This window comes from Equus caballus, chromosome 3 (genome assembly GCF_041296265.1).
Source record: "Equus caballus isolate H_3958 breed thoroughbred chromosome 3, TB-T2T, whole genome shotgun sequence".
Lineage (NCBI taxonomy): Eukaryota > Metazoa > Chordata > Mammalia > Perissodactyla > Equidae > Equus > Equus caballus.
In genome coordinates this window covers 89,516,577-89,588,665 of record NC_091686.1, presented here as the reverse complement: position 1 = coordinate 89,588,665, position 72,089 = coordinate 89,516,577, and the positions used below count along the sequence as shown (strand labels likewise).

General features: G+C 36.4%; 1 protein-coding gene across 3 annotated transcripts; it reads right to left on the bottom strand.

The window, feature by feature from the left end:
* Positions 1 to 38,375: 38,375 nt before the first annotated feature.
* On the bottom strand, positions 38,376 to 71,362 carry YIPF7 (Yip1 domain family member 7). 3 transcript variants are annotated; one of them, XR_011437143.1, is made up of 6 exons: positions 62,597 to 62,738; positions 60,991 to 61,107; positions 52,695 to 52,879; positions 47,568 to 47,713; positions 41,931 to 42,112; positions 38,376 to 38,772 (listed from the first exon to the last, which is right to left on the bottom strand). XR_011437143.1 is itself a non-coding variant. In XM_070262503.1 (6 exons), the coding sequence occupies exons 2-6, from the start codon at positions 61,104 to 61,106 to the stop codon at positions 38,610 to 38,612; spliced, it is 768 nt and encodes a 255-aa protein (XP_070118604.1). In that variant the 5' UTR covers position 61,107; positions 71,343 to 71,362; the 3' UTR covers positions 38,376 to 38,609. The 3 variants fall into 3 exon arrangements, 2 of the variants coding, with proteins under 2 accessions (XP_070118604.1, XP_070118603.1); XM_070262503.1 differs by lacking the exon at positions 62,597 to 62,738 and adding an exon at positions 71,343 to 71,362 and having other exon boundaries at positions 47,568 to 47,715; positions 52,721 to 52,879; XM_070262502.1 differs by having other exon boundaries at positions 47,568 to 47,715; positions 52,721 to 52,879.
* Between the last annotated feature and the right edge of the window lie 727 nt (positions 71,363 to 72,089).

Below are 72,089 nucleotides of genomic sequence, written 5' to 3'. Positions count from 1 at the left end.
GGGCTTAGACCATTCATCAAGACACAATAAGACAAGTAGATCAAAAATAATGAAAGGTATGAAAAATAATAAATCAATAAAATAGATTTTATGAATGTATATTGAAATTTAGGCTCTAATAATGAAGAAAACACCTTCATCTCAAATGTTTAAACAACATTCACAAAGATTGATCTTATATTAGATCAAAAAGAAGGCACTGGTATGTTCCATAAAGTAGAATTGCTACAAACAGCACTTTCTGAATACAATAAAACAAGAAATTAATAATGAATGAATGGGTGAATGGACATATGAAAATTCTTTTTACACAAGGATGATTAACACAAAACATCAAGAAAGATTTTGGACTGGGTAAAAACACTAAGAAGAAAAATGGCTATTAGCTTTCAATCACTTGATAAATGATCCAAGTGGGATGTAATCTGAGCCAGGTGACTTCTTAAAGTCTTTTCTATGATGGTTTGATAGGTTATTTGAATAAACCATGCATCTTGAAGGCTATTTCCCTGCTCAGAATGTATTCTAATTATTAAATTTCTTTTTAAAAAACAGGGCAAAATATTCTGAGCTGAATTGAGGACAGAGGAAAGAGTAATGAGGTAATATAAGATCTGGCACCTTCAAAGAAAGAGCTGAGCTTACTCTTGATAACCCTGCCTAAAAGACAAAGTACCTTAAAAGAAAGCAGTTAAGGATGATTGGCAAGCACTCTATTTAAAGAGGGATCATATCTTATGTTCTGCAAACGCCATCACGTTTAGAATGATGGCAACAGCATCTTTATCAGATGAAATAGGAGAGATGGAGTAAATACAATCATAGCTGAGAGACACGTGTGCTTCCTTTTGAGATTGTTAAATTATTCTATGCTGAGGGAAGAAAAGTATCCTAAATCCAGCAGAAGGACAGTGAATGATGGATGATAATAGCCCCAGGATTCTCCTTTTCAGCAGTGTTCTATATTTTTCTAGTTGTACAGGAGAATATTTTTTTCTTGATATACCTTTTATATACTCTTTTAATAATTACTATAACTCTTCACATTTGTTTAATAACCTACTCACTGACAACTCTTTTGATAACTTGAATTTTTGATTAATTATCCCTAGGAAGTAGATTTTCCCTCCCTTTTTCTCATCAGCCATCAAAAGTTTACAAACCATCAGGAAAATTTCATTAAGAAGGCAAAATAGTTCATACATCTTCTTCACAGCTTCTGCTAACACATTGTAATTTTTGAGCATGGTTACCTTTGCTTTCAAAGGAAACAAGGGCAGAGCATTTGGAAGCCACTGGATCTATGTCAACAAAGCCAAAATCAATCACTAACCACCTCCTTATACTTTATTTCAGTTCTGTCTCCAGCGTTGATGCATGCAGTTGTTCAGGTTGTTCACTACACACAGGTATCTTGACAAACAGGTAAGTGGAGGCTACAATCTAAGTTATGCGATGTTCACCAAGCTGTGTGCTCCAACGCAGGGCTGCATTCCCTTAGCATATCCACCTTTGTAAAATTCTCAGAAAGATACCAGAGGAACTCAGAACAGCTTTGCCTGTCTGTTTCTATTAGGTCATTGATAGGAACATTTACCTAATGCTGGTCAGTGATCCATCTGATATTAGAAGAAACATCCCTGTGGAAAACTGCAATTGATTACCAAATGTCCCTTTCCCCTTCTTCCTAAGAAAACCTGTTTTATTCATAATGACAATATGTCCAGTTACAAACATTCATCTCCTCAGACACCCTTACAGCTAGGTGTGTACAAGCTGTACAGTTTTAGCCATAAGATGTAAGCTGTGGCTTTCTAGGAACGCTCTGCTCTTTCTGAAAAAAGCGCCAGCCCTTCCTGCTTACTTTCCTTTTTCTATTTGCTTGCAGAGCAAATAGTATGCTGAGGATGCCTCAGCCATTTTGTAATTAGATGACAACATGAAGAAAAGCTCCTTCCACTAAGGAGAGCACGCCAGGAAGATAAAAAAATCGAGGATATTAACGGCATCATGAAGACACTTCACAAATACAAACTTTCTGTCTCCAGACTGCTTGTCGTAGGCAATGAATAAATTTTTTGGTTAAGCCACTGTATACAGGCTACTGTCCCATGCAGCAGAAAGCGCTCCTAATATGTTGATCAGGCCTCTCCCTTGGAAAAGATGTGTGAGAAAGCTTTTGCTAGATTTCATGTCCAGAATATTTATTGTATATTTATCCAGTTTAAAAGGTTCATCATTAATTACCAAGGAGAACCTAACTTACTGTTTCTACCTCATAGATAAGTAATTTAAGTAGATTTTAGTTAAACCTACAGATATATTGCTGAAAACGAATTACAACTTTTCTCAAAATCTTGGTAGGATTCCAACGAAAGGGGAAAAGCAGTTAAGATTTGGCTGAGCTCTGCTGTTTTCTCTGGTTAGCATGCTCAGGGTATAGAACTTTTTTAGCAGATCCTGGCACATGGTCAGTAAATATTGAATAATGATTACAGTGATGACAATATATCAACTGTTTTGAACATTTTCCAAAAGAACAGTTTATGCTATAGATAAAAATAGACTGGATAAAGTATAGATTCTGATTTATAGCTCCTAAAATAGACCATCCTTCTATTTTAGAGGACAATGTTTCTTGCTCTTTGAAAATTGGAAAGTTTTACTAAGAATTTACTCAAAGTAAGATTTACTATAAGTCTACTTGTTTTCTATAAGTAGACTTATTATTATAAGTCTACTTATTTTCATGAAATAAGATTTTTTGTGAGTCTCATTTACATAGAGAGTTCTAGAGAGAAAGTATAGATGCAAAATGTTTGTGCCCTGGCGGTTGTACTAATGTAAGGAATTAGTCAGTAAACGTGCTTTGTGCCTTATGTCCTCCTCAGAGTGTAATCTCCAGAGGGCATTGTTTTTCGTCCTCTATAACCTTAAACCCTAGAATATTGCCATTCACCAAGTGTTTAAATTTCTCCTGTCTATTGTTTCCCAGGCTCAATGGCACTGGAGATGAAAAGGCAAGTAGGATACAATGTCCCAGAAGTGTTCATGGTCTTGTGATGGAAATATGTCTACTTTTATACTAAAGTGAGGAAAATCTAGTAATTGAGGTAGGTAAAATTACTTTTCAATTGAAATATATGAATAAAAACTGTTTGAATAAAAAGAGAAACAGAAAAACATACTACTAGTAGGATAATGTAAGATGTCTTCCAGTCTTTGATAAAACAACTAAGCAAAAATAACCCAAGGGGCCGGCCAGTGGCTCAGTGGTTAAGTGTGCATGTTCTGCTTTGGCGGCCCAGGGTTTGCCGGCTCAGATCCTGGGTGCGGACATGGCACCGCTTGGCAAGCCATGCTATGGTAGGTGTCCCACATATAAAGTGGAGGAAGACGGGCACAGATGTTAGCTCAGGACCAGTCTTCCTCAGCAAAAAGAGGAGGGTTGGCAGCAGATGTTAGCCCAGGGCTAATCTTCCTCAAAAAAAAAAAAAAAAATCCAAGAAATAATAAAAATCTGAATGAAACATTGTTGAATAGCTCTATAGAGAGAAAAGTCTATATTGTATAAATGAAGAATATACTTTTTAAAATTGCTTATAAAAAATTTCAAACACTGACCGTATATTAGGCCACAAAAAAATTCAACTAATTCCCCAAAGTGAAATGTAAACTACACTCTCTGAGAACAGTGCAATTAATCTACAAATAAAAAAGATATAAAGAACTCAAATACAGCCACTTAGAAATGTTAAGAAAAAAATGTGTTTCCTTAAAATAATATTGGGGCCAAAAAGAATATAAATCCTCTCTTTGGAATTATTTAGAAAATGATTATGAAAAGAATGTTAAACGCCAAAACCCATGGGCCATGGCTCACATTGAGCTTACAGGAAAATTTATAACCTCGGAAACTTTCAGTAATAAATGAATAAGAATAAAGTTAAATTAGTTAAACATTCAATTTATGAGTTAGAGAATTGTGGAATTTAGAAATGCAATTCCCTCTTTCCTTAAAATAAAATGTAGAATATATTTACCCAGCTTTGATTACTGGGAATCAATTAAGGGAAAGACTCCCATGCTGGACCCATGAATACTTTTTTCTATGTTCAGGTGATATAAAAGGGCTTCCTTTAAGCTGATGAGGAAGTTGAAATGAAACGAAAAATTTCAAATAACTGATTTATCAGTCAAAGCAATTTCTCCATGAGACTAGATTTAACTACATCCTTACTTTGTATAGCAAGAGGAAAACTCTGTGTATATGTATGATTTCCCTCCATTTAATATAATGAGATAACTCTTGTGTTTTCAAAAAATTTTTACTAGCTAAACGTTTTCAATTTTAAGGATAGTTACCACGTAGCATCATTTTCCTTTGCAAAAGAGTTACTTACAGACTATTTTTAGAGAAAAGTGCTTCCAATGCTCCCCAAAACCTATATGCAACATGGAACTTATTTATTTCTCATTAAAAAAAGAGAATAAACCTAAGGAACCATAAGGGAGAAATTCAAACGATAAAAGTGAATTAGTAAATTAGAAAACTGAGAAGCAAAAAAGAAAATTGAGATAGCGTTTTTTGGGGAGAAAGATAAAGATAAAACACTAGGTATACTAACTGGAAAATCAAATGCATGAACTATGAAAGGGCCAAAAAGACTAACCATAGAGGTAAAGAAACGTGACTGGCTTGGATGAGAATTCTTTTTAACAGTACTATGATGGTAAATTTCTAAAGGTGGATGAAGTAAATGCCTAAATTTAAAACAAAATTGATCCAAGAATAGAGTTGACAGAATTAGCAAATAAAAATACGGGATGCAGAATTAAATTTGAATCCAAGTAACAATTTTTTCATAAAAATATTTCCCATTCAATATTTGGAACATACATATGCTAAAACACTATTTGTTGCTTATCTGCAACTCAAATTTAACTGGGCATTTTGTATTTTATACGGCAACCCTACTTAAGAAGACAAAAATTAAATGTGTCAATATACATACAAGACGTAGGAATGTGGACAGCTAGCTACCTTTAGAAATAGTGCTGAAAATAGTCTTTCAAGCCTTTAAAAAATATATTTATTTAGTATTTAAATGGTTCCTGATCATAGATATGTTTCCTTTTTTAAAAAATTAATAAAGGTGGTGTAATAATGATATTAAAATCTCACAAGGGTAATACAAGCAAAACTAACTATAAACCTCTTAATTCTGTAAAGATGCAAAATTTTTAAATGAAACATTCATAAATAAATTAGAGCAGTGTATTAAAAGAATGAAACACCGTGAACAACTGTCCTTCATTCCAGTAACAGAAATATGATTCCAGCTAGAAAATGTGCAAACCTTAACAGCCGCTTCCGTCCTCGGTGCCACCTTCTAGTTTTCCTCACCACTACTCCAACAAGTTTTAGTCTTTCTGCATCCATTCTTATCCTTTCTAATTCATTTCCCAAACTACTAACAGAGTGATACTGTGTTTTAAAAGTGCATATGTTATCATTTCACACCCATTCTTAAAAGACTCTGTCTATATTATTCATAGAATGAATTCCAAAACTCTTAAAAGGACTTACAAAGCTCTCTCAAATATACATCTGCATATATGACTTATTTTGTCTTTATATATGTAAATATGTAAGATATATATAAATTATAACGTGTAACAATAAATAAAAACTTATGAAATCATTTTCAAATCAAGAACTAGAACATCACCAATAATGTTCTCTTCCCCTCACTTATTCCTCCACCTATTCACCTCCAAACAGCTGAGTTTTGTGACTATAATTCTCCTTTTATGTTGTTTTTTTATGAATGAATCCTTAAATAATTGTTTGGTTTTGCTTATTTTTGTGATTCACAAAAGTGGCATCTTACTGCATAGTTTTCCAATTCTAACATTTTTTCTCAACTTTATTTTATTATCAATATTGTTGCATGTTTATGTGGATATCTGCTTTTAGCTGGGTTGGTGTTTTGCCAGAGTGTGCTGATGGATGGAGAGAGACAAAGGAATTTGAAGACGTAAGCAAGGGTGTGATTATAATGATTGCCTATGGAATTTAAAGAAGATATTGATGACACAAGAGAGATGCCTTGCAGGATATTTGATCCTGCTCAAAATGTCTCTAAGACATTTGGTCCATGCCCAAAGGTCCTAGATATTTGTAGGGCCATTTGGTCCTGTCCAAAAACATCTATGAGACATTGGGTCCACACCAAAAGGTCTTTGATATTTGGTCATATTTGGTCTTGTTCAAAATGTCCATGGAGACATTGAGTCCATGCCAAAAGGTCCTTGATATTTGGTCCTGTCCAAAACCATTTGGCAGGGACCAAATATGTTTATGGGCGTTTTGGACAGGACCAAATGTTAAGAACATTTTGACATGGACCAAATGCCTTTTGGACCACATATGGACATTTTGGACAGGACCAAATGTTTGCTAATCAAGGGATGAGGAGCATGGAAAGGTGACTTCATCAATGGTTTACAGGTCCTGGTGGGGATCAAAAGATTGTGAGAGTCAAGCAACTAGTGAAAGTAAGATAGAAAGATAGGAAGTGACATTGAGAGAATATATTTCAAATGTTAATGAATATGAAAAGATCAAGAGAAAAAGACATGTGAACCTATAACTAGATGCCAAAAAAAGTCTGATCTTTTTAAAAAGTAGAAATAGTATATTTTCTTAAAAAGATTATAAAAAGGCATATTTCAAGCTTATACTTAGTATCATGTTTAAGAGTGATATCTAGGAGGATGTCTATTAAAATTAAGAATAAAACAATTATTTTCCTTATCATCAATATTACTTAACATTATTGTGGAGGAACTATTCAAAGCAGTTGAATTTTAGCTGCTGCCTCAGAATATTCCTCTTCACTACAAATTTCTGTCACCATTCTCAGTGTACAACATCTTCCTCAGATCCAATGATCTTTCTCTTTACTTCACCAGACATTTGCATCACCAGAAACTGAACCATCTCCAAAATCTCAATTTCTTACACTGCACCCTCTGAACAATTCCTTTGAGTCTTCTCACTCTCTCGCTCAAGTACACTCCTTGCTATTATAAAGAGTCTGACTAAGTTTAGAAACAACAACAATAATACACTGGGTTACTGGATTTAAAATTATTATATTATTCTGAATTGTAGTTTTGTTGTTCCTATTTTCATCACTTTTTTTACTCATCAATGAACCACTTGTGACCCATTGATCTGTTGTTATACAAAGAAACCAATCAAGCCTGTAAACTTAATAAATGTAAACAATAATATGCAAATGTGTGAAAATAATTTCTCTAGGAATTACACTCTCTTAATTTAATTTAAGCTGAGACAAGTGACCAACATAGTCCTTAAGTGTATGTACAAAGCTAGAGAGCATTAATTTTTCTTAAGAACATAATAAGGTTTCTGCGAAAATCATAATTAATCTTACAGTTCAGACTTATAATTTGTTTGAAACAAATCAACCTATTTTTCCTTTGCAAATGCTAACCTATTCATGGAACCGCCAGTGGTCCAAAGAACACCCATCGTGTAACATTGCTCTAGTTTTATTGACTTGGAAATATATTCAACAAGTCATTTCCTAAAAAAAGGTTATAAATCAGCATGTTTACGTAGGTATATTGATGTGAAATTATATAAATATATAGATAAATAATGTGGAAATATTGATATATTTAATAATAAAAAGAAAAAGATAGCTAGGTTCACCAAATGATACAAGTGAATATTTCTGAGTGATAGGATTTGGTTCTTTTATTCTTTTTTCCACCCATATTATAAACTCTAATAGGCTATATTTTATCACGTTATGTCTGTAATAAATACTTGTTAAAAGGAAAAATTAATAAATAAATGACAGCATTTGATTTTTTTTTTTTTTGAGGAAGATTAGCCCGAGCTAACATCTGCCACAAATCCTCCTCTTTTTACTGAGGAAGACTGGCCCTGAGCTAATATCCGTGTCCATCTTCCTCTATTTTTCATATGTGGGATGCCTGCCACAGCTTGAGTTGACAAGCGGTGCATAGGTCCCCACCTGGGATCCAAACTGGTGAACCCTGGGCCACCGAAGCAGAACATGTGAACTTAACCACTGCACCACTGGGCTGGTCCCAGCATTTGATCTTTTAAACAATTTTATTTATCAGCAAGTGCATAATCCTAACAACTGCCAAACTTCAGTGATCATAACTGCAAGTGGTGAATTGATGGAAAATTAAGTTGTGTGTTCACACCTGATGTCCCCTGTGTCCCGTCTTTATATTTGGAGGTTGTCTCCAAATGTAGCCAGCATCAATTCTGTTCCTCCTATTACTCTTACGTCACGCCTACATCAGATAGTTGAGTCTAATTCTCTTCTTCTTGAAGCAGGCTGGATTCTATTGCCAGACGAATAAAATTCTATGGAAGTGACGTTTGGGAACTTCTGAAGCTAGGTTTCTTTCTGGGCTTCTTGGAATGCTCATTCTTGGGACCTTCCCTCTTGAAGTTCAGCTATTATGTTGTGAGGAGCCCAATCTACAAGAGAAGTCCATGTGTAGGAGCTCTGGTCTTGAGCAGCCAGTTAACGGACAGCATCACCCACCAGACTTGTGAGTGACCCATCTTGGATATCTAGCCTAGTCAAGGCTTTAATGACTCCAGTCCTATTATGTGAGAAACCCTAAGTGAGAACTGCCCAGCTGGACCCGTCCAACCCAGGACTTTGTGAGATTAGTAAGACATTTTGACATCTTAAGCTATTATGTTTTGGGGTGATGTTTTACAGAGTGGTAGAAAACTAGAAGACACTCCACATTCTTCTAAATTAAAAATTAACATCTTTTAAGGATTCTGGAATATACTTCTTGGTCAAGTATTCTTCTCAGAGCCCTCAAATTTCTCTGTTAAATTTCATCTTTTTTATTTGAACTTAATCCCTCCTACACCTAGACAAAATAGCATATTAAACTCATTTTATTTTATATTGGTGTAAGTTAGTTTATAGGACTTTCAGTAATGATATTTTGGAAATTTTAAGTAAAGAGACAGTAAGAGAGAGTGGTGTAGACCAGAGGGTTATTCTGGGAAGGTCCAGACATGAAGGTGCAGAAGGACACTGTGCCAACCGGTACTGAGGAGAGAGGGATATGAAAGGATGTGCATGTGTGTTGGGAAAAGAAAGAGCCCAAATTAAGCTATAAATAGGATAAATTAAACTATAAATATCTATACACGGCTTGGAGATTTCTAACGTTTTCCATTATGTCCTAATATATAAATAGGAGATCTTCTGCCTTCTCCCACCAATCAAGGTATCCAAAGGGTGATTCATTCATTCATTCATTCATTCAACAATTTTTATTAAACACTGGCCCTATCTAATGCACTAAGCTTTGCAGTAGGGATACAGTGACAAACAAGATAGACAACTGAAATGCCTGGGATTTATACATGAGGCATTCCAAAAGTTGGTTTTGGAGAATGTAAAATCAATAGTAGGGTGACGATGCTGTCCATGCAATGAATGAAGAGGGCTGGGTGAGATATTAAGGCATAGCCTAACAATATACTTCAGTAATATGAGTCTGTTCACATATGTTGCTCCAAGCCTTGGTGCTATAGCTGGTCCTCTGTGCAACACTACTTCCGGGTACTTGACTGGAAAAAATTATAGAGGACCATTATCCCTCATTAGTTCTTCCTTGGAATTACAGCATTTTTATGGCCACCATTCACAACTATAGAACCATCCTTCTTGTTCTGGCTCACGAACCATCTGAATCTCCCAGACCAGTACCTTCTTGCCTGGTCCTCATTCCTCATCACCCACGCTGGCCTCTTGCCTCTGATCTCTTCTTCCTTAAACTCTCATATATTAAAACTGTACTCATCTCCTTTTCTTTTAAAATAAAGACCATTAAAAGTTGCCATCAGAAATAATCTCCAGATCCTATCAACATAAAATTTTCATTTTCATTCAGTTCTAGTCTGAATTTTCTCTCAAAGAATAAGAAAAAAAATGTAATACAAGTTGAGTAATTTAGTTGTAATACTCTAGTTAAAAATCTTCTGTGCCAGGGTCTTTAGTTTTTGCAAAACACAAAGTTAAATAATTCTAGAAGAGTAAAGCAACCATATAAAACTCAGAAGGAGCACTGTTATCATAAAATATTCAAGACAGTCTTGTTCTTTTTGAGGTAAATACAATACTTTCTTCCTTTGCACACAACCATGACTAGTCCACAGAAGAGGCAATGGGAGAGCTATCATAATGTAGACAAAATAATCAATAAAGCTTAACCTATTGTCACTGAAAACCTCTCAATCCATTTAAAGTAAGGAAATAAAACACAGAGCTTTTGGCTACAGCTGTGAAGACAAATGAAGCAATGTAGTTACATTAAGTGACTTAGGAAGAGAGCAAATCTAACCCTAAAGTTGGGAAACCATAAAAATATATGAACTAATTTTTGTTTGCATACTTGCAGATAGGAAGAACAAAGAGAAGAAATAGATCCAGGAACTTTATATGAAATCATTTAGTATAAATATTCCTCACTGAAGGCAGAAAGTCCCAATGACAATATATTACCAAAGAAGTTTATTTATGTATTTGCAATTAAGTTCAATGTACCTCCAAAGGACAAGAATCACAAATCAATGCTAATCAAAGGAGATTCTTATAGTACCAAAATAACTAAATTACACTATTTCAAGAAATAGAACCTGAGACATTAAGAAAAATGGTTGGAAATAAAAGCAGTAGCCAACATTCTGATGGATTCTAATTTTTAAGTACTATAGAGGATTTCCTCTTCTACAGCGTTACTCAGAAAAAGCTATTGTATCTGGAAAGGGAACCAGAGACAGCTGTGCAATTCTACAACAGCTAAGGTTCTGTCTCCCATGTGCTGACTACAAGAAGCCAGCAAAGAAAAGAAGAAAAACAGAGCCCAGAAAAGACAAACTGGGGTTAAGAGATTTGCTCCTTTGGGCAAACTCACAAGCACGTAATATTTTTTTGACATTTCTGGCTGACTAACATTACAAGAATACCCAGGTTATAGATCTTGATTTAATTTCCCTTTTTTTCTCTCTACCATGTCTGTTATAATGAACAAGCTCTACTTTCTTTTGCAAATATATTTTATGGTATCAAGAGAATATTTCCACATTTTTGAAAGCACAGAATTATATTAAAAAGAGGTTAATAATTATTGATAATAGCTTTATGTGTTAAGCTTCTAATATTTTTCTGTTATGTGTCTATTTCCAAAGTCTAACCAACAGTTTTACTTAAAACAAAAAAGAGATGAGGCTGGCCCCGTGGCCTAGTGGTTAAGTTCGGTATGTTCCACCTTAGCAGCCCGGGTTTGGTTCTTGGGCACAGACCTACACCACTCCTCAGCTGCCGTGTTGTGGTGGCAACCCATATACAAAATAGAGGAAGACTAGCTCAGATGTTAGCTCAGGGCAAATCCTCCTCAGCATTAAAAAAAAAGAGAGAGAGAGGCAATAAGATTTTAAAACTCACATGCTTTGATTCACAAAGATCTCAAGGCATTACAGTAAAGTGGGCTAAGATATATGAAGCACAACTTTAAAAAAACAATGAAAAACTACAAAAATAGCAGTATACACACTTAAGAAAATCTAGAAAAATTCATTAATCAGGAGTCTCAAACTTTAGGTGATTATATAACCAAATCATTACAAATCATTAAGATCACACTGAGCCTAGGCTTCCAATATATAAGAAGTATAATGTCTTTAAAACAAACCCAAAACTTCTAATATTAGCAATTAATAGAGACAAATCAAGATGAATAAATACTCCTCATCTTTAAAAATTAAGAGTCTCAGACGTCATGCTGCTGATCTGGCCTGTTCACTAACAGCAGTAGGATTTTGACATGCCTTTTCTAATCCCATTTTCTGATTCTAGAATATTCCTCCACCCTTCACCCTGCTCCAGTCTCAACCATGTCTACCTCCACCATTTGCATAATACACTCTTCCTCTTCAATGTTCAGCTCTAGCCTCACCTCCTGAGCAAGCCTTTCCTGTCCCCCAGTCTTGACCCCTGCAGCCCTGAGGGCTGCATAAAGTAAACTTATTTTATCTCATTTTCACTCTACCTACTTTACTGCATTATGCTGCCTGGGTGCCTCTACGCAAGAAGTTATGTCTTATTCACCTTTCTCACTGAGTATGTGCCTGACATTTACTGGTCCTTAAGACATATTTGTTCCACTAAACTGAAAGAAATTTAAATTCTTCCTGTTAAGTTTAACAGTCCCTGAAGCTCTATTAATTTGGGCCAAAAAAAAAGTTCGGAAGCATTGAACATATATTATGGAATGAACTATGTAATCTTAAGCATGACAATTATAAGAAATACTATAAAAGCAGTTAAGACTACTATATGTTTCTAGTGTAAATGATCAGCCCTTGTACTCTAAGATAGAGTATAACTCTTAGTTAGGAGTCCCCAGGGGAATCTCTCTGCCCCAGGTCTGGTCCAGATCTGCTTCTGCTATTTTTACCTTTTTTTTTTTAAACCACCCGCTAACCCTATTCTGTTCCCAAACTGGTTCATGCCAGGCTAATTACTTCCTTTCATAAGAGCTTCTATACAAATCTAAGAGAATTCTCAGTCTCTTCTGTAATTGATTCAAGCTGACTTTAATGTAGAAACTTTCTCAACTATATTCTTATAACCCTAACACAGATACGTAGATTGGCAAATTTTCCACAGATGCTATTCTTTTCCAATTCCACCTCTGCCAAGAATCCCTGAGCAGCTACCTGAGAATTCCCAGGGACCGTGTCTCTTCTTTCTGCTGAAGACCACGCTGGTATTCTGAAGAAGAAAGTAACATCTAAGCTATATAAAACTCTTCTCTCAATATTATAAAGAAAATTATCTGTTGTTACATGGCATCTTCACATCCAAATGCCTCATGTTTATTAATGCTCCATGTACATTTATGCATTAGCTACTCACATTGCAATTTCCAATACCTACATAGTGTACAAAACTCATTTATAGTGAATCACACAGTCTCTATCTATTTAGGTGATATAAAATTTATTCAATATCGGATTATATTTTAATATGATAACTTTGGGTAAATTGTAGGTATCAACTGAAATAGGAGGCAGTTCACATCATGCTTGAGTCTTCAGCAAACTTTTTCAAAACACAAAGGCTTAAAAATCTAAATTTTTTACAGAGACAGTAGTAGCAGCAATTAAAATAGCAATTACTGTCCACTTCCATCACAACTATTCATGTAGATATTCACAAGATATTGCTTTCAATGCACTTAAAGCAATAGTTAAAAAAAGTACACTTATGTTGCATACTAAAAGATGAAGAGAAATAGAAAATTATATGCACTAGAACATCCCAAAACAAGCAGTAGAACGATAATCTATAGGCAACCAAAAGAAGAAAAAATTTAGAATTTTAGGGGTGAGAATTATTTTTTAAAAAGCACACAATTAAAATAGGAAACAAAAATCTTTATGAATTAGTATAAAGCTATTAGCCAGCTATATGTTCTTCCTTTAAAATGACCTCAAAATCATACATCCAATAAAAGTAAATCTATTGGATTAAACCCCAAGCAAAACTATATTTAAGTACAAAAATATTTGTCAGTAATAATATTGAGAAAATAACAGCATCCATAATCATGGAAAAGCCAGTGTTTATAAAATTAGATTTACAGCTTTTTCAGTTATAAGCAAATAGATGCTTATTGTAGAAAACTTGAAGACTGAAAAAGTCACTTAAAAAAACACTCATAATTCTATTTCTCAAAGAGAATTAGACTTTTACATTTTTTCATACGCTTTACTATAGGCTTTTGCCATTTGATATCAAGTATTTTCTGTGTCAGTGATTTATTTGCAAAGAATAGAGACCCAATTAAAAATGGCTTAAGTAAATAAAGGTAATTTTGGCTTGTATGAGGGAAAAGGTTACTGAAAAGGCCAGGGATAAGCTTGTTTGGGCTTATGCCCTCAAATGAATTAATGGAAAATCCATCTTTATCCACCTCTTAGCAGTGTTTGTCCCTGTGTTGGTTTCATTCGCAGCCAGCTCTTCCCACAAGATGGCAAAAAAATCCCAAAAAGCTTTTCGTTTACTCTTCATTTAGAAACTCCCATGGAAAGTTTCTGCTTCTTCAGCAATACTCCCAGGGAGGGTTCTCACTGGGGTCCTTCACTCTGCCTGGGGGCATACAGCCTTGATTACTCAGCCTTTAATTGCCTGGGAAACTGGGGAGTCAGCAGCATAAAGCTGAATCTGAAGTTCTGAGGCTGGATGAGATTACAGCCAAGGGAACAAGTGTAGATACAGAAGAGAAGAGTCTAAAAGAAGAGCCCTGGGTCTCACCACCAGGCTTGCAGGTAGATAAACGTTTGGTTTAGAAGAACAGCTGTGGGTTCTCTTTTCTAGACATTCCGCAGTCTCAGTGAATAGTCAGAAAGGCTATGGACTAAAATGTCCAAGTATTCTAACAAACACAGAGGTTAGGCCCAAGATAACAAATTTTCAGTAGAAAGTATTTTAATGGGTTAATGTATCACTGGAAAATCAATATCACAGAGTCCAATTAAAATAGTACTAAATGTGTTTTTTAAAAGCTTCCATTCAACTTTAAAGAAAAAATTCATTTCTCTGTACCTAATGACTGTAAATTCCTTCCTGGTCAGACAATAGAATAAAACAGCCCACTCATCTTCAAAATCAAGTTCAATAATACATGGGAAGCCATGATAAAAGACAAACTGTCATCTAAGATTAACATGTATTTTTGCACTTGATGTAAAACTGCCACTTCTGAGGACCTTTAATGCCTTTTGAAAATTTTATCAACAAGATCAAACTGCACAAGACCAGAATTTTTTAAAGTAACTTATACTCTGTAACAATTTGCAAGGAACTGGGCGTGACAGAAAATAAAATATGAATGGCTTTACTACTATGTTCAACTCATGTTATAATGAATAATTTGCAATACTTCCTTTGGAATTTTTAAATAATATAAAGCAACCTGCATTAAAATTTTATACAATCTATGTATATCTAAATATCTTTATTATTAGTTTTAGAGCATAGCATGATGCATAATCTATATTATTGTTGAGGAATCTTTAAGTTGTACAAAAGGACCCGTATTCCAACTTTTTGTTAGATTTCTGTTAAAATCAAAAATAATTATATGACTTTACAAGCCAATTCTTCATCTACAAGATCATACAGTCCCAATTTGTAAGACATAATCAAAATTTCACTGTGATAGAAAGGATGCCCTGAAGAATTCAAAGCAAATTTATTAGTAATAGCCTTTATCCTCAAAGAAGGGATTGGAAGATAACATTCCCATTTATTTTATATACTTCTGTCTGGCAGGACCTTTTCAAATAATAATCTCTTTTTACAATTGTTTAAAGTAGTCTTAATGAAGTATTAGAAAAATATATCAACTATGCCAAATTGTAATATGCAAAAGGATCAACTTTTTTCCTTGATTAAAAAATGCAGATTATTTTGGCCTCACCTTGAAAGCAATCTAATAAAACAAATCTGGGATAGGGAACCAGGATGCTACATTTTAAATAAGCAAACCCAGGTGATTCTGCTTAGTTGATCTGTAGATCACACTTCAAAAAACACTGATGATGGAGAATAATTACATAATTCTGTAGAGGAGGAGACATTTCTGAGGCTGTGACAAAAGCAAAATCTAGGAGGAAGAGATGGATATATTTGACAAAAATTTAAAATTAAAGTATGTCAGAAAACACTGATCCAAATTAAAAAGGGAATAATAAGTTGGGGAAACTGTCTTTAAACCAAAAACCAAGGTTAACTCTGACATATTAAAATGTTTAAAAATCAATAAAAGAAAAATAAGCATCCTAATAGAAAAGGCCTATAAGCATCTAGATCTCAAGAATTTTGTCTGTTAACTATCAAGAGAAATTAAGTAATTAACCCTAAGAATTATAGCTGTTGACAAAAATAAGGAGAAGCTAAGAGGATTAGATGGGACCAAGAAGTGTTTAGAGTTGAGATCATAAAGGATCATAGCCAGCTGAAATTTTGAGGAAACAGAGTTAGAAGACAGAGTAGTGAAAAGAATACATAAGTCAATACAAAGAAGAGAGTATTACTGTCAAGCACTTGACAATTCATGAACTTGCGATGCTGAAATTATTAGTGCTGCCTTGCCTCAAGTTCCATTTGTATGATGCCCAGCTGTACTATGGTTTCCATTCTTGGAATTCTATTCCATCTCTGTCTCTCTAATTGCTCTTAATGTTTCCTAACTATAAATCCCTCATTATTAAGACAAGTTGAGTGATTCTCTGTTTCCTTCAACTAAAATATCCTAACTAGAACATCTGCAGAATTCTATCTAATGCATCCATGCATCCATTTCAGTGAATACACTAGTATATATTTGGCCTGGAAAGTCAGTAGAGTGTCTCTCATTTTTACCTGGGAATAGGTAGCAGCAAAGCCATGAGACACTGTTACATTTCATACAACCAGCTAGATAATTGCATTCTATACTGATAGGCAAGAATCCATTACATAGGTTGTAAACGTTTTTATAGGGAGGAGTTATGTCTTTTTTCTTTTAAGTCCCCAAATACATACATAGTACCATATAGTTGATAGAATATGTTACCGGATTTACCATGATCTCCCCATATTCTCCCTTGTCCTCTCTTTCCTGGAATCAGAAATAAACAAAATCTGAAACTGGAATGTAAAGCTTGAGTATTTAACTTTCCTCTTAAATTAACAGTGCTATTATTTCAAATCAGTAATCTCATTTTTAGAATATTTTTTTTAATGACATAATCAAAAAGTATCTTGGGGCCAGCCTGGTGGCATAGTGGTTAAGTTCGCACACACTGCTTCGGTGGGCTGGGGTTCGTGGGTTTAGATCCCAGGTGCGAACATACACACTGCTCATCAAGCCAAGCTGTGGTGGCATCCCACATACAAAAAATAGAGGAAGGTCGGCACAGATGTTAGCTCAGGGCAAATCTTCCTCACACACACATACAAAAAGTACTTGGTTCCATCTATTAGATCAGTGGAACTTTGCTTGATAAATAACATTCTAAAGATTTTCCAGCATACACATATTTTCTTAAACAAATTTAAAATATATATATATTTAAGTATATATTTATATTTTATATGTACAAATTGCTATTGATCATTCATATCAGATTATGAGGCTTTAATATCATGATAATTTATAACACTTTAGTTACTTCAGTCAATTCTTCACTATGTGACCTTGGGAAAGGATGAAACAGAGATAGACAGATAGATAGATAGCTGGATAGATAGATAGGTAGATGCACACTTACACATACTTTGTTTACTTGGTATTCTAAACAATTAAGCTAATATCCATGAATTAAATCAGAAGCCACTTGAAAGTGTTTATTTGAAGGAAATGTTCACTTGACGAAAACAAATAAAGTGAAAATCATACACAAGCTGGGACCCTCTCCTCACACAAAAGCAGATCAGCATTTCAGAGTCTAATGAATGCTCCTTTTAAGAATTGCTTAAGGAAGTTTATAAAATATGTTTCTCAAGCATTCCAGGTTAAATGCCTGGTGTAGTTTTGTCTGCATTAAAATCACTTGTTTGTTGAGGTCTATAGTTTGAGATTGATCCATGTTATCTTTTTCTGAAAATAAACATGGTTTTGTAAAGTTCTACTGTTAATTCACACAAATGCAATTTTCTAGCAAAGAGACCAAAATCTCATTAAAAATAAAGCTAGACTAGGGCTGGCCTGTTGGCATCGCAGTAAAGTTTGCACACTCTACTTCAGTGGCCCTAGATTCACAGGTTCCAATCCTGGGTCCGCTCATCAAGCCAGGCTGTGGCGGCATCCCACGTAAAATGGAGGGAGATTGGCACACATGATAGCTCAGCGACAATCTTCCTCGAGCAAAAAGAGGAAGATTGGCAACAGATGTTAGCTCAAGGCCACTCTTCCTAACAAAAAAATAAAAATAAAAAAAAATAAGATAAAGCTAGATTATATGAGATAAAACTGAATATTGTCTCCATTCTGGAATTTGAGCAGAACCTGTACCTAAGATAATAGCTTTGGGGCATATTTAAGAATTTAATATCAATGGACCTATTTCCTAAAATTTGTTTGCTAAGAGCCTCTCAATCCATCTTAAGGCAGCTAGATTAAAGAGCAGTAAATGCAAAGAAAGTGTTTTAGGGTTTGTAGTTATAAGGTCCAAATATATGCTGAGATTAGGCCTCACTACCATCTCTGCTTCATCTAGAACTAAAACTTTGGTGAATATGTGGACTATGGAAAGCATGTTTCTTACCAGCACAATCTGATATCAATAGCCTGCAGGAGATAGGAGAATCCTTTGGCAGAGGGGCACTATTGACACCGACCCCAACTTTCCGGGGAGATGGCATTCTGCATCATTCTCGATGAAACATCCTGCATGACCAAGCGAAATTCTACATTTATAATAGCCCCACTGAAGTTCAGCTCACAAATTAAGGGAGCAGCTTCTCATATAAGTAGTATTCATAATTTAAAGATGGAGATATGGTTGCCAACAGGGTCATCAGGACACAGGAAATATACTCTCTAAAAGGAGAGCTGATCGATGCAGACATTTCAGCTCCCATTCAGGCTTTCGAAAGTTCCATCAATATTCACTTTGCAAACTCAGTGAGGTAGAGATTCTGCATGGAAGAGAAATACCTTGATAGAGTGTGCCGTTCAGAAAGCATCAACAGAGCCTAAAAAATCAGAGAATACGATCGTTTGCATGGCAGGAGGGCCCAGGAATTTATTGCTTTCAGAGAAGCAAAGATGGCTTAGGATATTATGATATTTAAAATAGTGTTTACAGATGGTAATAAATGCAAAGTGGAGGTTAATAGATAGTTCCACTCAACAAATATTTATTTAATACTGTTAAAGTAAAAGCAGAGCTGGACAGTAGTTAAAGGAGTAGAAACATATTTTACTCAGAACTACTGCAACAGGGGAAAAGAGACCTCAGTATAGAATTGGATTCAATTCCGAATACAACAGGAATAAGTAGGGATTTATAGCCGAGGATCAGGGTGGTGTTCAGTGGATGGAAGATTACTAAGAGGAAGCATTAGGGGTGAGGAGGGATTCTGGCTAACCACACTGACAGGATTCTTGCTAAAGGCAGCCCAGAGTGATCAGGTATTACCTGGGGAAGAGGAAGGGCTGAGGAATTTAATCAGATATCAGAGGTGATCAGATATGAAGGGTGGGGGTTCTGGTTAAAGTGAGTTAGCGGGATGTTTGCTAAAACTTGGCAATGCAAAGAAGAACATAGATGCCCAAAGTTTGGGGTCTAGTTGAGAAGAAGGCTCAGAGGATCGAGCCTAAAGTTTGGTCAAGGAGAAAGTGTCTCAATATATACCAGATAAAATGTAATAAAACAATTGCAGTTAGAAGAAGAAAAATAAGTTATGATTGCTGCCCAAAAGAATCCTCCTCTCAAGCGGAGGAGATGTGAGACTTACTAAAATATAAACATTAGATCTGAACCAAGACTATCATTAAAATAATGTCTCCATTAATAGTCCAAATCACAAAGGCCCCAAAACCCCACCCGAATGAATGGTAGACTTTCCATGATCTTTCAAGGATTCCTTCCCCACCCTCTCTGGTGAGTCTCTAGTAGAGGTGGTCCCTCCGTTTGTTCTGTGTCAGTTCATGCAGCAATGAGCCCCAGCATCAAGGCTTCTACTGATGGCCTCCAGCAGTTCTAAGAGCACGTGATCTTCTTCAAGCTACTACGGCTGTCACCACTTAGCTTGGGAGGGGTGTAAAGAGGCCACCCGTATGTCCCCATAGCAGCCTTTCATTTCATGAGACTTTTAGGAAGGTTTAATAGTAGAGGTAAATAGTCTCAAGCCTGTAAGCTCAGTATTCACATGGCACTTCCAGGCCTGGCTAAAAAGCTGACTCCATGTGGCAGAGGCCAGTGTAATCCCCCCCCAGGTACACCTCCATGTACTAGCACCTTTTGTGAAATGTCAGGTCTCTCCTCCCCCATTTATCCTTCCCACTCGAAGCTCTGCCTTCCAAGTTCTCGTTTCTTCTCTTACCTTATGCTTCCTCCTAGGAAAACCTGCAGGGGACATATTTGCCCCATTCAGGGAAAAGACTACCCCCTACTATCATCATGTGTCCTAACTCTCTCTCCACAACCGGATAATCACTTGAGAACACAATGGTTCAATGTGCCCTGTTTTCCCAGCGCAGAGTCATTCACCACATGTAGAATATCAGCGCTTGATCCAGGTTGAGAGACCAACCACTAGCTAAATTCTTTTTATTTTATTTTTTTCTCCAACTTTTATTTTGAAAAACTTCAAACTTACAGAAAAGTTGCTAGAAAATAGTAAAATGACACCAATATACCCTACATCTAGATTGACCTGTTAAAATTTTGCCACATTTTTTCTATCTATATACAATTTTTTTTCATTAACCATTTGAGGGTTGATTGCAGGCATTATATAACACTTCACCTCTAAACATTTGGGCTTATCTGCTGAGGAAGTGCCCTCCTACAAAATCACAATCACGGTTTTCCCAAGGCGTTTGGGAAATTTGACAGTTTGTATTCAATGTTGCCAATTGTATCCATAATGTTCTTCATTTGTTTTTAAACTTTTCATTCATTTGATGTATTTAATAGTCATGTCTTTTTAGTCTCCATTAATCTAAAACAGGTCCTCATCCATCTTGTCAGTGCGCATGTTTTTCTGGACACTGAAATTTGAGAAGATTCCAGGCAAGTTTTCTTGTCAGACCAATTTTTTCCCACTCTCCTCCAGACTGAGATGAAGTTCAGGCCCACGTGTCTGCCTGTGCTTCTCTGCATCTCAGCTTCTTATCTCTTTGTGAGCACCCAGTTATCATGCATCCACACAGATCAGCATCTCCATAAGAACATGCAAAACTTTATACATGCAGTGCACTCAATACCCACATATAGAAAAAAAAAGAGGGAGAAAATTCTCCCATTTCCAAATTAAACGAAAAAATAAAATAAAATAAAACCTGCTTAGGCCCAGCATTGACTCATCCAAAACAACAATTTACATTATGGAAAGAGAATTTTCAGTTTAAAAGAGCTGCATACAAGTGACTTGTTTCTTAGTTCTTCACAAGAATAATAGGTGAGTACTGCCTCTACATTTAGATAAATAAAATACCGATACTGATTATTTACCTTTTGTTTATTAAGGCTATTTTATTTCAAAAGATTGTTGATGCCTCCAGCTCTTGAGAGGCATAACATATTTGTGACTTTTATTTTCCCCAAGCTATTACTCAACATTTCACAAATTTTACAGTCAAATTTCAGCCAGGGTATCCCATTCCAAAAATTTAAATAAGACAGGATACAACAAATAATCCAAAGGAAAGAGAGACTGAAAAAAACTGGCATGGAAACATAGTACAGAGCTAGATGTAAGGATTTAAGTAAAAAAGACCTTCAAAAGTCAAATAAGGGGATTCATTACTTCATTGAACAAGAAGCCCTGAGAAAGGGAAACTCCAGGGCTATTAACTTAGTAGCTCAAAGTCATTAGCAACAATCCACGTTCTTGCCATCTTTCCACTCTGTCATAATCAAGTAGTCAGCTTACCTCATTGTTGTAATATGGCTGTGGCTCCTGGCATCAAATATTCCTATACCAATGTGGGGAAGTGGAAAAAATGACTATCTTTTCTTTGTCTTTGTGTATAAGAACTCAGAAACTTTTCTCAGAAGCTCTTAAACATCCTTTCATATCTCCCTAGCCATATTTGGGTAAGATGTCCAAACCAAAATCCATCATTGGTAGAGGTTATGGGACCTGATAATTGGCATAGATCTGTAAGAATTTACCAAACTGGATGCGGAAGGGTAGACATACGACCAGAATAAAACATAGACTCTGCATTCAGAGAAAAGGTTTGGAATAAGTGTTGGGTGAGCAAGTATCAGTTTTACCTACATCCTCTTTAAAAATTAGTGTTCCAGACCCCATATATTTCTAACAATATGATTATAGGAATTTATCAATCCATTTCCAATCTACTTTCTGAAGACATGGGAATTCACAGAGGAAGTCAGTGTCTTTCCAAATGGATCCAATCTTTGACTACCAACCAGGCAAAAAGAAACTTACTTTAGTTCTGCAGTTGAAGAGATAGAACATTAAAAATGTAAAATTCTTATAACCCGGTCTCTTACATATACCTGGCAAGCTGTACTAATTGTGCCAGTTTTAAAGCCCAGTAGCAAAGAGAAACTATAGCATAGCTTTTAGATGTATAAACTCTAGAGTCACTCTTCTGTTGTACAGTGATGTACTGGACTGGCCACCCAGGCTTGACAGAACAGATATGTATTGTGGAGGTGCTGTATAATGGTGTGCTACTGTGCATCTTTTCCCAGCTCAGTCGTGTCACATTTGTAGCTTGAACTCAACCATGATGAGTACATTAACCCCACAGAAATCCTCAGATGCTCTAGGTCAATGCTTCCTTCTCCCTCTGGAGAGCTGATTGTTAAACATTTACTAGCAAACCACTTCATTTTCAGCTCCCTCATTTTCTTAGCCAGATAACCTGGGATAACTTATTCACATATTCCTTTATTTTCTTCATCTGTTGATATAAAAGTACTTACTTCATAGATGAAATATGTTTTATAAAACATTTAGCCACCTGTTAGGTATGTCATAAATACTCAATAAATATACATTATATTATTACTACCACAATTATGAGATTTTCTTTGGAGGTTGTAGTGCAATGTTAATAAACATATACAATGGATCCAGGACCTGCAAATCCCAAACTTTCAGATGGTGCTTGGTCAATACTGTTAAGAATATAGAGGCAAATACACTCAGCAAGAGCATTAACAGTTAACGCTTTTAGCTTGCAGTTTCTGTTTTCCTTAAAATTATTCAGACACCATGAAGATCATTTTTCGGGTTTCATGCCATAACCCAATTATGAGACATCAGTTTAGGGTGGGGAATTTGGTTTAGGTTAATGGAGTTGTTTTAAGGCACTTGAAATGGATAAAATTTATCCATTAGAAGGAGACAAAAAGTTATCCATAAAAGGAGATAAAAGTTATCCATAAAAGGAGATAAAAGTTCTTTTTTTAACATTCTTTTTATTTTCTGAAAGTGGAAGAGTCTTTTTATTTTCTGATTTTCTTCTTATTATTGGCTTTATTGTACAGTAGTCTAAGAAAAAGGAGACCTAATTTCTTCAATGTGCCTGACATTAGCCGGTGTGTTGTAAGTCTGTTTAATCACTATTAATACTCTTCATCTCTCTGTGTTTTGATTTTGACATCTGTAACATGCAAAAGTTGAACTTATTCAGTGGTTATCAGTGCCTCAGCCACTGCCAGAATGTAACCTTTGGTCTCTTCTGCTATCACAATCACACTGTACTCCTTAGAACTGGAACTCAGGTCCACCAGACCCCAAATCCATTTGTTATTCCTATAATTAGTTGTCGTTCCATCTTGGCATCATTTCACAAAGATATCTCAGAAATGTACACAATGGATCCATAGGATCCAAGGTACACTGTTGTCCCTTCAGTTGTCCAAGCACATCAAGCTCTTTTTAGCCTCCTGGGCTCTGTGCCTATTGTCCCCTCTCCCTGGAAATTCTTGTCTCCTTACTCTGCACATAGCCATCTCCTTCCATCCTTCAGGACTTGTTAGTGTCCTCAGGCTGCCCTACCAAAACCACAGACTGGGAGCTTAAACAACAGAAATTTATTTGCTCACAATTCTGGAGTCCAGAAGCCCAAGATAAAGGTACCAGCAGGGTTAGTTTCTGGCAAGACCACTGTCCTCAGCTTGAAGATGGCTTCTTCTTGTTGTGTCCTCATGGTCTTTTCTCTGTGCACACGTGCAGAGAGAGAGAAAACTGATGTCTCTTCCTCTTTTTATAAGGACACTAGTACTATGGGATTAGGCCTCCACCTTTATGACCTCATTTAACTTTAATTACCTCCTTAAAGGCCATCTCTCCATTACAGTTACCTTAGGGATTAGGGCTTCAACACATGAATTTGAGGGGGACACAATTCAGTCCATAAAGAGGTCCCTGGTTAAGACTCACTTCATCACCGAGAGCTGCCCTGTCCCTGCCTGTCTAGATTTAATCTCTTTTGTTTTTCTCTCACTGCACCATGTTCACTTCCTTCACTGTGAGTGTGTGTGTATATTCCTGTTCATACACACACACATATATGTGCAAATTTTATATTGTTTATGGATTTAGAGCCTGTCTTTGCCACTATGATGCAGACTATATCATAAGGGTAAGAACCAAGCCTACAATATTCACAATTACATGTTCAGCAATTAGCATAGAGCCTGGCACATAGCAGACAGTCAACACATGCTGTGGTTTGCTCACTCATTTATTGATCGCATAAGCACATTTTAAATCAAGATGTAAAAGCAGAATGATTGCTAACATTTACTGAACTCCTCTATGTCTTAGCAATGTTACAGGCATTGTTCAAGCATTATCTCATTTATTCTTTACAGCAGTATAAGTTGTTGCCATTTATGACCCACAAGAGTGGAATTACTGGGTCAAAACATATGAACATTTCAAGGCTTTTGACACATATTGTTAAATTGATTTCCGGAGAAGTTTGCAAGAATTTACACCACTACGGCTGAATGTCCACCTCACCACACCCTCATAAGTATTAACATTCATTTTTATCTTTGCTAATTTTAGAGGTGAAAGTAGTGCAGTATTGCTATTTTAATTTGCTAAATTTAATTTATTTGGTACCAATGAGCCTGAAGGCAAGGTTTTGGCCAGCGGCCCTGCACGTCTTGTCTCACATGCCTCCATATGCCCCAGCTTCTTCACAGGAAGTTGCCAAGAAGCCTCCAAGAATTCACAAGTTTTTCAGCAGCATGTTACAGAAAGGTCTTAATTGTGATGGGTGCCCTAAAATTGCTCAAGGAACTCATGGTTTTTTTTTTAAGTTAACAACTTTTCTGCATAAAATTCTTCAATAACTCCTGATTATCTTCAAGAGTAAGTTAAACCCCTTCTTACAGTATATGTCATTACATTTGCCAGCCACACCTCATCTCCAGCGTCATCTCTCCTCATCCCTACTTCACACTTTATTGTCAACACATGGCTGTCTGCTGTTCTCTACACACACAGTGCTTCCCATTTCTTATTCTTGGCTGAATGTCTCCACTTTCCTCTGGCTGTGTTGGCTTTTTTAGCTTTTCCCCTTCCTATTTTCCTCAGGCCCATGCCCTCTGACAAGCTCCCATTTCTATTCAGCCTTATTTAACAAATTCTTCTTGTACAACTTTTCTGGGCCAAGATATTACCTCCTCTGTAAACACTTAACTACTGACTAGATTGGGTGACCTTCTTATGTTTCCCTGTAGCATCGTGTTATTACTTCTGAATTGTGATTATCTATCCATTTGTGTCTCAAGGATAAAACTCCTTGAGGGAGTAAACCAAGTCTTCGTTTTATAGTCTCAGGAATGGACACAGAGCCAGTGATAACTACACGGTACCCAACATATAATAAATATATTTAAATGACTGAGTGAATAAATGACTGAGAAAATGAATTATTAACCTTGAGCAGGAAATGTAAGATTTCTTCCTGGAAAGCAGAAGAAATACTAGGCATGTGTATCTGTAAGGGTTCTGTCAGAACAAAAGAAACAAGTCTGGTATTTGATGTAGGAAGGGATTTAACACAGGGTCTTAGAGGCCAGGGGAGCAAATATTGGGGGAGGGTGTCAGCAATCAGGTGTGATGTGGTCAATTAAGACAACAAATCACACTGAAAGTAACACTCAAGACTTTATTCACTTGCTGTGACAGTGCAAGAGAGGGACAAAAGGAGACAGTGACTTCCTGTGTTCCATTTTTCACCACGCAACAGCAACAGGCAGGGGTCAGGTGGATGTGGAGCAGATGGCAGGGACCCTATCACTACTGAGGAAGCCCAAACAAAAGGCCTCTTCCTCTTTATGGATCCATGAGCTGGAGGGATGGACTTGGGGAAGTGCTGGCAGCAGAACGGTCAAAGTCAAAGTGAGAAAAGTGCCTTAGACAAGGCGCTGGATAAGGTCTCAAAGGAGGAAGTACCTGGGGAGGGCAGAGATCCCCAAGGTCTGCTGATAAGGAGACCTCCAATATGCATATGAGCACAGCTGGCACAGAGGAGCCTGACTCCTTGACTGTCTTTCCCTCTGGAGAACTTCAATGCCCTAGCTGTGCAACAAGACTAGTGTAAGGAGGGCAGCGTCCCTCTAGGAGGCCTGCTTGGCAGAGCCTTGTAATTGCCCATGGTCCAGCCTGAAAGATCACATAGGATTTTGGTTTGGAGCTGGACTCCTCATAGGGAAGCCTCTAGCATTCAACGGTTCAATTTATATGGGAATTGTGGGAAAATGCCAATGATAATCTCAGCTGCCTATAGCATCAATTTGAGTGACAGGTAGGATACCCAGAAGGTGGGAAACCCCAGATTTGCCTTCTGCCGAAGCCCATGTTTGCCCACCATTGCTTAGGAGAAATGGTGGTTTCTGCTTCTTTTCAGCCTGCTACATCTCGCATGAAAGACTTATTGGAATCTTATGTGGAATTCTCTTGGTGGAATTTTGGTAAATTTAATTCCCAGGTTTCTAGCCCATGTGATACAAAGTAACACAAAAGGGGAAAAGTGATTCTGAGTTATCAATAAACAAACCAGCACAGTACACAAGTATGAGGTACACATACAAGTACACAGAGTATGAGGATGGAGAAGAAGGAATATTTTTTGCAGATACACTCAATATAGTCTAAAATATAGGAAGCAAAATTGTGAAGGTGTGGTTTTGGAATGTTTGACTACTGGAGATCAGTGAAAATTAAGAGTGACTGAGAGGAATGGGAGAGTGAGATGGCCAGGAATAGTCCAAATGATTACTTAAAAAATGTGAATAGGTAATTCTTAAAATAATAGATACCACTGAGAAATTTATAAAGCAAAAAGTTTAATCTTGCTGGTAACCAAAGAGATGAAATAGACACACAGGATTTTTGGTCACTTAAATTAACAAAGACGTTTAGATTATCAGTGCTGCTTTTATATACACCACTCAGTGTGCCATGTTGTTCTTACTTCCACTGTTGTTGGAATCTATTGTTCTCAATTTTCTCAAAGATGATTTGTCCCTGTGCATCCAGAACCTCAAAACTGTTATTTTCTTTAGTGCCCAGGTTCTATCTTTAGCGATTCATTCTAGAGAAAAATGTTTGAGTTGCTGGTCAGTAACAACCTAAAGATCCACCAGAAAGGGAAAGTTTAAAAAAAAATTACATGTCTAAAAGGTGAAATATTAAGAAATCATTAAAAATTAGACAATGACAATAAAATCCTTGACATGGACTAAGTGCATTTTATAATATTAAGTGGGATTTCGTAAAATAATATGCAAATTTTGTCTGTCATATACATAACAAGATTGTAAGGAGAAGTACCAAAATCTTAATGGCAGTTTTTCTGTGTTTTATATGGCGGATTTTTCTGCCAACACTTTGTTATTTTTGTTGGTTTTTATAAGTTCTATAATAAACATATTTTACTTTTATAAAAAATGAGTTGCTTTGGGAACTCATTTGATATTCTAGTTTATAAACTCGAAGTCAAACTAATGAATATAGTTGTGTGATTCTCCAGTTTTCCAGAAGTTCACATCAGACCAAGTAGGAAACCAGGAATTTGTATTAATTTAGGGTTGTGTGCAGTTTAGCAAAGCAAGTAAGTGGAAAAGCAAAGAGCTTAGGGGGGGTTGGGAGTGTGAGGCACTATGATATCTGACCTGGATGGAAATAAAAGTGAGAAGTCTTAGGATGGGAAAAAAAATACTGAAAAAAAAGAACTGAGTGACTGAGAACTCTAATGAAGTTTTATTTTGAGATGAAACAATTCCAGGAAACAGTGAAGTCCAGAGAGTCCTTATGGTAGTAGGATACTGAACAGGGGAGAAAAAAAGGCTGCTGCAGTTATCTCCATGGATACGCAGGTCCCTTGAGAAGAGAGCAGGATACAACAAGGATCTTACGTCCCCAGTGGATGCAAAGGCGTCCCCTGGAGGAGAGGGTGGCAAGAAAGAGGGTGTAGGTGTGGCCTGAGAAGCATACAGGGAGTGACAGTGGGGGAAAGATGAGAATTTGAGAATTGTAGTACTGCTTCCAAGTTGGAAGTTTTCCGAATGTTTCTCTTTTTAACTAAAAAAAGAAAAAAAAAAAAAACCTTTGATTTTTAATTATCATCACTCCTTAAAAAAATTTGCTCAGATGTAACCAATTTTCCTGTGGTACCTTTTGTGATTACTTAGCTTCTGAAGGAGAAGAGGTTATAGTATCAGTTAATTTACTTCCCAGCTATCATTACAGTGATTAATGAATGGCCGTACAGAAAAGTGTGCTTTTAATTTTTTTTCCCATTAAAATTGTGCAAGGAATGTTGACAGTACCAATTGTACCTTAACAGGCATTTCAGGTTCAAGAATATTTGAGAACCATTCTGTGATGGTTGCTCCAGTGAATAGATTTCAAATCATATGAAATTGGTTTTACGTTAAAAGTGCGAAAGTTTGTCCTAAAAATACATTAATTTTATTAAATCATTTAGAGGCTTGGAGTTCCCTTTGGAGAGAACCAGCTAACTTCTTGGGTAGAGACAGAAGGCAAGGCTGCTCTTACTGCCTACTCTCTGTACTGGGCTAGCACAAAGCAGTTCTCTACGATTATGGTAATCTATCCACCCTCAAGGTGGTAAAACCGGGGCAGGGGCTTCAGTGAAGTCAAACGATCACAGAAGCAGTTGTGGCCGCAAAGGATGGGGATCAAGGGAGAGACAGTACTTCTAGTTAGAGTTCCCATCAACATATTCTCAGGATAGGAGCTATCTGTCAAGATGTCTTCCTCACTCAGTGCTCCTCCCTCTGGTGTCTTATTCTAGCAGAGGAGGCTGAACTTCTTACAAATGGTTCAAGGCTTCCAGAGCCGGGAACAAAAGCAGCCAGTCCTCTCAAAGGTTGGGCTCAGTATTGGCACAGTGCCATTTCTGACAGATTATATCGGTCACACCAGTCACAGCAGCCCAGATTCAAGAAGGGAAGTAGCACACATGTACGCAGAGGGAAGGAATTGTTGGCAGTGGCCATATTTCCTGATAGATCATACACAAGGGGGCAGAGGTGGAGGGTGCGGGGGGTGTCATAAGAGGTACAGAAAATAGTTGTTCTTAGCACATTGAGGAAGAGATTAGAAAATTACTTAGATGAACAGGTATAATAGAAATGAAGGTAAATGGAAACAAGCATTATCTTTGCAGTTAGTATATAAAAATGATTAGTCATGGAGAGTGTTATGGACTGAATTGTGCTCCCCTTCCCAAGTTATGTTGGGAAGTTCTAAACTCCCAACTGGGAGTTCTAAACTCCAGTACTTGAAAATATGACCATATTTGTGGACCGGGCCTTTAAAGAGGTGATTAAGGTCAAATGAGGTCGTATGGATGGGCCTTAATTCTCTATAACTGGTGTCCTTGTAAGAAGGGGCGATTAGGACATAGAGAACACAGAGCAAGAAAGAACAAGTGAGGACCTGGGGAGAAGGCATCCTGCAAACCAGTGAGAGACATCTCAGAAGAAACCAAAATTGCTGACACTTGATCTTGGACTTGTAGATTCCAGAATTGTGAGAAAATAAATTTCTGTTAAGACACCCAATCTGTGATACTTTGTGATGGCAGCCCTAGCAAATGACTACAATCAGTATCACTTAACTCCACTGAAGTTGTAGACAAATAAATAAGCATTTCTATTATGCACAACAGAGGTAGACAGAGTATGCCATGGGAGCATATGAAAAGAGCATTGTAGTCTCTTAGTTTATATTTTTCATTAGATAATGTCTCATTGCTTTTTCTGATGGCAAAATGAGACATGCTTTGTAAAACACTAAAAGATAATAGATGCCCACTACGTAATAGTTCTTTAGATATTTCCCTCATGCCAGTTGTTTATATACATAATGTTTTTGCTCTTTCTACTCATGGAAGGAAAAAAAGAAAGCTAGGGTGGAAGAGTCTGAAAGAAATTCCACTGGCCTACACCTATTGGCTGCACACCCGGAGCTGGGGTGAGGCCTGGCGTTGGCAGCATTAGGTCACTTAGGAGAGAAGCCCTTCACGACCAAATGGCTGCTAGTTCTGAAGTCCTGTGAAGCTGTGCACGGGATCCAGGATGTTCTGATGATAATTTTGAAATATTATGGATTAGTTCATTCTGCTCAAGTTAAGAAGAATCTTCTCAAGTTTAGTTCAAACAATGATTGAGAGGAAAGATTAGTAAATAGAATTTCTCCTTACTTTTAAATAATAATGTACGAAAATATAATGTTTAAGCAAATACTAATGGCAATTTAAGGAGTCTATTTCATCAAAGTTTATAAATGATGAAGGTTTTATGGAAGTGTTTATGCTGAAGGGAATTTAATTTTGGAAATCTTCCTGGAAGTAGTATTTCTAATAAGATCAAGTAAGCATCAATGCATATCATTCATCAGGGAGGAGTTATTTATGTTTCTGATTTATTGTTTTAATTAAACCTTGTTTCTTAATAGCACTCATGACCCAGGGCAGATAAATAGAGATAGGTTATAGGTGTGCAAAGTATTACACCAGGCTCTATCATTCCTTTCAGAGGGACAAGCCCTGGGTAGTAATCCAAATAGAGATAAAATAAATGCTTTTGTAGTCACTGTTTACAAAAATATTGCTAAGAATAAAAATATCCTTGCATATCCTATATATTTTTTGGTCTCGCTCCAGAAATCTCTCCGAGCAAATGAAGAATATCAAACACAGAAACACTAAACAGCATTTTGGGGCCTCTGCAAACAATCACATTCTGAAAGAGTTCAATAAATTTGAAAGGATTCTATAAAGGTTCCTCTAATACACTTTTGACACAGAACAACCTTGCTTGTACTTGAACCGGCTTCCCTCACTCCTGTCTGTTCAATAAATGACCCCTCTGAGGGAAGTTCAGAAAAGCAGTTTATCTACAAAGTCCACACTTTTTATTAAATGAGGATGAATTCCCCAGGTTCCACATTTGTAAAAGTAAGACAGATTGCAGTGCCTATTAAGGTGGTGACTTCACCGCAGCAACCGAGGTTGGGCACACTTTTCACCGGGTCAGTGGGAGGACCCCTGACTGCTCTCCCTCAGGCTGGTGTTCTTTGTCGCTCCTTCTGCCCCTGCCCTGGATTCCTCTCGGAAATATTTAACATGGTCCTCCTCACACGCTGCTTTTATTCTAGCATGGCTCGTCCCTCTATATCACACTATACACCATCAAATACAGTCTCAGAAGGTTTGCTGGTGGGACAGACAAAATCCATGGTCTTAATTCATCCCCAGATTCTGGGAATTATACTTTAGTTACCAAAATCCTCTCCCTAGATACAGCCAGTTTCGAGTGCCATTTTTTGTGTTGGTTTGTGTGATAATACCCCTACGCTGACAGTTTAGGTGCAAAGTGTTCTGCATGTGAGAGCTACCTACAGTACAATGGTTATGTCCTCTTGGACAAAGTATGCAGTACACTTATTTAAATCCTCTATAATATGATAACCTAATTTGCACACCAAAGGTCTGCTGATACCGAGATAAGGAAATGTTTACTAGTTTACTGATCCCTTGGGAGTACTTGATTGCAAAAAGCAGGCATTGACTCTGGTTAATATAAAAAGAAAATGGGATTTATAAGAAGGATATAGGATAGATCATAGAATCAACCTTAAAGCAAGAAGACCAAGATTGGGAAAGGGTATCCAAAAGAGACCATGCAGAGAATATAGCCCAGGTCTTGTCAGAAGGTCTGGTCTATCAGGTATAACCTCAACTACTTATGCAAGGCTGCTACTATTATGGGTTGAATCTGGTCTTCTGTTTCTGTGAGTATTTCTCAATGTCCGTCTGTCCTCGTATCACTTTATCAGGATTCCAGGTGCTAAACAAGAGGATCTAACTGGCTGATCCAAGTTCATATGCCACTAGCTGCTGGGGATCAGAGAGAGAGGGTAAAACTGTCTGCTTTAGGTTTTGCTTTGGGAGATGAAGAACACCTTCAATACAAGAGGGAGGTTCACATGCTTGGTAGCCAAATAACGAAACTTCAACAAAGACCCTTTTTCGAAATTCATAAAATTGTGTTAATATTTCTAGTAATACCTAAAAAAGTTAAGCTGGCCTCAACTTTATCCCTCTCACCAACTGCACTGCTGTGCCCAAACAGTTGTTTTCCACTAAATATTAGTAGCAGTTGAGGTCATCATACTTTACCCATAATTTTATTTATGATATAATGGAAAGGCAAATAGTATTTCTTATATTCTCATCCCAGAGGATCTATTACAGCTGTGGTAAGTTTCTATTTATTGAGTAATTACTATATTCCAGGCACTAGGCTAGCTAATTTATAAGGCAGCATCGTGTTTAGTCCGCATAAGGAACTTGCAAACTCTGTATCATTCACTTCATTTTCTATGTGAAGAAAATGAGATTCAAAAAGTTACATAATGATCTCAAAGTCACCAAGCTGTTTACATGCAGAGCCAAGACTAAAATAGAGGATTTCCTTCCTTTCTTCTCTTTTCTTTCTTCTATATCAAAGTCTTTCTTATTAATATTTCCACCATTTTCCATGGCTAATCAGCAATGTAAAAGCCCATGAATCCTACCGTTATGAAAAAAAATCAATGTTTTTTCTGAAAATATATATTTGGTCACCATCATCATGCATTCTCTGTGCCAAAGCCTGGTTGGTTTTTTAAACTTAAAAAAAAAAACTATGATATTGTGATTTATAATAAGAAATATATATATTTGGTCTTCCTCCCATTTCTGGCAAAGAGCTTCTAAAATCCTTGGAATTTTCCAAGTGATAAGAGCAATAAAAGTGTTTTTGTTATGTTAATGAGGAGTCTTTTGGAATTCATCTGAGGATGCGGGCTGGTTGCCAGGAGAAACAACTATGTGGTTAGAGGGTTGGAACTTTCAGTCCCACCCCACCATCCCTCATCTCTAGGGATGGGAGAGGAGTTGGATGTTGAATCAATTGCCAATGGCCAATGATTTAATCAATCCTGCCTACATAAAGAAGCCTCCATAAAACCCAAAAGGACTGGGTTCAGGGAGCTTCCGGATTGGTGAACACATGGAGATTTGCGGAGAGTGGTGCACCCAAAGAGAGCATGGAAGCTCTGTGCCCCTTCCCCATACCTTGTCCTACACATCTCTTCCATATGGATTCTCATCTGTATCCTTTATCATATCTGTTTATAACAAACCAGTAATCCAGGAAGTAAAATGTTTCTCTGAGGTCTGTGAGCAGCCCCTGCAAATTAATCGAACCCAAGGAGGGGGTCATGGGAACCTCTGATTTATAACCATCTGTCAGAAGTACAGGTGACAACCTGGACTTGCCACTGGCATCTGAAAGGAGTAGAGGGGCAGTCTTGTAGGACTGAACCCTTAACCTGTGCAAACTCATGCTATCTCTGGGTTGACAGTATCAGAAGTGAGTTGAATTAAGTTGAATTTTTGTACCCTGCCTGTGTCCAAGAATTGTTTGTTAGTTGTGTGGGAAACGCCCCCTCCCTTCACATGAGGAAATTTGGGTCCCGAAACACCCATTTAAAATCACTCCAGACTTCCACTCTGGAATGGAGTGAAAACTGACTTGAAAAGCTATAGATCCTTGATTGTGTCACTGAGAAACAGAATAGAATCTACAAGTGTTGTAAGAAAAAGAGGAGCAGGAGGTTGTCAGTGCGGTTTTACAGTTGGCGTTCTTCACTGGGAACCAGAGCAGACTAGAAAGCATCTGTCATCAAATGTTGCAAAGGCCACTGCCCTAGTTAAACTGTCGTGAACTGGGGCAGTTGAGTCTAAGTAATTCAGGACTTTTATTTTCAGCACATGTCCCCAATCATTCCTGTAGAAATGAAGGCCATCTCTTGACTCCAAGTGTGCCATTTACCCTTAGCACATAAACTGTAACTTTCTACTAGTAAAGACAGAAAAGTGGAAAAATGTTTCATTCTCAGATAAAAGAAGTTGAGGCATTTGAGGAAAAGGGAATGTGTAAAAATTTGCCAGGGTCTATTCAACAAAAAAGATATGACTTCTAGTTATGCACGCTAAATGGCCTTTCTTTCTCTTTATCGTTTGTTCTATAACACACCCTATTGACCATAAATAAATGTTTATTAAAAAAGGAAAATACCCATTCTGTACAAATTCATATAATACACAGTTTACTTGGAATGGGAGAAGAGGCCCATATTTTGTGAGATTTTTCTATCCAAATGCTAACTAGATCTGAATCTGCATATCTTACTTCAACTAGAGTTCAAAAATGGACCCAGAAATCATTCAGGTACCACTTTTGCCCTTTTAGATATTCTGGATTCTTCTTCTATATTATTATTGTATTATTTTTCCTTGGCAAGTAAAGCTCTTTAGCTCTGTCTAGTATTGTCAAAGGTCAAGGGGAAAGGATAAATCTGAGTCGAATAAATAAGTACACATGTTGATGGCCATGAAGATGCAATGAGGTTATTTGCTCAGTAACAGGCAGTGTTATGTTGTGGTTATGGACTCTGGAATCAAGCTTCCTGGATTCAAACATAGGTAGGTGGCTGAATAACCTTGGGTGAGTGATCTAGCTTCTCTGTGACTCAGTAGTCTCATCTAAATTGGAGGTGATGGTAAGAGTACCTCACAGAGTTATTGTGAGGATTCGGTGAGTTAATAATGTAAAGCATCTAGGTCAACTCAGAGTACGTCCTCAGTAAATACTGAAAATTATGAGAATTTAATACATGCATTTTCTCACATTATGGTTCTTCCAGAATATTTTCATATAGTTACCTGGCATTCAACCATAGAGATGAACAATAATTGATTTAACTCCCGGCCTATTGTAATAAATTTTTATATTGTTTCCAATTTTTCATGGTTACATATTTGCTTATTTTTTGATATTAACCTTAAAATCACTTTGCCAATGTGCAAGAAATATTTCCTGGAATTTTAATTGGAATTATATTAAACCCATAGATTTATTTTGGGGAGATTCTTTTACAAAGTCCACTGTTCTCATCGTGGGATATAGTATATCTGTCTACATTTACCAGTCTCCTTAAAAATTGCCTCTAGTATTTTGTAATTATTTTCATATAGATTATATTTTCATATAGATTATCTCTATTTATTTTTACATTAATTCTTAGATATTTCATAATTCTGCCATTAGGAACTATTAAATAGAATTTATTCTTATTTCTTGCTGTTATGAAATATTTAGTATTTTGTTTACATGGCTTTTTATACAGATGTTACAATTTTTCATAGTAAAAAATCTACCTTTTTTGTGTATGACTCTGTTTTTATGCATAGAAAAATGTCAACCTACATCCTGAGTTCAGAGAAATTTTTACCTATAACTGTTTTTGGTAAAAGCACTTTCTTACATGTAAAAGTTTTAAGTTCATAATGTAAATGTACCTCTAAGAAATAGGATGATATTATAAATCACTACAATAAACAGCATTCTTGCCTCATCTCTCGAAGAGTCAATAGGATCCTCTCAGTCCAAATAGAAAGAGTAAGAACTTAAGACAATTCGACGCTCCAGTAACAGGTTCATTAATGGGTGACAAAGTACAGAAGTCTAATATTTACTACTGTCCTACCTTCTTTTCCACACATTCCTACCTTAGCACTCTTCTCATACTTCTGTAATTGTCTTATTTATTGTTTACTTGTTTATTATCTATTTTTCCTCCACTCCCAAGGTAATTTCTATTAGGGCTGCTGCCTTGGTTGTCTTGTTTACTACAATGATTGATACCCAATCATAATCTCATTCATTTATTCATTCATTCTATAAACATGTATTAATCTCTTATTCTTTGTCAGGAGCTGTTGTATACAGACAAGGTCTCTGGTCTCAAAGTGTTTAGAGATAAAAAGCAAAGAGGAGAGATAGACAGCAAAGAAGTAAATAAATAACATAATTTCAGGTAATTCTAAGAGCTATTAGGGCGTAAGTTAATGGAATAGACTGAGCAAAGCGAGGAGGGATACTGTTTCAGAAAGAATAGCCAGTGAAGGCCTCTCTAAGGAGGTAAAATACGAACAGAGGTCTGACTAATATGAAAGATCTGGAGGAAGAATGTTGCAGGTAGACTCAATAATTATAAAGATCCTTTGGTGGATAACCTTCATGGTCCGAGAAGTAGCAATAAAACTAGTGAACAAGAGAGAGAATGGAAGGAGATGACGTCGGAAGGCAAAACACAGGCAGATCGCGCAGGCAAAGCCTTCCTCTTTTGACTAGCAGTTTTCTGATTTTGTTGTGAATAGGAATCATCTTGTTAAAATGCAGACTCCGGTTCAGTTGCTCTGGGGCATGGGCTGAGATTCTGAATTTCTAACAAGTTTCCAGGGGTTGCCAATGCTGTTGTTCTGGGGATCGCTCTGTGAATAGCAAGCTTCTGAGCTGTGAAAAGGAGGTCGGATTTTATTGCAAATATGAAGGAAAGCCATAAAAGTGGCTTGGGCTTGGCATGACATAACTGATTTACACTTTAAAAGAATCTGAAGGCTACTGTAGGTGTAGAAAATCCTATTGGGGAGAAAGTATGGAAGCAGGAAACCAGTTAGGAGACTGCTTCAGTTAGGCGACAAATGCTGGTGGCTTGGCATTGTGTTGGCAGTGAAGGACTCACGACACATGGTCAAATTTGGGACACATTTGGATTATAGAGTCAACAGGAGTTTCTGATGGATTAAATGTTGGGTGTGAAAGTAAAAGAATGATGAAGGTAGACTACTAGTAGTTAGACAGCAACTGGACAAGAGATTTGAAGATGAGAAGAGGAAGAGAGCCCAGCCAAGAAGACTGAGAAGGAGCTGTCAGTAAGGCAGGAAAAAAAAACAAGAGTGTATGATGCACCAGAAGCCCAGTGAAGAAGTGAGTATTCAGCACAGGGGCTGGAGAAAATTGGTAAGAAGGGCAACCAAATACCTCGGAGTGTTCAAATAAAATGAATGCCTGAGAAATGACCTTTGGATTTAGCAAAATGTGGAGGTTGTTGCTGATTTTACAGAGATGGTCTTGGTGAACAGGATGGTGAAGTCTTTACTGGATAGTAAGAAAGAAAATGGAGGGTGATAAAGTGAAGGCAGAGACAGTAGACAACTCCTTCAATGATTTTTGTTACAAATAGGCCATAAAACTGTAGAGTAACGTTGAGTCAAAGGATTTTTATCTTAAGATAGGAGATATTGAAACAGGTTTATGTGCTGATATGAATGATAGGTCAAGAGAAAAACACTGGTTATGTAGGTGGTGGGGCTGGCTATGGAGAGAAGAGACAGTGACAAGAGGGAATGCAGAATGTGTGTGTGTGTGTGTGTGTGTGTACATACATCTACACACATACATATACAAAGATGCATGTAGGTTGGTAGATCTGGTGGTGGGAAGATGAAGCACTTTTTTCTGGATGTTTCTATTTTTCAATAAAATAAGAAGAAAAGTCATTAATAGTGAGAAATGAGGACAGACTATTGGAGATTTGAGCAGTGAAGAAATGGTGTAACAATCATCTCAGAAAGTATGAAAGCAAATTTTGTCATGTAGTAGGATTAAAAAGGCAGCACTGAGGAGCCATTTAAGATATAGTCATATAATTAAAGTGAGACAAGTGAGATTTCCTCTAGTCACTTTCATCTATTTAGGGAGCAAATGGTAAGGTTCCTGAAGTATATGCAAAGGAGTGGCATCTAACCCAGTGAGAAGGAAGCATTGTTTTAAGGAAATAAAAGAAGAGTTATTAAAGTAGATGAATTGAAAGACAGGCAGATCTTTGAATCTCAGGAAAATAAAACACGATATAACCCTCCCCTGCAATTCTCCAGCGGTGCTGGACAGCGTGACTTAAACCACGTGCACACAGCTTGAGCCGTCATGGAGGTTTCCCAAAAGGCTCACTGTAGATTTCCTTTATACAGTCGGCATATGATTTTATTTACTTACAATTTCTCAGAAATACATCTATTGAGAAAAACCAGGGGCCATCAGTACACAACTATATCCATTTTTGTTTTAAAGTATTTTAAAATGTTTTAATGCACCAAACCAAAAAAGCAACATCATTCAAGCCAACAGGCTATTAGAGCACCATCCTTAAGTGCTATTTTGTCTCTCTGCTTGTTATTCTCTCAACGGCAATAAAACAGAAATTGTATTACCAAATTTGAATGCTAATACATTTCCAGGATAATGTGAACAGCAAACAAATGGAATCTTGTAATGCTATCTCAAACACTCTTCAGAAAACTGTTAGGAGGGCAAAAAGTCCATAAAATAAGGCACAGGGGTAGGCAATGAGAAACTGTTGTCCTTCCATGTCCAAAGCTGAAATGAAGATTTTGGAAGCTGAGAGACTGCACCAGCCAATGATGACCAGTGCAGACACAATCCCAAAGGGGTCCCTATGGCAAAGACAAGAGAGACAATTATTTGACATCAGGAGAAAAAGAGATTTTTGAATCAGAGCTGCCTCTGAAATGTCCTTAGTACAATATCTATAACTACTTTCTCCATTTGTAAAATGAGAGTGAGGAACCACATGAACCCAAAGTCCTCAGCCAGTTAGAAAATTCACAATCAGAAGCTAAACATTTCATATGTTGATAAAATTCCAATTAATAGAAACAGAAGAATTCACCTGCAGTCACTCTCATGTCAACATTCAAATCCCAACTTCTGAAATTCTTTTATATAAACTATGTCTAGAGATTTTTTTATAGCTACAGAATCCCTCCCCCCCCCCCCCGGCCCCCCCACTGCTTTCCTCCTAAATTTACCCACAGTATGAGTAGAAAGATATCTGGACTTGCATTCCAGTAGGGTGCCTCATCCCCACTGTTCCCAGGTCCACTTCCCAGGTTTTTGTCTGAGATAGTAAAGGCTGACAGCTCGAGTAGGGAAGACATGGAACAAGAAGGCACATACATGTGTGGCCTGCCACTCCATCGCTGGAGATTCCTTTTATATGGGTATGTGTGGATTTTTTTTTTCTTTTTTTAAGATTTTTTTTTAATTTTTTTCCTTTTTTCTCCCCAAAGCCCCCCGGTACATAGTTGTGTATTCTTCGTTGTGGGTCCTTCTAGTTGTGGCATGTGGGACGCTGCCTCAGCGTGGTCTGATGAGCAGTGCCATGTCCACGCCCAGGACTCGAACTAACGAAACACTGGGCCGCCTGCAGCGGAGCGCGCGAACTTAACCGCTCGGCCACGGGGCCAGCCCCTGTGTGGATTTTTTAGAGTACTGAAATGTATTTGTTCAAATTGGTATCTTCAAAAAGTAACCATAGAGGCAACTGATTCTTTAAGAAGAAATGGGCAAATAAGGTAGTTAAGTCTGCCACCTTGGGAATCGAAAAGGAAGAGTGGGTGGTAAAGAGTGAATTTCTTTCCCTATATGCAAAACTGGATGCATTATTTAGGAAAATAGGACATCAGACATAGGGGAGATCTCGGGATATATCTAGTCCCCACCTCTAAAGCAACGAAGTGACTTCACAAAAACAGCATAGTAAAATGGGCATTAGGTCAAAATCTCCTAACTCCTTGCACATTGTTCTTTTCACCATCAAACTTGGTCATGGTTGAATCTGAAGTTGAGAACTGTGTTTACTATTTGAGAGAATGACAGGAAGACCTACTTCTAATAATTTAACCAGAGGAAAACAAGTGGAAAACTGTACAACATAGCTTATAATGCCTTAGATAACAGGTAAATCAAAAATACTTAAAAAGTACTCAAGTAAATATTATATTCATTGGTTTAATTAATATCTATTAGGAATAATTTCTAGAGTGATTTAATTTACAGGTTTTTGTGAACAAAAATGTAAAATTATATATGATTAATTTGAATGAATTACTAATATGCCCAAAAGGACAACTTCAGTGTAATGGTCTTAGGGGTCAGGGAGTTTATTCTCCTTTAATATATTTAAAGGATTTCTAAATCATCCTTTATAATTTCAGAATAAAGAAAAAGTCCAGACTTGTGAGGATTCTCAAAATCCAAAAGTTCTAGTTTTTATTTTCTTCCCTTAATAATCTGGAGTCATTTAAGATGTCCCAAATCTCAGTTTGGCTGGAAATGTTTAAAACTTGGAATTTTTGAGTAGTGGATCATTATAGCATTCTTTGGGGAAAGCATCTGACAAAATAGAAGTTGTAGAACTGAACTCTGTATTAACTTGTCAGTGTTGGTACCAAACAATGCAGGAAACAGAATGGCTTGCTAAAGAACATAATGTACAAAAAGTGGAACTTTTCCATGGGTTCTTAATAAATATACCTATAACTCACATTGTATTTATACATTCAAGGTATCCGTTTTCTGTTATAGTCCTCATTTTTAAATGTTGAGTACTCATGATAAAGAAAGGGTTTGCTCTAAATTTTTCTCAAGAATGTTACTTTAAAAATGAGACCCTATGGGGCCGGCACTGTGGCTTAATGGTTAAGTTCAGCATGCTCCACTTCAGCGGCCCAAGTTCACAGGTTTGGATCCAGGGTGCAGATCTACACCATTTGTCAGCTATGCTTTGGTGGCAGCCTACTTGCAAAATAGAGGAAGATTGGCAACAGATGTTAGCTCAGGGTGAATCTTCCTCAGCAAAAAAAAAGAAAAAAAGAAAAAAAAGAGACCATATTAAAATGAAAAAGCATTTCCAAGTAAGTCATTCTCAATACTGTTATGAAGAAAAATTATATGAGATTATTTCTAAATAAAAATATGAGAGGCTTTTCCAAAACGTCTGTCTTTGACATTTGTAAATCCATTATATAAAATTCTACCAATGTAGGGTTAATAACTTAAAATGTGGATCATCCAAGAAAAAAATGCAACTCATATCTCCTTTGGAAGTAGAAGAATGAGCACTAGTGGCAAATGTTTATTTCTAATTGGGTATAGAGTGTAGCAGGTGACAAAGGACTATGTAATCACTTGCTCTTCTTAACCAAAGTGGTCATGGTATGCATATGCCTGGGAAAGTGCCCTACAGAAACACATCTACTGGATCCTTATTAATAGTTTTGAATTGTAAATACTAACTGCCTAGGGAGTAAAAAAGGAAAAAAAAAATTATTGACTGAGCATATATGCTACAAAATTCTCTAGCATTAATATCCTCATCAGGGTTTCTGGGAATTCTGTGCTACAAGGAGCCCAGCTGAGAAAGAACAGTTGCTTCCTGCCTAGAAGGCAGAATGCCTGGGAGCTGAAGCAATTTGTCAGTGTTCACCAGGCACCTACTTTTCCAAAATCAAACAAGTGAATTTTCTGTAGTTGTTAGGTTACCCATGACAATAGTTTATATTAGAGAATGTGACAACTTAGAAAGTGCCAGTTTTAAAGATAACTTGGTTTATTTTTTAAATCATCAAAACAGGAACAGCACCTGAGCCAAAATTGACCTACTTTCCAGAATCTGTGTGTAGCTTTTAATAGCCATAGTTTGCTCAATTCCACTACCGAAATGATCAGAAAGAGGTTAACCTTTGCACTGGTGTTGCAAGCTTTGGCGATGATTGTGCATTGGGGTCAATTACTGCACAGAGACACTTACTGCAGTGAAAAGAAGACAGAGCAACTGGACAGGATGACCATGGGGAGCAGGCAGTAACCCAGTACACTGGCCACGCAGCCACAGGACACCCCTGAAGAGCTCATCAGGTTTAGTAAGGCATGAATCCCTAGGCAGCCAATGGCGCTCATGCCATACACGTAACCAAACTGAACTTTTCCTGCCTGAAACAATGGGAAGAAAACAGTTTGAACACACAACAAATGTTAGAGGAAATCAGAACGTCAATAAAGCAGAGAACATATTTGAATCAATAAGCTCAATGCTGTTCCACATCTCTGTAGTACAAGCATCAGGAGACTGGGAGTTCTGGAAAAAATACTGGCTATCAAATGAATTCAGGTCCTGAAAAAAAAACACATGCCCAACTATACTTGATATATCACAAGCATGCTACAGAAAAGATGAACTATTTCTAGGTTTAAATTTTTTTAATCATAGATTGCATATTAGGAGTACAAGGCGTAAGTAAGAATATATTTTCTCCCCATGTTCATTGAATAATTAAATGAATCAATAAATGAATGAAAAAAACTCCAATTTAGTCTAGGAGATTTACAAGGCATATTAGTAATATTAGCAAACATCTATAGGATTTACTATGTTAGGTCCTATTCTGAGCATTTTACATATATTAACTTATTTAATCCACACAAAAACCTTATGAGAGAGGTACTATTATTGCACCAGTTTAACAGATGAGGAAACTGAGGTGCAGAAAGTTTAAGTAACTTTCCCAAGGGGAAATCATGCTAAGTGGTGGAGCTCGGCTTTGAACCCAGGCAGCCTGGCTCTAAAATTTAGATCCTTAACATCTGTAGGAGTTCTCAGAAGTCCTAAAATAATGGGACTTATTTAACCTTATCTAAACCAGTATATCCCAAACTTATTTGGTGACAGAATTTTTTTGTTATTTCTTAAGGCCTATTACCAGTTTAACAAAATACACCTGATTAAAAGCTGATTTATATAAGCCACCTAGTAATGAATCATGAAAGAGGTACTATTAAAGGAAGTCAGTAGTGCTCAGGATAGACCATGACTCAGAAAACAGCCATCGCCCACAAAGCACTCGGGACTAGGAGCTCAGGTAACCCCATTAAACTCATCCAGAGAAAGTCACAATCTACTATTGATGCAACTGGATTTTTTAATGTTTGCTACCCGAGGATGCCAAAGCTCCAGGAAAGAATGCATTTGGTTTTTATATTTACATTAAGCTGATTAGAAATTCTAGATAAAATTTGAATAGGCTGACTCTGATTTTTCATGGGAATTATACAAAAACAATAAAGGACCTGGTAAATTGATTCAGAGAGAACTTTTGAGCTGTCGTTTTTTCTTTTCTATGGCTGTTATCCATGAGGTCCTTATGTCTTATAGAATAAAGAAATATTTATTTTGCTATTAATTAAGGGTAATGAAGAATGTTATGACCATTTTGATGCTCAAAATTGTCCAACTATTTTGAATTCTTCTTCTTCTGAAGTTTGGGAGGTTGGTCACCACTAAGTCCTTTCACAAAATGTCCCCAGGCTATGCTGGCAGAATTCTATCCTGCATCAGCCATAATAAGTTCTCAGTGAGTATCTTTTGTATTCTTATGGCTATTTTGTGAAATAATGCTAATAATGCTAATGGATATGCTAAAAGAAACACATCAGTTATGCACGGTTCTATTGGGTGAGTTTGCTCCACTTAAAAATAATGACAATTTCAAATCACTTTCATGTATTAGAGAAACATTCTACTTAATATTTCAATTGGATGGGATAATTCTGAGGTAGGGATAGTTGAAATGGTGAGAGGCAACTTCCTACACCCAAAGGACACATATCTGGACCTTCCTGAGCCCAAGCAGTTTTGTGAATTAGGTGGGTTAAATAGAGGATGGATGAAACTAACACGGTAGTAAAATTGTCCCTTCCCATATTAGTTACTGACCTCTCTCTTCATTTCTTTCTCTTGTCAGTTTATTCAATTTAAGAAGTAATTTCATTTGGGAGGGGCCAGTGCCACTTTTAAAATTTGTTTCACATTCTAACAAAGGCTTGTAAATGAAATGGAAAAATAAATGTTTCTTTTTTTTTAAATTGAAGTATAATTGACATACAATATCCTATTAGTTTCACGTGTATATTATAGTGACTTGATGTTTATATACATTGCAAAATGATCACCATAATAAATATAGTTATCATGTCACCATACAAAGTTATTACAATATTATCAACTAGATTCCCTATGCTGTACATTACATTCCCATGACTTATTAATTTTATAACTGGAAGTTTTTACCTCTTAATCCCCTTCACCTGTTTCATCTGCCCCCCAACTCCTCCCCCATCTGTTAACCACCCCCATTTTTTTCCTTTACCTACCAGTCTGTTTCTCTTTTGTTTTGTTTGTTTGTTTTTTAGATTCCACATATAAGTGAAATCATATGGTATTTGTCTTTCTTTGTCTGCCTTATTTAACTTAGCATAATACCCTGTAGGTCCCTCCATGGTGTCACAAATGGCAAGAGTTCATTCTTTTTCATAGCCGAGTGATGTTCCATTGTATATATATACCAGGTCTTCTTTATTCATGCATCTATCAGTAGACACTTAGGTTGCTTCTGTATTTAGGCTATTGTAAATAATCCTGCAATGAACATAGGAGTGCATATATCTCCTCAAATTAGTGTTTTCATTGTTTTTGAATAAATACCCAGAAGTGGAATTGCTAGATCGTATGGTAGTTCTATTTTTAAGTTTGGAGGAGCCTCCATATTATTTTCCATAGGGGCTGCACCAATTTACATTCCCACCAACAGTGCATAAGGGTCCCCTTTTTTCCACATCCTCACCAATACTTGTTATTTTTGTCTTTTGATAATAACCATTCTGGCATGTGCATGGTGACATCTCATTGTATTTTGATTTGCATTTCCCTGATAATTAGTGATGCAGTTCCATTTCTTTTTAAACTTAGAGTTTTTCAGGACCCTGTCTGTATCCCCCTCAGCACTACATCTTGATTCGAAGTAGGTATTATTCTTCTGATTATGTCTTCATATTGACCATGCATGTTCCTTTTCAGATCACTCTCTAAGCCCTACCAGAAAAATTAAATAGAGCTGTTGCTTTAAACCACTTGTCTTCATTGTTTGGAGGTGAAAATAATTTTGAGAGAAAGAATTTAAAAACTAACTTTGTGTTAAATGTTTCAAGCTGTTCTTTTTGGTTTGCCACTTTCAACAGGAAGAAAGACCACTAAAAGGTGTTGTGCCCCATGTGACATGAACCATAAAAATAAGTACGTGACTATGAATCTTATATCTCTGGATATAGCAGATTTTGATATCGCTCCTGGATTTAGTTTTGTTTTCTCTAGTACAATGCATATACCAGCCCATGAAATCATCCTTTATATTTTAATTATAGATATTCACTGGAGGGTTAACTTAGCTTCAAATGATTCTGAGTGAATCTGACTTTATTGATATCCAGTTATGCTTTTTTCCTATCTTTATTGCTCTATATTTATCAGAATCAATTCTGAAGTAACCACAGCTCATGATAAAATGGAAGTGATAATTTTTGCTTAAAACTTTCAGAAAATATACATTTTCACATATTCCCCAAAATTTCAGAACTGAAAATAACCTTAAGGATCTCCTAACTAAACCCTTTCTGTCTTCAAAATGAGGCAATGGAGGCCTAGAAGTAGAAAGCAGAAGGTTCAGGCTCACAGCTGGAGGCGAGGCCAGGAGCAGATCCAAATTTCTCACTTCCAGTTGACTTCATTGCCTATATCGCTTTGTACTTAAAAGAGAGGATATTTAAATAACTCCAACCAACATTATACACCCCCAAAATATCTTAATGGGATTAATGCTTTCCTTTAAGGTATGGCAATAGTAATATTTTCTACAAAAAGCAAACAGCCATTATATTACAAATTACTTGAAAAAGAATGATGAGTTAATATATTAAATTGATTGTTTCTGACTTTTTGATTAATAGACCTAGTCTTATTTAGCAGCTTAATCTAAGATTATCAAATTACCATGACAAAGACAGAAAGGAGGTTAGAGACTAAATTAAAACTCTAGTTGATATCATGTTTAATTTACAGAGTATTTGCATTTGCTGTAGTTCAAAGGAAGAAATAAGATTCTGCCACTAAATACTACTGTGTTGGACAAATGTGATGTGCTCATTGACCACATTACTATGCAGACACTAGATTGGTATCAGTATTTTGATTGGTATTAAGCAACTAATAAATAAAAAGTGAAAAGTTTATTTAGTTGCAAATACATTTTATAGCTACTTTTGAAAATGGTAGCTACATTGGGGAATAAACGATTATGGGACACGGATAGCTGTAAAGGAAGGAAGTGGACTGAATAGTTATTTTAAGAGCTTTTTCCCAAATCTTTAATTTCCTGTATTATTTCTCCTGCCAAGTTTATCTCTTCACACCTTAATGAAACTATATATTTCAGACTGGCTTGACGATCTTTTTCACCCTCTGGGTTTTTTTTGGGTTTTTTTTTGAGGAAGATTAGCCCTGAGCTAACATCTGCTGCCAATCCTCCTCTTTTTGCTGAGGAAGACTGGCCCTGAACTAACATCCATGCCCATCTTCCTCTACTTTATACATGGGACGCCTACCACAGCATGGCTTGACAAGCGGTGCCACATCTGCACCTTGGATCCAAACCAGTGAGCCCCAGGCCACCAAAGTGGAACGTGCACACTTAACTGCTACGCCACCAGGCCAGCCCCTCAAACTCTGTTTTTAATGTATTGTCATTACCTCCTTGATATAAAATCATAGACCTTTTCTCATTTTTTCTTTTTCTTCCACTTTTTTTAATGAAACATTTTTCTAAACTCTGAGCTAGAATGCCTTCTAAACTTAACTTAGGTGGAAATATGCTTTTCTTTACTTTTTTTGATGACTCAATATAATTACTCTCAGATTTAAAGAATGAAATAGGTCCATCCACAAGACAAATGGCGAAGTCAGGGCAAAAATTGCCTTTATAAAAAGCAGAAAACTAAAATAGTAAGGGAAATTTATAGGCTGAATAAACAAATCATTATTTATCATTGCAAATTAATTTATCCATAGGAGCCTAACCAGAAACAGGGAGACCCATCTCACACCTCACAGAATATTTGAAATACTCTAGAGATACACCCCAGCAAAGAAAATGATGAGCAAAGAGAAGGGATTTGTCTCATGTCACAATAGAAATCTCACAGAAAGCAAGAAATAAAATTTAGGCCTAATTTTTCTTAAATCCATGTGTTCCTTTGTCTTTTTCAGATTGACAGTTTTTTTCTTAATAACAAGAACGACATAAATGATCTCCTGTTTCATTGAAAATTTGACTTAGTGATTTGATTTTTGACATTCTATTTAAATTTATATTTTTTGTCTGCTGTAACACATGATGGAAATTTCTCTTTGTCACTATCGTTAGATTAAATATGTCTCCCCCACCAAAAAAAAAAATTTTCACTGTATAAAGTGACATACTTCCTTCTCTATTTACAGAGACCTCTTCAAAAATGATGTTGGAAAGGACATTAAAATCTTGTGTTTGCTGCGGTCTCTTACCAGAAGCAGGGTGGCTCCCAGAGCCACACAAAACAGGATGGGCCCGGTGAGGTCCATTTCATTCATAATGCTGCCATCTGCTGGCTTCAGAGGGTTTAACACCGTCAAGGTTTTTTGCCATATGTGATCAAAATTAATTCCAAGTTCTGCAAAAAGAAAAAAAAAAGAGATAATATAAATATAGAAAAATAAACATGAGTAATATTCTTTAATTAAAGTTATATCTGATTAATTTATTTAGCACTTTTAATCTGATTGTTATACCTTCATAATCTAAGGGTCTATGTAAACTTTTTTAAGTAAACTTAAAAAAACAAACAGAAAAAGAGTTTTTATTTCCAAAGAATGAGACAAAAGAAATAATTTACAGAAATAATTCAAGCTTGAAATCTAGTTGAATATTGGGTAATGGGCATTCTACGGTAAAAACAATAAAATAAAATGATAGCTAACTGACCAAAAGTCCCATTGTATTGCCCATTTAGGTATTTCCTTTTCTCGCATTTTCCATTGCTAACACTTTTGAAATCTTGTCATATCAAATATGGCACAATTTTTCAGTTGGCAGTATTATCTAAGCAAAGATATTTAGCCCAGGTCTGGGATTTTACTTCCACTCTGCCTATGCTAACTGCCTGAAACCACAGAAAAGAAAAGGGGATGGTTCTTTCAGCGAGTAAAAGTAATCATGATGTACACTCATAATTTAAAAAGGGCAATGCTCCACGTGTTGAGTCTGTGTATTTAAGGTTAAGTTCTTCGGACAGGTTTCTCTTTCCCTTTATGAGTTGTGGTGGAATAAAGTATCCAAAATCGGTGGGGCTCAGTGTCCATGAGTTCAAACTCATTTAGAAATTTCTGATTTTTTTTCTGCACTGCCTTGTTTTCCAAAGAATTTTGATTGCCTCCTCACAGATCCCTCTGCTAGATTCTTCTCCTCTTATATCTAAAATTAAAAAAAAAAAAAACGTCGAACTCAAAGAAACAGAGTACAAAAGTTGTTTCCAGAGACTGGGGGTGGGGAAAATAGGAAGAGGTTGGTAAAAGGGTACATAACAACAACAACAAAAACCATGCTTTTAATCTTACAACTGTGGTGGAGACAATGTGCAGCTAATCTCATAATCACTTGTATTTTTTAATTGAGCCCAATTCTCCCATGCGAAGGATTGTCTCCCTAAATCATCTGTACAGGGCACTCAACCTCTCAGAATTTAGTGACCCTCTTTGGTCAGATACAGAGTAGAATTCAACTCCTTTTATAGTGGCACATACCACCTAAACATCTTGCAAAGCTGACATTCTATGCACGTTATACCAGACGGACCTTTAACAGTCACAATAACATAGAGGGACCTTGCTTTAACAAGGACCTAGACATTTTCAAAAGGTCAGACAGACATTGGTCTGAATTAGAACTGAAATCGCATTCTTTCACGCATTTCACATTCAGGGTGACAATTACTATTCCAAGCTTGAAAAGAAAAAAATTGACTGGTTAAATTAATAGTGAGCAAATCTTTTGCATTTCAACTTCCATGTTACATCCCTTCTGTTTTCACAGTGTATTTATACGCTTCTTAATGAATATGCGCTTCGGAGAATATGAGCACTTCATCAAGCTTAAAATGTGCTGAGAAACTTGAACGCAATTTCTAAAATAGGAAGAGATTTTAAAAATTGAGAAATGCTGTAGTTAAAATTAATTTCACCTGAGGCTTATGTTGTTTTCAAATTTTATTTTCAATGTAGACATTTATGCTAACAATATATTTTCAGTATTTACCACAATAAAGTGGCCTTTAATTCAAAATACGTTTTTCCTTAAAAAGCATAATAATTATCCCTAAATAACCTCAGATGAAAAATGCTTTATGAGACATTTTACTGATTTCAACCATTTATTTGGCATAATCAACATCTGCACATGCTTCAACAATGAGTCACGAAACAGTGAATGAACATAAGACCTACTAAAGATTTTCATAAGAAAAAAGATTTTATACATTTTCTAGCAAAATACATCCGCATACTATTTTGTTTTCTAATTTATTACAAGGTATGGAAATGAGATTATAGGTATTTTCTAATTGTAGATACCCTAATCTAACACCATATTATACAAGATAAAAGAAGTTGAATCTGCTGTGAAATTTGAGGCAAAATTTATCGTTTTGCTGTCATCTAGTGGTAGTAGAGTATACAATATATATGCTATAAAAGTGAATTAATATCTTTGTTTTCTATGCAAATTGTGGCATTGGCCTTTCAAATATAAACTTCAAGCTATGCTACAAATATAAATACTAAATATCACAGTAATTTTTCTGGTCTGACAGACTTGAATTGACTATTAGTCATCAAGATGCATTTGTTAACTATTGATTGTACATTATCAAATAGCAAAAGTTATCTTCTTACATAAAACCAAACAAGTCTTTTAGACAACAAAGTATTTAAGGAATAAACAAGCACATTTTTAAATAACATGGTTTTGTTCAAGGGATGTTAGTTATTAACAGCTTTGTAATTTTATAGGCTGCTTTGGCATACATTCAATAAAAACCAGCAAATGTAATTTATCACCTTATCCCAGAAATCCTCCCTCCAGCATTTGCACATGTTTTAGGCAGACAAGGCTTGACGCTTTCACAAAGATACCCAGCCTAAAGAACATATTGGATCAGAGTCTAGAAATCTCATAGATTCAAAATGCAAAATTATATTAGGCGCTCTCTCTTCTAATATACTATATATTTGGTGGGGATAATCAGAAAGAAAAAAAAAAACATCTAGGAATTGTCTCTGACCTGTATCAAGTGGAAAGGGAAATCTAGGATATTTCCTATTCAAATTTAAGGAGACACTGGGATTTCAGACAAGTAGAAAAGATAAAGATATTTTCAGTAAATGTTGCAAGAAAAATTGGTTAATCATTAAAGAAAAAATAAATTTAAATCCTACTTCACATACTAACCTAAAGCAATTTTCAATGAATCAAAAATGTAAGTGCAAAACAAAAAGATAATTTAAAAATTTAAGAATCTACAAGAGGATATAAGCAGTATCCAGAGCTGGAGAAATATATTCTAAACAGAAGAGCAACTGGAAAGAAAAGTTACCAAGAAAAATATTGTGGAGTGGAAAACATAAGTATTAAAATTTCTATCCACCCTAATGTCCCATAAACATTAGGTGGCAAACATAATCTAGGGAAAAAAATGTTTTAAAATACATATTTTAGGCAGTGATATCTTTACCATATAAATATCTCTACAAATAAACAAGAAAAGGAAAAATCTTAAGATTCCAATGGGAAATCTGACAAAGAACATGAAAAACAGGAATAAGTAAAAGCAGTCAATAAACATACGAAAAAATGTCTACCTTTTCTAGTAACCAAGAAATACAAAGTATTACTTTTTGCCTATCAAATTATCAAAGACATCTCGAACTCTACTATGAAGGTGTAGTGGATCATGCTTTTTCTAGATCAGTTTGGCAGTGTAGGTACCTTTTGACCCAGTAATCCCACTGTTATAGATCCATCCTAAGGACAGACGCTGTACAGGTCAAGGTTGTTTACTATGATGTTCACCAAAGCATTACTTCTTATAAGAAACAACCTTTAAGGTGAGTTGAAATTATGATACTTTTATATGATAAAATATTATGAAGCCATTATATATCATCTTTTCAAATAATATTTAAGACTTTAAAGAATGCATGTGTAGAAATGCTTATGATATAAAGTAACTTTAAAAAATACAAAACTTTATATCCATAGCATGATCAAACTTTCATTTTTAAGTATTCATAAACATATACATATTCAAAAATATAATATTTCATTTTTAAGTACATATATATACATATTCATAGAAAAAGAGAATAAAGGCTGGAAGAAAATACATCAAATCGTTAATGGTAGTCATATCTCATAGATAAAATTTTAGGTGATTTTCATATTTTTATTCATATGTTACTCTATTTTCCAAATTTCTACATTGAAGATAGATTATTTTTATAATTAGACAACTGACAGTTTTTTAAAGTAGAGATGTTGGCGGAGTCAAGGAAAATGTTTGATGAGAATAGATTTCAAGTGTTGTCTATTAATTGCAGACAAAATAGAATGAATTAATTAAACATAACTGCCCCCAAAACTTAACTGGCTTCTAAGGAGCCAACAAATCTATCATATAAATTTCTGTGCTTTCCTAAATGATTCAAATCTTTTACCTTTTTTAATTTTGAAAGCAAAGAAAGAAGAATGTTTTAATGCCAGGCGAGTGGCTGTGTTCATATGAGGAAACAATGATCTTTGACGTAAAATATTGGGAATTTTAATCTATTCCTTTTCACTTGACGACACATAAGGGAGTTAGAGTAGCTAACCTGTGACTACTTCTCCTTGGCTTTCAAATTTAAATCTACTTGAGTTTTATTTTACTAGCTCCTATGCTTCTAGCACCATGTTGACATTCTTTAAGAGAAAAAGCAGTAGATGTGGAGTGGCTGGATTAAAATAAAACATCAATGGATGGAACGTTCCTGAAATCCCTGGGGGACCTCCAACTGCAAGTGTTCCCAGGTTTCCTTGCCACCAGCAGCGCTATTTACTGGAATCATATTCCTCCCCCCTTAGCCATACCTGGCTGAGATGAGGAGGCTCACATGAGCCAACGAAGAACAAAAACTGACTGGTCTCCACAACAACAAAAAAACAATATGGAGAAACTACCCCCTTTGCTCCCAGCCAAACACAGCAGAACATAAAATATGCTGTTATGGAGTAGCTTCAATATTGGGAGTGGGAAGGGTGGTTACTTTGATACAACCACTCTGCCAAAAGATGTCTTCACTTTTGTCTAGACATGGCCAGAGAATCCACATTCTTGAAACAGTAAAGAAACATTTAATAACTGCAGGAATAGCACAGCAATAACACATCTCTTCTTCCAATTTTACCCACACACATGAGATAAACTTCCAATGGTTTAAGTATCTTGGTTTGGCAGACTCTTGTTTACATGTGGAACAATCACACATAAAACACTAGACACAGCATGCTGACAGCACACATTAAACGCTGATTATTGCCATTATTCTTCGAGCTGTACACACATTAATATCACCGCCTTAACTTATCTTCTAGCAAAGGAGGCTCTTCATCAAAGCTGTCAATGTAAGGAGATTGTGAATAAGAATCCGGGTTGAACGCTGGCTGAAAAAATTGTCCCTCGTAACCTGATGACGTGAGCATCTCCAGTGGGACAAAGTCAGGCTGAGGCTGCTCCCTGGCTTGTAGTCTAGAAAAAGGAAAATACTGCTGTTTATACACCTAAGAAAGAGATATCCTGACAAATCAAGGAAGGAAACTACAATTTTCCTTTTATCAATTATCTTTTTATGAGTATTTACCCATGAAAGAAATAACCTGCTTAAAGTTTACCTTAATAAAAAATAAAATGAAGTAGCTGGTCATGAGAAGGCTCTTAGGAAAAGGATCCATACCAATTAGAACGTAATGATTATGCACCATGTGCTGGGTACTTTCCCTCATGTAATTCAAACTCTGTAAGGTAAAAACTGTAGTTTTAAACCCATTCTACAGAAAAATGGAGACCGAGTGACTTGTCCGTTATCACACACTATTTTAGGTGCTGCCTCTGGACCGCAGTTGTCCGAGCTGCTCTCTTTTTCATTGATTTTCAGGGGCAATCACCAAACAGGGCATTCCCTACAAATCTGTAGAAGCAGCAAGTGAAAATCACAATTTTAATATGATAGTCAATTCATAGGAAAAACTAGATGCATAAATAAACCAGTGTCCATAAAGAAATAGACTTTCTAGCTCTAGCCATTCCCAGACAATTACTGCCAGTCAAATTATCCTTGAGTACCTAACTGAAAGTATTCTATGGCTGGCTTTAGTGTCCCTCTTTTGAAATATGTAATTTAGTTTTGTCAAAACATGTTTCAATTCTTCCTTGATCACACGCCTATTTGTTTTTTACTTCACCATTTGTATGAGAAAGTTGGAAAACAACAATCTTAGTAAACAATTTCTTGCTATAGCTAGAGAAAGGAAGGAGGGAAAAAGGAAGAGTAGGTAATGTTATTTGGTCATTTCACATTGTTTTTACCAGAAGGAAGGGGACGAAACATAAAGAGTTGTTCTTATTAACATGTATAAGTTTCTTTCATCCAAGCCCCTTAGGCTAAGCTAAAAATACAGTCCAGGATGCTGAACTTTGTAGCTCCATAAGATCTCCGTATTAAAATATTTACAAAATGGCTCTTCATACTTTCTTTCCGACACTAATCTTAATATGAAATCTAAGAATAACATATTCAACCTCCCTTGTATGAATAACCCTGACAGAGAAAATAACCTCTTCTGGAAAATAAAGCTGCCGAGATGGAAAGAGATATGTACATTTAATCATTCGCTAACTCAGCCATAAGCTCCTTCAGGGCAGGGACCTGGTGTAACACTTCTTGAATCCCCCACGGCATATTGTTCATTTAGCCACATGGCATCTTCCTAATCTTTGTTTTTTTCCTCAGCAAAGTAGGCTCACTACCAAAAGTATGGGTAGAAATGAATTATAAATAAGTAAGAATAAGAATGGCTTATAAATAAGAATCTGAGGGGCCGGCCCCATGGCCAAGTGGTTAAGTTTGTGTGCTCTGCTTCTGGGGCCCAGGGTTTCGCCCATTCAGATCCTGAGCGTGGACACGGCACCGCTCATCAAGCCATGCTGAGGCGGCATCCCACATAGCACAACCAGAGGCACTCACAACTAGAATCTACAAGAACGTACTGGGGGACTTTGGGGAGAAGAAGAAGAAAAAAAAAGTTGGCGACAGATGTTAGCTCAGGTGCCGATCTTTAAAAAAATAAAAAGAATCTGAATGGCTTATTGGTTGATAAAAGTCTCCCTAGATATGTATCTTTTTTAATGTAAGCATTTCTAGAAGAATAGAATGGGTCAATAGAGATGACTCAACAGGCCAGTGTCTAAACATGACTATTTCATTGACATACTGTCCTAGCCTCCCCACTCTATGCCCTGGAGCTACTAACCAGGCTTGAGGAAACGTAATTCTTACAATTACTCCCTGCAAAGCAATCTCTGCGAATGAGGGAATTTAACATGGATAGTTATTTTGACCCAACCCCCCAAAGAGAAAAACAAATTTTACTGAAAAAAAAAATTGCCATTACCAACAAAATCCTACCACTTTCTCTTTCCTCCATCCCTCTCTGCTCCTTCTTTCATCAAAATTTCATCAGGAGCTTGGCCTTTCTTCTTCTTGTTATAATCAAGGCTTAATATTAAAATTCCCCCACTACTTATTTAAGAAAGGAAAATTTCAAAATTTGTCCTATAAAGGAAACCTCAAAATCATTTATGTATAAAAATTACCACGGTCACCTTCTATCACTGTCTAAATTAAAACTCTCTCTTTTTATCTTATAACTTTGACTTTGTATATGTTGACTGTAACATTTAACAGTGCATCTTAATGAACAAAGCCTAAGCAATACCAAAATGATCACGAGTACTCCACAGTCCCACCCAGCAAACTCTGTAAATAACCCAATTCTCATGTTTTAGGCCTTTTCTGAAAATTGGTATAAATAACTATAATTTTAACTATGTATCTTAAATCTACACTTAATCTCATGTCTTCTGGTGTTATCCTTTTTTACTAGATGACGCCAAATCTGAACGGCTATGCCAATGGAGTTCTCGTATTTTTAGTGACATCTTTCAAGCCTACAGTATCTTTTCATTAAAACAATTCAGGGGGAATGGGACTGGACACTTTACTACTTGCTTTGTTAAGCCTATAGCCATGAATTACTAATCTATTAAGGCAATTGCATAAGTCAGATTAGTATTCTCCATACTTATGAAGGTAAGTTATATCATATCTATGCCCCACACAGCAATGGGAGTTTTGCAGAGTATACCAACAAAATATTCCTCTCCTCCTTGATTACACTGCATCTTATTAGCTCTATGAGAAGGCAAATACTGAAACTTTGAAGATTTCTATCTCAGCACGTTATTCCAGATGAAACAAATGTCAACTGAATTAGACCCAAAGAAACACAGGACTCTGGCTGGTAGGATTTAAACATTAGCTTTGTTAGCAGGCAACTCCTCTTCCTGTAAAAATCACTTCAAACAACTGTGAGGTGAAAGCAAAAGGCTCTTTAGAACAAGTGGCAACATTCTTGGTCATATTTCCCTTCTTTTGCTTCCTGACCTCGTGGTGTTACATTTCTGCTTTTAATGATTGTCCAACGGTAGTCTTTATCCTGAACCAAGTAGAGTGGTTACAAGCACAGCCCCTGGAGTCAGACTGCCTGGGTTCAAATCCAAGTGTCATAGTCTGAGGCAACTTATATCCCATTCTGCGCCTCAGTTTCCTCATCTGTAAAATGAGGATAATAATAGAACTCATAAGGTTGTTGTGAATTAAATCAGCTAAAATAATTACAGCACTTAGAATAGTCTTGGGCACACAGAAAGTTATCAATAAGCATTAGCTAAATATTTGTATACTCTTTTCTTCCTGAGACTTGCACTAAAGCATTCCAGACACCTTCCACACACCCTAGAACAGCATCTTCTGTATTTGTAATAATTGCCTCTCAGTCACTTCCTCAGAGAAAACAATAGTAATAGGAGGCCAAAGTCTGTATCCCTTCTGTGCTGATCATCTTTAGCTTTTCCTGTTTTGGTTTTCCTGGAACCCCCAAACTGACTTCGATCATATCCCACCAGTCTTGTGTTTTCCTACCAAGAGAAGCTCCACCACATCCATGCCAGGGTTTCTGTCCCTGAGCCATAACGCGATGGCCACACACCTCAACCTTATAAAACCCTCTGTGTGTTCACCAATTCATCATTACTCCCCTTTTCATCACCCACACCTGGGATTATAAAGTTCCAATGAGCCTCCAGAGGCTTGCCTTCACACATGATATTGTAAGTAAAGATGTTAAGATAAGGCATAGTCTCCAGCTGGGGAAAAATTTTGACCTGCTTGTGAGCCAACAGGACTTAACATTCACCTTCTAATGCACATATAGAAGATCATTGTTAGAAGACTTAGTCATAATTTTTGTGATTGCAGATACGTGTGTAGCACAAAGTCAGTTTTCTGTGCCCTATCACATAATCACTAGCTACATAGTTTATTAGAGGCTTTGTTTTTCCAAAACTATCGGTTTGGATTTCCATCATGATGGCCAACTATGCTGCTTTCCTTTGTCAGTCTGACCCTGGGGGAATGCAGGTGGTGAGCTCACTCCCAGCGTCATAGGGAGAGGCAGACTCTATTTCAGATATTAAGAAATGTACCCTCGAAGAAGTACAATTCATTGTAACTCTATCTCCACATTTGGACCCATATTCAAGCACATTTGTATTTCACACCATCAGGTGACATTGCAGCCATCCAGGAACCTGAGACTACAAAGGGTTTCAGGATTCACAACACGGCCACCTGAAGCAGGATAAGACAATACGACAGATGTACAACACAAATACTCTGTTGGTTAAAAAGTTTAGTCTGGACTCCCAGAAAGATTTTATCTATGTAGGTCTCCAGTTGAGCCAGTAAAGCCAGGCATCCTCAGTGTCCTTGGTAAGAACAAATTGCACAGCATCAGTTCGACAGTACGTGGTTTAGGGAACAGTAGCTGGGGGAGTTGGCTTATGTACCATTCCCAGATCCTGGCTGGCCACTGAGTGCCCAGTGACTGTGTGCCATTGAAAGTGCCATTAGCTATGTTTAAAACACTAGGGGAATATCAAGTCTGGGGATTCCAAAAGGATGATGATTCAGTATTGGTCTAAGTTCTACTACAATGTACTCCCCACCGTCAAGGGAGTTTTCCAGTTGTCCTCTTTCTGAAGAAGTGTCTATTACTTTCTCTAAATAATTTGAATAGATTCCCTATTTCAAAAATCAGAAAAAATATAGTGGGAAAATATAGCCTAGATAACTGGCTACACATGAGTGGAAATAACGTCTATCTGAATGACTGGGTAGTCAAGATTTTTAAAATGAGAAAACTCTTAGTTCATTCTAAAATAAGAAAGCTTGTTTTAAAAATATAAATATCTTTATTGACGTTCTAAGCACAGTCAACCGGCTTTCAGATCACTATGCCATTGAGCCGAACAAGTTTTTGAAAACAAGCTCCTATATATTGGGGTGGAGGAGGGGGAAGAGAGACAAAGACAGAAACTAATTGATTATAACTATTCTTTGGATTCCTGTGTTTTGCCAGGATAATTAGCATCTTATTCTGATTTGATGTATATTTTCATTGACCTGTTCACTGTATGAATAAAAGATCAAATCTCTGGAGTTCACTTGATGTACACTAGTAAATCACTGACCTGACTCCATGTTTTATGTACCTCATAAAACCACCACAGCTAATATGCCCTTTTCTAATGCCTGAGACTTGCAGTGTGGGTTGTAATTTAAATGTTACTGCATCCAAATTAGGACTTGGATTTAAATGCTAAGCATCTGAAGCAGGCTAGGCCATCAACCTGATACAATATAATCATGAGTTTTCCTCCTTTGGTTATATTAATTTCCATCTCTTTGGCTTCTTTACGTCTAGGCAACATTGATATGTGGAATCAAATGGAGAAAGAAAATTGGGCAGGTGGGATGGCGGAGAAGGCTGTGGTTCACGAGTCCCTGCTTAAGGAGAAAGCTTTGTCTTTCTCTTATTGGACTTTCTAGTCTAGCTTAGTCTGAAAATCTAGATTGCAGATGCCACCCAGGTGCTTATCCTTTCTGGAGAAGATTAGGGAGAAAAGAAACAGAAGTTCAAGGCAACAGGTTCCTTTCAATATAACAGGAGAAGAGAGCTAAAAACCTTTTAGATAGCTCTCATTGTGGATTACATATATATATATATAATTATTATTATTATTATTTTTTGCTGAGGAAGATTGGCTGTGAGCTAACGTCCATGCCAATCTTCGCCTATTTTTTAGTCTGTGGGGCCTGCCAGCACAGCATGGCCACCATCAGAATGGTGTAGGTCTACACCTAGGAGCGGAACCTGGGCTGCCAAAGTGGAGTGTGCTGAACTTAACCACTAGGCCACCGGGGCTGGTCCTGTATTATACATTTTGAGTTACCATCCTGTAATACTTTAATGCTCAAACTACTCCCTCTGCCTCAACCACCTCTGTTTTTTCCTTGACTTTCCAAAGTATAAATCATAAATGAGATAAAATCAAGCTATTTTTCTGTTGTTGGATTCGGCAATGATTGAGCCAATTCTATACAGTCTTATCCTTTTCCCCCATTTTTCTTGTAAATATTTTTAAAAACATTTTAATTTACCTAGTGATAACCTTAAGATAGATAGATAGAGGTATAGATCGTTTTTCACTTTAAGAAATTCTTATGTCAGCCTGACTGATGCTGGACAACATAGGACAGTGGCATGAATGAGATAAAATTCCAGATATTTAACTTTTACAGTTTTAAAAACATTACATGCCAATACCTTTTCCTATTGTCTTAGAGCAGAGGTTCAGCAGGAGTAGCCAGGAAGCAGCCTATGAAAGCAGCACCTATCTGCCTGTGTCTGTAGGAATGAGCCACCCATGAAAACAATGTCAAATCATCCTGGGCGTAGTTTGAACAGAAGACTCCCACTACCTGTTGTATTGATTCTGTCTTTTCCCCTTTGCATCTGGAATGTTTGAGGTACTAATCTATATTTAGAAAAATAAACTTCAAGAATTAACAAATTTGATGGGGGCAGCCTGGTGGCATAGTGGCTAAGTTCACACGCTCCCTTTCAGTGGCCCGGGGTTCACAGGTTCGGATCCCAGGTGTGGACCTAGCACCGCTTGTCAAGCCACGCTGTGGCAGCGTCCCAAATAAAATAGAGGAAAACTGGCACAGATGTTAGCTCAGGGCCAATCTTCCTCACAATACATAAATAAATAAATAGGTAAATAAACAATAAGTTGGAAACATTTGTTATGTGGTTGTTTGGCCTAAACATTTTAGAATGGCACAGTGACCACACATCTCAGTTTGCCTAAAATGGTCCAGTTTATTCCTATTGTATCAAGTTTATTACTCCTAGCACTCATTTTACTCTCAAAAACATCTTGATTTTACAATAAATTATATGCCCAGCCTTGTTATGGACCTAATCAAACAAGGTTAGGCTAAAATCATAAACTCATTTCCTACAAGCTGTGTAACCTTGGAAAAGTTCCTTAACTTCTCTGTCTCTGCTTTCTCATATGTACAATGGGGATAATAGTAGCACTTATCTCTGGGTTGTTTGAGCATCCAGTGAGTTAATTTATATAAAGCTCAGAACAGTTCCTAAAACATAGTTAGAGCTCCATAGATCTTAGTGATTATGAAATGGTCTAACATTTTTCAGAGTTCTAGACTCACAAGAGAACATCCAAAAAAGCAACTATATAACCGAATACAATAAGTTTAAGTTACTTTAGGCAACAAAGTGGCAATTGCTTTTGCAAACTATAATTATGTGAATAAATAACATTTATATAGTGGTTTCACTTTAATATACACTTCCCTACACATTATCACAATTGTTCCTCATGACAATTCCATGAAGTGGGGATCATTAACGTCCTTATTACTCAGTTTCAGACAGTCAAGGAAGTTAAGTCTCTTCCAAAGTCACAAAGAAGAAAAGCTAGAGCCAGACTTGAGCTACGTGCTTCTCATTCTAAGTGCCCTGTTTGGGGCACTAGTCAAGAGTAAATATTAAACTGTTAACCAATTTAGATTTATTGTGAACTCAACTTGAATTGTGAACTCAAAAGATGCACATTCTGAAATATGTTTATCTTGATTCCATTTGGGAATTTTCACCCTGTATTATAAACGCATATTTAATTGCCTACCTGTCTAACATAAATTCCTAAGTTCTGTGAGGGAAAATATTACGGATTTCTTCTTTGGGTTTGTAGCACCCTTCTTAATTCCTGACACACAAGCAGTCACTCAATAAAGGTTTCTTAAATTAAATAAAATCTGTTTCTCAAGCAGTGTCCTGGAAAATATCAGGTAAAAGGAAAATGCCTTCTGTTGGTCCAGTGCCTGTATTCAGGCTCCCTGTTAAGTGATATTTTGAAAAGAGGAGACAAGCCACTCACCTATAAATGGGCCTGAGGTGATCAAGGGCATGCGCGGAGAACTGCATTCGTTTCTCTGCCCTTTCCTGACATTTCTTCTTGGGCGCTTTATGAGATACGCTTGGGACAGCTTTTGCTTCCCCCAAGGAAACCTCCCTACCTGGAACCCTTTGCCGTAATATAATGACTTGTTAAAATGAAAGCATATTTTCTCAGTGTAAAGTACTTACTTTCCAGATCCGTAAAGACTTCCATAGGCATTAGAATCATTAAGACTCTGCTCCTGATTATCAATGGGATAATTAGATTGGTAAAAATCAGAGTCAAATTCTCCAAAGTTTGACATCCTGAAAAATAAGAGTTTTTTTTTTACTGAGACGTTTATGAGTCAATAAAACTTCTTTTGAGATAGTTGCAATGATTAACTGGAGATGTGATTATGGTTGGATTTCCATCAGAGAGCGAGGTATTCTTTGGATGGAGTATATTAAGAATTGAAGGAAGGGTGTGGAAATATATGCTAGAAAGTCATTTACAAAACGTGTATATTCAATTAACTTTGCTGAAGTTTTCACTCACTAGGACTGTGACTTTGACTAAATTGACTTTGATTGGAAAGAACTAAGATTTTTCCCCAAATACCTTATTCTCAGCACTTTTAGAGAAAAAGTTTAAAATTTGGCACACATCTAGAAGGTTTTGCCATAAATAACGTTAGTTCCTTACTTTAAGCACATTTATATATATGTGTGTATATATGTATGTATATACTCACTGCAAAATCAGAAAGCAAATGGCTGATAATAAAAATACTATCTGAGCTTGATTTTTCCTAGAGCTTTAAAATGTGCTATCAGCCTCCCTGCTCCCTAACACAAAGACAAAAGTCTACAAACCAATTTCCTAGTTTTACTTTCCAATTCCTAAAAGTGTTTGGAACATTTTCCTTTCTCCTGCCCTGCCTGCCGCACCTGGGCTTCTGGCTGAGTCAGGGGGATAAAGGCTCAATTCTGCTAAGCAAACAGTCTTTCTTTCTGTACACTCTTCACACCGTTTCCACTCACTTCTGAGAAGGAAGACGATGGCACGATGTTGATTCAGACCTAAGGGCTAGGAATACCAGAGGGAAGAAGAAAGATCTGAGATGAGGAAAAGGTGGGGAAGAAGGTAACAGCCAGGTAATAGTGGTTCTTTGATGAAAATTAGAGAATGGAGTAGAGAATTTTTTCAATTGGACAGATATGATTATTCAACTCAACATTTTAATCTTTATTTTGCTTTGAAAAACTTTTAACTTCAAAAAGTAAGTTTAAAAACACTAGAAGTAATCTATATAACTATAGTAATCTATGGAATACTACTTATAATAAATTTCAAATGAAATTGCATAAACAGCCTTAGCTCTAAGAACCTCATTAATCAAAAATATTCAAGTAACAATTGTTAAATATATCAATTTTTTCAGTTCAGTAAAAATACAGAAAGGTTTTCTAAAATTAGATACAGCAATTCATACATCTGATTTAATAAATCAAGATTTTTCATTAGTAATGTGTATAAAAGTAGCTATGAATTATGCAAACTAAAATCAGGACTAGGAGAGTGCTAAATCTTTTATCAATTTATAATTTAAAGAATTTAAAATTTAATAGCATAACTTTCTCAGCCTATAAAAATGTTATTATAAAGCATAGAGAGTAATTTCACTTGAGAATGCACTAAGTTTTCATCACATGCAAAGCTTTATATAATATAACTATTGGTATTACGGTCCTAACATAACTCAGCTTTGTATTTTGTTTAAATGAAAGTTTTTTAGAAGGATCAGAAACATACCTCTATATTATTTTATGTCGAAAGATCCTCCAACAAATGAAGCTTTACTTGAGAAGTTTGTAACAAATCAGCTGGTGAAAAAATGACCTGCTGGCTATATAAATAACTTTCTAAATCTGTACTGTGACACTCTGAACAGATGCTACAGCCAAAAAAAAAAAAAAAAAAAAAAACAGCCTATCAAAGCCAAATACAGTATCTTATTATAACACTTGTTAAAGTTTACAAACACTGTGAACAGTGCACAGACATACAATTTGATAAAATGGAATGATACATTGTTTCCTTATACCCATTCCCATTAAACTCTGACTTAAGAACATGTATTTGAGACAAGCAACGAAAAGTAAGAGGCCTTAATACCCCTTCTGCTTCATAGTCTATAAAAATATATTGAACCTAGACAAGATTTCCTAATAATATGCAGTAAAAATCAATATATGGCGCACGATCTTAACATAACGATTTTAACAATAATCTGAAAATTAGGTGTTGTCAATTTTGTCCAAATCTGAACTGTTTAGTTTATATAAAAAACATTTAGGAAGCCTACCTATGATCTGCCTCTGATTACTTTCCCTGCTTCTTACTTCTCCAGCAGAGCTCAAGATGGACATACTAATGTGATCCAGCGCTTCTCACAAGCAGGGCAAGTTCAGTCCCATTTTCGAGCCAATCCTGACACTTGGATGGCATCAGACACATTCCTACCTCAAACTACTTGATTTGGCTCTACATCCGTGGGCCAATTCCAGGAGCCTTCTCCCTAGTCCAAGCCAGGATCCAGGTAACCTCGCTAATACTCCCGATTCCTATCTGGATCTGGTGGGTTTGTCCCTAATATAAACTTCATGGCTGGAGGTCAAGGTCCCTGTGATCTGCTTCATGTTGATTCTCCTTTCTAGGCCTTGAGACTTCCCACGTATCCAGATCTCAGTAACTGAAATCTGCTGTTCAAGGGTAGATTATTTGGCATTTAGAAATTTTCAACTAGAGCCAAAGGCAGAATGGTGAAGCAATTTTTTCTACATTGTTTAAAAAACATTTGGAATTTGAATTTCTTTAATCAGAGCTATACTTTACCAGGTCACCAGTCAGCTAACAGTGGGTCATGCATTTTTTGAGGGTCTACTTTGGAGGACCAGGTTGTGTTCTAGATGTTGTAGTTACAGAAGTGGACAAACTAAACAGATTTGCATTTCAAGAGATATATTTAAGTTTTGAGTGTACTATATCTACAGAGAATAATAATGACAAGTCAGGCATTGTTCCAGAAACTCTAGGTTTAAGTCATTTAACTTTTGCAACTACATTATGAAATATTATTATCTCATTTTACAGAAAAAGAAATAGAGACTAAATAACTTGCCCAGGTTATCAGCTATTAAGTAGAAGAGTTAGCGTTTGTAACCTGGTAGACTGAGTTCAGAGCCCACATTAATATCCGAGATAATTTCAGGAATCAGCTGAAATCTATCAAGAAGTTTGCATATGTTATAAAGATGGAGAGCTCAAAGGGGAGAGAATTTGGGTATTCACTGAAGGCCTCTTAAGAAGGTCATTTGGATTGAGACCTGATTGATGAGAAGGAAGAAGCCACTTAAAAGACTATGCAAAGAGTATTTAAAGCAAATGCTCTGAGATGGCAAGGAGTTGGTTGATTTGTGGTTTAGAAAGAAAGCTACGTGGCTAGTGATTTTGAATCAGGGAAGAGTTGAAGGAGATGAGGTCAGAGGCCTAGGCAGAGGCCAGATCGTAAGGTAAGGAGTTTAGATTTTACTATAATTGAAATGAGATGCTACTGCAAGGTTTTAAGGAATGGGATGATGAGATCAGTCTTATGCAGAAACAGGAGAGAGAGACCGGTTAGGAGGATGTTGTGGCAGTAACACAGGCCTGAGATACAGTGGGCTTGGACGAGGTGAACAGTGGAAGTGGAAGAACTGGTAGAAGAGTCATGGCAGCTGTGGGAAGAATGAATTGAAGGAAGCACGACTGGAACAGGCATATAAGTAAGAAGAGAGTTCATTCCAGGGAAATGATGGTAAGCTGTCTGAACTGGACAAGGCCCAACAGAGATAGAGCGGACTGAACAGGTACAAAAGATATGTGGAAAGAAGATTTTTAGAGTTCAACTTCTACTGGACAGGAGGGAGAAGAGAGAGATAATTACTGAGGATGATTTCTAGAATTTCCCCATGCAACAGCAGGGACTCAGGGTGCATTCTTTTTTTTTAACATATAAATTTACTGAAAAGTTTACCAAAGATAATATTTTAAATCTTAGTCTATTTAGCTAAATTTTAAACTTATTTTGTGATTTTGCACTTTTCAACTTAGTTTTATTGATGAAAAACCAGCTTGCTTAAATGAATTGCAAAAATACGTAGATCAAAAATGGCGTATAAAAATGAAATTAATCCAAGCGTCAAGTGAACTATAAGCCATGAAACATTGAAAACCAAATGACTTCATACTCCTGACAAGTGCATTACTGGACCCTTAATACATGATGCCAGAATACTTTGACCTACTCTAATACAAGTGACACTCTATCTGTGTAAAAGATGCATTTAAATGTTTTTTTCAGTTAATGAAACATCCAATTGTTATGGTGTATGTTGAAAGACAGAGTTTAAAGCAATATTATAAAGAGTCATAGTTTCATTAATTGACTATTTTAGTTCATCGACTCAAATAATTATTTCTGGGTTCTGGATGACCAAAAAGACTGGGTAATATGAATAAGGATTCTCACCTGATGTAAAGAGCACCATGTTCTACTTACAGCCACTTTCTTTTCCTCTTCTTTTTTCTTTTCCTTTTCTCCCTTCCTCCATCCTTCTATCCCTTACCTCTGTTCTCTCTATAAACTCTCTCCTAAGGTGACCTCATTCATTCTCCTGGCTTTATATACCATTGATATAGAGACAGTTCCTGAAGACACATAGGCAGCCCTCATTTTTCTTCACAGCTCTCAGACTGTCTGTTTGATATCTGATAGGCGTTTCCAACATCCTATAATCCAAACTGATTTTTTCAAATCTCTACTCTCTCCAACCAACTTTCTCTTCTCCATTCCAGGAAATGGCATCACAAGCCACTCATTCACTTGTCAGAGATCGTCTAATCCTTCAATGAATTCTATCGATTCAGCCTCTAAAATAAATCTCCCACTAAGCAATCCTCTCCATCTCCACTGCTGTCACCCTGGGTTAAGCCTCCTTGTTCTCTCACTTAGACTTGTGTTGGTAATTACGCAATAAAGTGAAACACTCCTTTTAAAGTAGCAGATTCATAGGCAGTAATACATTTTACATAATAAAGACTGTAAAAATTCTACCTTTAATGGCACAGAGACTTGCCAAAATCAGGAAAAAATTTTTCTGTGGTTGCTGAGAGCAATTAGCAGTGGAAATAAGGAGGAGAATCTCCATCCATAATTTCTTAGTCTCTCTCTGGTGATCTGTAGAAGTGTTGAAGAGATTGTGAGCTGACCAGAAGCTACAACTGAAACAACTTGCCCTGTACCTGATAATTATGCATATATATGTGTTACACTAAAGGATGAATGGTTAGATGGATGGATGAGTGATTACCACAATTAGTTTTGTATACTCAGAACCCAGTATTTCAATTGGTGTATATCAATCTAAGATTCATACAAAATTATGACATCCCTCACAGCAATCCTTTGATGTAAAAATGGAGGCTCAGAGAGGCTAGGTGACATGTGCAAAGTTGCACACCTAGTATCTGACAGAATTTAGTGTGGAGCATCAGTTCTCTCACTCAGCCCAGTTTCCTTTCATTACTCAGACTGTTTCTCCCTAAAGACTATCTATGGCTGTCCAAAATGCTGGTATTTTGAATGTACCTGTTTGGACACACTAAACAATATTTATCTACAACCTCGAAAAAATATTTTTCAGCTGGACAGAGCTACTATGAACCAAGAGAAAAATATGTCCTCACTTTCTATGTCTGCCGACAGAGAAATGGGTTGTTTGTTATCGGTGTTTATCAAGTAATTATTTTGGCAGTCTGTATTGCATTCCAATGTACATTGATTTCATTCTACCTATAAATTGTTATTCTCATTAAGATAGAGAAGAAAACAATACATTCTGTTTTCCATTACTTTTTTTAATACGTTTTGGTCAGTATTCTCTACATGCTTCTTTTGTTAATACCACATAAGATTTGTTCCTGATCAGCTGCCCTTTAAAGACCATGCTGCTTCTATTTTATAAGCCTGAAACTGCAGCCCTGAATATCACATATCACATTAAACTGGGCATAAAATTCTGTCCAGATGCATGAATTTTAAAGAGCTCAATGTGTCCTATGGCAAGAAAAGAAAAGAAAATTGCAGGGCTTTCCTTCATTAATACTATAGTAATTGACTTTTAATTTGGCTATTTCTTGTTAGCTTTCACTTTTATCTTAGTAGAAAAAATTGGAATCTAGCAAAATTATTACTGAACATTTATAAAGCTTTTAGTTTGGTAATAACTAAATGTTAGCAAATACATAATTTGCACCTGAAATTATGAAAGTAGACATGAGAAGTAGTTGAGTTGTACATTCTTAGTAACTATATTCTTATAATAATCATTTTAAAATGTAATAACAAATCAAATTTATATACAGTTAGCAGACTGATATAATTAATTTTTATAGGAAATCTTTCCTAGGAATTACAGAAATTCCTCCACAAGTTATCTAATTAAATGGATCCACAGTTCCCACATCCATAAAAGAATAAATTTTATACCTACCTCTTAGCAACTATTTTTGTATCTTTATTCCATCAACTTAATTTTATTTTTCCATGTTTCATAATATACATAAATTATTAGTGAATACATATATATAACATATGTGTGTATAAATAAATTTGTGTATAAAATATGAAGATTAGGCAGGATTTTGCAACAGGAGCAATTAACACAGTGGGAGGCAAGTAGCAAATGCTCATTAAATGTTATCTGTTATGATTATGCTTCTAGGTGAAATGAAGTTGATCAATAGAAGGTGTTTGTTTTTACTCGTGTCCATTATTTACAGTCACTAAACAGATATTTTCTAGTGAATTCTACTCTCATATCATATAAATCTATATGAAAAACCCATTTTACCAAAAGAAGGTGGGGGGGGGAGTATCTGCAAATGCTGTGTCATGTAGACAGATTGTGATGAGACATAAGACAGTCCTTCAGCATTTATCTCTTATTTTTAAATAAATAAATAAAGTTTCTAATAATAGAAAAGCTAAGACTTTATTTCCAAGATACCACCTATTATTTTGGCTGAACTGGCTTAGGTAGTAATCAGTAAAGATGCAAGCATATATTGGCTATATTTCTTTCAGCTATGACAGGCAAAATCCCTCCCATACTCTGCCACAATTACACTTTCGTAACTGTACCAATATTAATATTTTTTCAAGATATTACAAGTTTAATTGGAATATTTTATCATGATCATTGGGTAAAAGTAGTTACAGCAGTTTGAAAAAATTGATGAGATACGATATATATTTAAATGTAATTCAATATACAAATTCTATTTCATAAAACAATATTTCAACCATCTTTTGGCACTAGGACCTCACTAACTACTTACTGCTTAGAATTTTAACTTAATTTGGGACATTAGCTCAAACATTGCCTTGATATAGAGGATCTCTTTTAACGATAAGAGGATAATATTGCCTTGATAAGAGGATCTCTTTCTACCTTGCAGTATTTATATTTTCATTCACAAACATCAGCCAGGAAAAGTCGTAATCAGAGTAACAAAATAATATTTGGAATATAATTTCAATTTCTTTGAAAAAAATTTGGCATCTCTAGTTTAAACTGGCACTAGACTAGACAATTGCCTCACAATTCCAAGAAAAATGCCAGCGGGATTTTAGAAAAAGATAAATATTCCACACTCTGGAAAACTAATGTTTGGAGTCAACTTGATGCCAGAATCTGGGTGAAATTTCTGTGATAAAGCTGATGAGTCTGTGGTGATAAAAATCATTTTTGACCATCACCTTCTTTCCGTCACACACAAAAACAGCCCACTCATATGAAAAGAAGTAGGAAGTTCCTGAGACCCTTGGAGCCCTAGGTTTTATACTAAATGGAAGAAAGAGCAGCCATCTGCCTCCTATAAGGATGCTGCTTCTGTAAGTGCCGGCAGAATAATTCTGCCCCCTGCTCCTGTGTTCTGAAGCATAATTAAGAAAGCTACTCCCAGTGGAAAGGAGGACCAGTGTCAGGAGATATGGGAAGAGTGGTGCAGCTTAGTGGGTTTGAGGTGGAGGTTCTTGCTAATTATGGTTCTACACATCCTGGGAACTATTGTCCACCCTTATCCTGCTGTTGTAAGGTCAGAGACAAGAGGCATCTGGGACAATGTACACTGGGGGAATAGAGCTTTTAATGTACCACACTACATTCCCTGAATGATCTGACGTGAAAGATGTGTACCAGGATCCAGTGGAGTGATAGAAACCAATAGAAGAACTACTTTTTGTATTTATTCTTTTTTTTAAATTAATTAATTTATTTTTAATTGCAGTATTTATTCTTATCAAACAAGAAGGAAAATATCAAGCTTTACCAGTATTTAGTATACAGATTTATACTGTATTCTTCCTGTTTGTCAGGGTTTATCTATAGCCTTGGTGAGGTCCTGAGGGAAGAGTAGGAGTCCATAACTTGGAGAGGTTGACAGTGGTACCCATTTTCATCCCTTTCTTTTGGTAGGACTTTGAGGTATTCTGGGTTCTGAGTGCCAGTTAAATGGAGTTGTGCACTGGATTTTTTAACTTAAACTTTTCCTCACAATTTGCACACATGGCTTCAAAGTCAAAGTCAGAGAAGAGACAAAATGAGAAGACAATTGATTAGAACAAAACATAAGAGTAGGAAACCGACATTAAAAAGGAGTAAAAGGAGTTGTTGGGCCGGCAGCCCAGTGGCATAGCGGTTAAGTTTGTGTGCTCTGCTTTGGTGACCCAAGGTTCATAAGTTCGGATCCTGGGTGCAGACCTATGCACCACTTATCAAGCCATGCTGTGGCAGGTGTCCCACTTACAAAGTAGAGGAAGATGGGCATGGATGTTGGCTCAGGGCCAATCTTCCTCAGCAAAAAGAGGAGGATTGGTGGCAGATGTTAGCGCAAGGCTAATCTTACTAAAAAAAAAAAAGGAGTTGTGGAGGGCGGCCCATGGCCTAGTGGTTAAGTTCGGTGTGCTCCACTGCAGCAGCCCAAGTTCTGTTCCTGGGCCTGGACCTACACCGCTTGTAGGTGGCCACACTGTGGCATTGACCCACATACAAAATAGAGGAAGATTGGCACAGATGTTAGCTCAGGGTAAAGCTTCCTCAGCAAAAAAAAAAAAAAAATGACTTGTGCATTCTAAAAGATATCTACACCCCCATGTTCACTGCAGCATTGTTTACAATAACCAAGACATGGAAACAACCTAAGAATCCATTGATGAATGAATGGATTAAGAAAATGTGATATACACAATGGAATATTGTTCAGCCACTAAAAAGAAGGAAATCTTGCCATTTGTGACAACATGAATGGACCTTAAGGGCATTATGCTAGGTAAAATAAGCCAGAAAGAGAAAGACAAATACCTTACAGTCTCACTTATATGTGAAATATAAAAACAAAAACAAAAAAACTGAACTCATAGATATGGAGAATAGATTGACGGTTGCCACAGGCCAGGGTTGGGAGGGGGTGGGCAAAATGAGTGAAGGGTGGACAAAGGTACAAACTACCAGTTATAAAATAAATAAGTCATGATGATTTAATGTACATGGTGACTATAGTTAATAAATACTGTATTGTGTATTTGAAAGTAGCTAAGAGAGTAGATTTTAAAAGTTCTCATCACAAGCAAGAAATTTGTAACTATGTGTCGTAATGGATGTTAACTAGACTTATTGTGGTGGTCATTTTGCAATATATACATATATCAAATTATTACGTCATACACCCGAAACTAATATAATGTTATATATCAATTATACTTTGATTAAAAGAAGGGAGTTATGCTAGTTTAGGAAACATGTAAGAAAACCATTAGTAAAATAGAATTTAAATCGTCAATGGAAATGGTAGAGAATATAAATGGTAGTGCAGAGAATTTAATACTTAATTTTAGAGAGAATATATTTAAGACATTTTCTAGTTCAGTATAAAAGGATAAATAAATTGAAATGAGAGAGAAAAGAAGAGCAAAGAAATGAGCAATTCATAATAGGGAAAATTGTGAAAAATATTTAAACTCACTATTAATAACTTTAAACTACAATAAGATATAATTTTGACCTATCAAGTTAACACAGATAAAATTAAATGAAAACACTGAGTTTTAGTAAGAATGAAAACAACCAGAATTCTCGTATAGAGCTCATTTTAGTATTGTTTTTAAAAATCCTTAGTCATTGAAAAAGGAGTATAAAACCTGTAATTCTCCTGTCTTATCAAATCCAATTGAAGGGATTTGTACTAAGGGTGTATTCAGGGACACACTTTAAAGTAAAATCTTATGCTGATCTAAATGTCTAATATTAGGGTACTAGTTAAATAAATCATGATACATCTCTGCAACTGAACACTTGGCAATTTGAAGCACATTAAAGATATCTGCAAATCCTTTGACACTCCTCTTTTTAAGAAGTGAGATCTAATTCCGTTCACTTTGAATGTGCGCTGGGCTTACCTAGTAACTTGCTTGACCAATAAAATGCAGTGGAAGTGGTGTTTTCAGACTCTCAAGGTTGGATAATGAGAAGCCATTAGCTTTTCCGTGGGTCTCTTGGAATACTTGTTCTTGGAGCCCAACTGCCACATAACAAGACCAAGTCTCCTGGGGTTGTCATGCTGGAGAGGCCACGTGGAGAGACCAAATGGGGAGGCCCTGAGACCAAAAGAAGAAAGAGAAAGAGATGCTGGGTTTTTCAAGTCCCCAGTTTTTTCAGTCATCCCAGTTGAGGCCACAGACATCAGGGAATGGTACCCAGTCATCCCTGCCAAGTCTTGCCCAAATTACAAATTCATGAGCAAAAGGAATGGTTCTTCTTTTAAGCCACTGAATTTTGGACTGGTTTGTAAGATAGCAATAAATAAAGAACACAATTTGTTATGTGAAATTGCGCTTTTCTAAAGTTAAAAAATGCTTTTTGACTGGGCAGTAGGAAAAAGCTGCAAGTGCCTCAAGTCGACTGTTGGTGGAACCTTGAAGGGCCCCAAGGTGAGGGATTGAAGGACCGTGAAAAAATTGTTTTTGGAGGATGGAAAAAATTGGGACTGATTTTATGCAGTATCAGAAAGTTTGGCAACACTGTTGCCCAAGCCATTGTGAAAAATAGAGAGAGAACTTTCCAGGAAGAATACAGAAAATGCCAACCAGCTTCTTGAAGCAAACCTATGAGAAAATATGAGGAGAAAAAGATGAATTAAAGTAGAA

Bases quoted from the DNA above. Each gene is read 5' to 3' on its own strand.
- YIPF7 (XM_070262503.1), bottom strand. From the start codon at position 61,106: ATGTCAAACTTTGGAGAATTTGACTCTGATTTTTACCAATCTAATTAT. The intron at 52,880-60,990 runs GTAAGTACTTTA...TCCTTTTTCTAG, and splicing joins AGTCTTTACGGATCTGGAAA to ACTACAAGCCAGGGAGCAGC. The intron at 42,113-47,567 runs GTAAGAGACCGC...CCATTGTTTCAG, and splicing joins TGGGAGCCACCCTGCTTCTG to GCAGGAAAAGTTCAGTTTGG.